The sequence below is a fragment of the Ailuropoda melanoleuca genome, chromosome 4, assembly GCF_002007445.2.
Source record: "Ailuropoda melanoleuca isolate Jingjing chromosome 4, ASM200744v2, whole genome shotgun sequence".
Classification (NCBI taxonomy): Eukaryota; Metazoa; Chordata; class Mammalia; order Carnivora; family Ursidae; genus Ailuropoda; species Ailuropoda melanoleuca.
Window position 1 is genome coordinate 13,726,718 of NC_048221.1, and position 54,842 is coordinate 13,781,559.

General features: G+C 51.5%; 1 protein-coding gene across 1 annotated transcript; it reads left to right on the forward strand.

Moving 5' to 3' along the window:
• Positions 1-17,741: 17,741 nt before the first annotated feature.
• On the forward strand, positions 17,742-53,808 carry UPF1 (UPF1 RNA helicase and ATPase). Its single transcript, XM_034658100.1, is given in 25 exon segments — positions 17,742-17,893; positions 17,895-17,970; positions 32,428-32,570; positions 34,206-34,295; positions 36,584-36,751; positions 37,103-37,283; positions 38,599-38,760; positions 39,415-39,532; positions 39,684-39,782; positions 40,255-40,363; positions 40,530-40,689; positions 40,803-40,921; positions 41,400-41,564; positions 41,666-41,780; positions 42,266-42,409; positions 43,066-43,279; positions 45,678-45,795; positions 46,126-46,282; positions 47,147-47,289; positions 48,464-48,638; positions 49,136-49,217; positions 50,603-50,764; positions 50,897-51,114; positions 51,458-51,580; positions 52,132-53,808. Coding segments are annotated over 24 exon segments (3,390 nt in total). The 3' UTR covers positions 51,578-51,580; positions 52,132-53,808.
• The last annotated feature ends 1,034 nt before the right edge of the window (positions 53,809-54,842 follow it).

A 54,842-nucleotide genomic window follows, 5' to 3' on the forward strand; every position in this document is an offset into this window, starting at 1 on the left:
AATGAGAAAGAAGGATGGAAAAAAAAGGAAAGAAAGAAAGAATGAGAAACAGTTCCCATTCCCATGAGATGGACAAGAATGTACATTTATAGCTTTTGCGCCGGGGCTAGGATTGCCCGATCAGATGCAGATGGCTATTCTGTTTGGGGCTGGGAGGGGGGCAATGAAAAAATTCTGGAACTAGATACCGGTGGTATTTATACAGCATTGTAAATGTACTAAATACCAATGGATGTGTATGCCCAAAAATAGTTAAAATGGCAAACTTTATGTTACGAGTACTTCACTGCAATGAAAAAAGAAACAAAAATATAGGACGCCCAGCTGAATTTGAATTCAGATCAACAATGAATTTTTTTGAGGATAAGTATATCCCAAATGTGTCTGTTGCTCAATAGAACTAATCATTTGGGAAACGCAAACCAAAACCACGGTGAGATATTCCCACATCCCCATCCGGTGGCTGCCATCAAGAGTACCAAAAACAGGGGCGCCTGGGGGGCTCAGTCAGTTAAGTGTCTGCCTTCGGATCGGGTCCTGGGATGGAGCCCTCATTTGGGCTCCCTGCTCAGCAGGGAGTCTGCTTCTCCTTCTCCCTCTGCCCCTCCCCTCCACTTGTGCTCTCTTGCGCTCTCTCTCTCACTCAAATACAATAATAAATAAAAATCATAAAAAGAAAAAAAAGAACACCAAACACAAGTGCTGGCGAGGATGTGGAGAAACTGGACCTGTTGTGCACTGCTGGTGGGACTATGAAATGTACAATCGCTGTGGAAAACAGCATGGCCGTTCCTGAAAAAATTGAAACTAGATTAACTAATCCAGCCATTCCACTTCTGGGGAGACCCCCAAAGGAATTGAAAGCAGGGTCTCAAACCGATGTTTGCACATCCACGTTCACAGCAACATTATTGACAATGGCTCAAAGGCAGAAGCAAGCCAAGTGTCGGTTGACAGAAGAATGGATAGCCAAGACGTAGTGCGTCCCTACGAGGGAATATTATTCAGCCTGAAAAAGGAAGGCAATTCTGACCCAGGCTGTAACAGGGATGAACCCTGAGGACATTACCCTGAGTGAAATAAACTGGTCACAAAAGCACGAATCCTGTGTGATTCCACTTACATGAGGTCACTAGAATAGTTGGAGTTTTGGAGGCAGAAAGAACAGTTGGGTGCCAGGGGCTGAGGGAGGAGGATAGGGAGTTAGTGTTTAGTGGGGTTTTCATTTGGGAAGATGAAAAAGTTCTGGAGATGGAGCGTTGTGACGCTTGCACAGCATTATGAATGTCCTTCAGACGACTGAAATGGGCAGGGGTGCCTGGGTGGCTCAGTTGGTCAAGCGTCTGCCTTCGGCTCAAGTCATGATCCTGGAGTCCTGGGATCGAGTCCCGCCTCGGGCTCCCTGCTCAGCCTCTCCCTCTCCAACCGCCTCTCCCCCGCCTCAGGCTCTCTCTCTCTCATAAATTAAAAAAAAAATCTTAAAAAAAAAAGACTACTGAAAGGCACATTTAAAAATGGTTAAAGTGGCAAACTGTATGTTCGTGTATTTTACCACAATTAAAAAAATTGTAAATGAAATTTGTTGCCACTTCTGTGAAACTCAAATTCATCTGGGTGTGCTTTTTAAAAAACGTTTGTTTTCTGGGTGTGTGTTTGTGTGTTAATAAATCTGGCACCCTGACCCTCAGGGGCGTGTTGACACTCCCGCACGGGTCTGTGGGGGGTTGCCGGGCACACAGGGACAAGCTAGCGGCTGCAGTCCAGCCTCGTGCAGGGGGGCCTGAGGGACAGTGGAGGGGCATCCGTCCCCGTGAGCAGAGCTGTGAGGGAGACCGGGGCCACCCATATTGTGGGGAGGAGAGGTGACCTATGATGAGAGCATGCATGGATTCCTGGGCCGAGGCCACAGGGAGAAGGACAGAGACAAGGAGGTCAAGGGTAGAGGCATCCGTGGGACAGCGGGGCTGGACTCAGCGTGAGGATTTTTGTCTCAGCATCAACGTCCTCCAGAAGGCATCTGCCACGAGGGGCCTTGGAACCACTACACAGACCACATGACTTGGCCAAGTGACGTTGGCTGCCTTGGTCATTTCTCATGCAACAGACTCACGAACAGAGGAGTCATGGGGCCGTAAAAGGACGACACGTAGGCCAGCAGCAGGCACCCCCACTTACAATGATGATCCAGCTACTGCTGCTTCTGGAAGAGTCCTGGAAGAGGACTCCTTCCACCTGGCCTGGACCTTCTCACAGCTCCCACCCCCAAGCCTCACCCCTCCCTCCTTCCTCCCCTCCTTCTTGGAGTGGCACCTGCATGGTCTGATGGCCCCACCAGCCTCTGTCAGACCCCCCAGACTTCTAGCACATCTACTCCCTTCTAGGTGCGCCTGGATGTAAGCTCCTTTCGCAGACATCATCCGTGCTTGGAAAGATGCATGTCTACCTCTCCCATCTTTGTACCCATGGGGGTCCTGAGGGTACACTTCCTCTGTCCCAGCGTGTGCTGTTTTTCCCACTTACAGCGTATTCGGCAAGTAACTCTTTATCTCCCAGCACTGTTTGTCCTCTTTTCATCACGGTGACATTTACATAATATAAAGTTCACCATTTTATTTTATTTTTTAAAAAATATTTTATTTATTTATTTGACAGAGAGAGAGACAGCCAGTGAGAGAGCGAACACAAGCAGGGGGAGTGGGAGAGGAAGAAGCAGGCTCATTGCAGAGGAGCCTGATGTGGGGCTTGATCCCATAACGCTGGGATCACGGCCTGAGCTGAAGGCAGACGCTTAACGACTGTGACACGCAGGCGCCCCAAAGTTCACCATTTTCAAGTGGACGATTCAGTGGCATTTAGTACAATCGCAGTGATGTGCAACCATCCCCTCTCTCTGCTTTCAAATCATTTTTTTTTTTAAAGATTTTATTTATTTATTTGACAGAGATAGACACAGCCAGTGAGAAAGGAAACACAAGCAGGGGGAGTGGGAGAGGAAGAAGCAGGCTCATTGCAGAAGAGCCTGATGTGGGGCTCGATCCCACAACGCCGGGATCACGCCCTGAGCCGAAGGCAGACGCTTAACCGCTGTGCCACCCAGGCGCCCCTCAAATCATTTTTTAAAAGATTTTATTTATGTATTTGACAGACAGAGAGAGACAGCCAGCGAGAGAGGGAACACAAGCAGGGGGAGTGGGAGGAAGAAGCAGGCTCCCAGCGGAGGAGCCTGATGTGGGGCTCGATCCCATAACGCAGGGATCACGCCCTGAGCCGAAGGCAGACGCTTAACAATGGCGCCATCCAGGCGCCCCTCAAATCATTTTTTAAAAGATTTATTTATTTGCTTTAGAGAGAGAGAGAGAGCACACAAGCAGGGGGAGGGGCACAGGGAGAGGGAGAGAGAGAATCTTAAGAGATGCCCATCGAGCCTGGAGCCCAACACAGGGCTCTATCTCATGACCCTGAGATCAGGACCTGAGCCGAAATCTAGAGCTGACCGCTCCACCGACGGAGTCACCCAGCTGCCCCTCAAATAACCTTGATCAGTACCACACAAAGTCCCCAGCCCCATTAGCTGCCACTCCCCCTCCTCCGCCCCCAGGCCCTGGCACCCGCTGTATCTGCGTTCTGTCTCCATGGATTTGCCTGTTCTGGACATTTCAGATACATGGAATCCCACACGATGTGGCCTTTTGTGTCTGGCTTCTTTCACTCCGCACAATGTTTTCGAGGTTCATCCACGATGTGACGTACCAGGGCTCTGTTCTTTTTCATGGCTGAGTAATATTCTGTGTGCGCATGGCCCACACTGTTTATCCGCTCCTCTCTTCTCAGACATTTGGGTTCTTTCTACCTTTTGGTGATGCTGCTGTGATCGTACATGTACAAGAATCTCGTCGAGACCCTATTTTCACTTATTTTGGGTACACATCCAGAAGTGGAGTTTCTGGGTCATAAAATAATTCTATGTTTAACTTTTTGAGGAGCCGCCAAACTTCTTTCCACAGTGGCTGCCCCATTTTACACTCCCGCTGGCAGTGCGCGAGGGTTCCAGCGTCCCCACGTCCTTGACAACACTCGTTATTTTCCATTTTGGACGACGATCATCCCAGTGGCTGTGACGTGGTCCGTTTTCCTCCTGATTCTTTTGTCACCTCCTGACACACTACGCCAGTTACTGCTTCCTGATGACTTTGCTTATCATCCATCCTGCTGCTGGAAGAGGCCAAACAGCTATCTGTGAACGGGGGGCAGTGACACGGGGTCGGGGCCTCTAAGAAGGGGTTAGTTAGTTTCCCACCCCAGCACCTTCAAAAATAGCCACAGCGGAATTCCACCCAAAATATATCCCGGCATGCAGCCTGGTGCGGGAACAGAAGGGGGTCCCCAGGGGCTGCCTTCCTCCTCGGAGCCTTGCCACCCACAATAGAGCCTTGAGTCTCTGTGGGAACCAGAGCTTTGAGGCCAAGCCAAAACCCACCTCTCCAGACACCCCAGAGCATCCCTCAAAAAAGCAACATATGGTCAAATTAGAATCAAGGTGGCCACACACAGTCCCCCCACCCAAGGCCTGCTGTGACCCATCGTCACCTTCAAAGAGGCCGTTCAGAGAGCAGAGAAGGGCTATGAAATATACACACATGCCTATTTTTCTGTTCCCCACCAGCATCGCTGGGGCCTTGGCCACACGGCCATGTTCCACAAAGGGCTCCTTTGAAGCAAGAACGGGGCCGCAGAGGGGTGCCCAGAGAAACCCACAAGAGCCCACTGTTCTGGGGGGAAGAACCTTACATGGGGTCCAGGTTTGCTGGAGCTGGCCTCATCTCAGCAAGGGCAGGAGGAGGGCCACATGTGTGGAAGCCAGGACCCCAACTTCTAAAAGGGCTGGTAGCTGGGCTGGGAAAATCAGCTGAATGATCCTAAAACTCCTTTTTCCAAAGTTGTGGAACTTCCCTGCGGCAGCCACAGCCGCTGCTTACCCTTGAGGGACCTCTCTTGGTACGAGAGAAGAATTCCAGTTTCCTGGACTTGGAGGCTGGCAGGGAACTCGAGGAGGGGCTGGACCAGGATGTGGGGCTGAGCTATGAATTCGGGACTGGCGGGTGGATTTGGGAGTGCAACCTGAGCTGGGTGAAACTCACCAAGTGGGACTGGCCTGGGATTGGCCAAGAACTACCCCAGGCCCCAGCCTGGGGCGATAGAGACACACACGCACACAACTGCGGTGGAAGCCCTGTGGGACTTCGGCATGGTGTGAAATGATTTTTTTTTTTTTTAATTTCAATGATGAATTGTGAAAATGTAGACAAAACAAAGCAGAGCCAAGCATTTGTAAAAAGCTGGCGCTTGATGGCTGCTGGCTGGACTCTGTCCTAAGTTATACACCGTTGGGGTGTTGGGGCCACTAGAATCCCATTTCCTGGGTGAGGCACAGAGAGGCCAAGACGTTTTGAGAGAGGTCACACAGCAAGCCAATGGCGGGGCAAGGATGTGAATCCAGGCCTGCTCTAGTTAACCCAGACTCATCAACAGGCTATCCTCTGTGGCTAAAGTGTACAATTTTTTTAAAAAATTTTATTTATTTATTTGAGATAGAGAGTGAGAGAGTGAGCAGGAGCTGGGGGAGGGGCAGAGGGAGAGGGAGAAGCAGACTTCCCGCTGAACAGGGAGCTGGAATCGGGGCTCGATCCCAGGATCCTGAGATCATGACCCGGGCTGAAGGCAGACGCTTAACCGACTGAGCCACCCAGGCGCCCCTAACGTGTATAATTTGATACATTTGGCATACGTCTACACCTATGAAACTGTCACTAGGATTAGGAGAGTGAACACAGCCATCAGTCCCGAATGTTCCCTCCTGCCCTTTCTCATCCCTCCCTCGCATCTCTCTTGGGGCAACCTCTGATCTGTTTTCTGTCAGTTTATAATACTTTGCACTTTCTTCAATGGCGAATAAATGGAATGTTGCGCCATGTAACCTTCCAGGTCTGGCTTCTTTAACGCAGAGTTAATGCCCTGGAGATCCCGCTTTTTCATCGTTGAGAAGTATTTCATCGCGGCTTCATCCATCACCCCGATGATGGATCTTTGGGTTGTTCCAGTATGGGGTGATTACAGAGAAAGCTGCTGGGAGCCGTCTTGTACCCGCCCCTCTATGGACAGACACCTGCTTTCATTTCTCTCAAGGAAACACCAAGGAGGGGAAAGCTTGGCTCCACGGTGGGTCCACGGTGAACCTGTGCGGAAACTGCCAAGCTGCCTTTCCAAGCGGCTGCGCCATTCTGCATTTCCAGCAGCCTGGACCAGAGTCCCGGTTGCTCCCCATCCCCTCCAGCACTTGCTAGTGTCAGCTTTTTCATGTTAGCACAGGAGTGGGGGATCACGGTTGACACTGTGTTCTGGGTCCTGAGGTTCCGGTGGTTTTATATTCTACTTTTCTGTTTTGTCCAGTTTTTTTTTTCTTTCCCAACGTCAAGAATATGTTACTTTTACAGTCAGGGACCCTCTGTCTCATACACACAAACCTTCCAGGTTTCTCCCAAATAAGAGAAACACACAAACGTTAAATGCTGATTAGACAGTGGCTTAATTTTGCTCGGAAGTTACATTTAAAGGTACAGGGTTTCCTTTTAAGGTGTTGAAAATGTTCTGGATCTAGATAGAGCTGATGGTTGTACAATATCGTGAATGCACTAAATGCCACCGAATTGCCCAACTTTAGAGCGGCGAAAGTGGTACATTTAAAAAATTTTAAAATTCGATTTTATTTTCAATTTTTTAAAAAAGGTGCATCAGAATAACCTGACTACTTCAGTGAGATACCACTTTGCCTCCAGTTGTTTGGGCAAAATGACCAAGGGAGACAATACCCTGCATGTGGGAGTGGGGCTCCCCAGGGAGAATCTCACAGTTGGGGGGACTGTGTTTGCATGTGGAAGCCAGCTGGTTCTTCCTCCTGGAGTGGAATATTCACACGCCCTGCGATTTGCCCAAGAGAAATTGCTGGATGTGCTGAAGGCATCCACACCTGGGCAAACCTGGAATCTAACTCAATGCTGAATGGAGGTCGGAAAGCCAATCAGAAGCGCGCCCTGAGGGACGGGCACCAAAGTGGCCACAGCTCAGACATAGAATCACCACGTGAAAAGGAGTAAGGGCCCCTAAGATCACAGCTAGCACGCTGACTTTTCTAAAGTGATACACAATCCATCTAAAAATGTATATGCACTTTTTTTTTTTTAAAGCAGTCTCCATGCCCAGCATGGACCCCAACGTGGGGCTTGAACTCATGACCCTGAGATCAAGACCTGAGCTAAGATCAAGAGTCAGATTCCTGGGATGCCTGGGTGGCTCAGTGGGTTAAGCGTCTACCTTTGGCTCAGGTCATGATCCTGGGGTCCTGGGATCGAGTCCCACATCAGGCTCCCCGTTCAGCGGGGAGTCTGCTTCTCCCTCTCCCTCTGCCTCTCCCCTGCTTGTGTGCACGCTCTCGCGTGCTCTCTCTCTCTCTCTGACAAATGAAAAAAAAATTTTTTTAAGAGTCAGATGCTTAACTGACTGAGCTACCCAGGTGCCCCTATATACACTTTCAGTAATAAATAGAGGTACAAAAAAAAATAGAGCACAAGGGTTGACCAGAGAATTCGAGGTGAGGGCTACTTGGTGTGGGTCTTCGTTCGCTCGGGCTGCTGAAACACGTCACCACAGGCTGGGTGGCTTGGACCCAGGAATTTATTCTTATATTTCTGGATGCCAGATATTGAAGAACAAGGTGTGAGAGGGACCACGCCCCCAGCAAAGGCTCTCTGTGGGGGGTGGGCACTTACGGCATCTTCCAGCTGTGGGGGCTCCAGGCGGTCTTTGGCTTCTGGCCACATCACCCCAAACTCTGCCTCTGCGTCCACATGGCCTTCTCCCTCTGTGTGTGTCCTCTTCTGTCTCGTATCTGGACACCTGACATCGGGTTCAGGGCCCACCCTTGATCCAGGATGATCTCATCTTGAGGTCCTTCACTTAAGTACATCTGCAAGGACCCTTTTTCCAAATGAGGTCACATCCATAGGTTCTGGGGGTCAGGACTTGGCCCTATCTTTTGGAGGACCACCACTCAACCTAGTATAGGAGGCCAATGTTAATCACTGCTTGTTAGGTTTTTGAAAATGACTAGTAACCAAGTAAACAAAAGTTGTCACAGAAGCTCTAGTGATGAGAATTTGGCCAGACCAAGCATTATTTCCTTTCTTATCCTTTCCATGTGACATCCTAAAAAAGCCCTCAGGGTTAGTGTTAAAATGCAGGTGCCTGGGACACCTGGGTGGCTCAGTTGGTTAAACATCTGCCTTTGGCTCAGGTGATGATCTTGGGGTCCTGGGATCGAGACCTGTATGGGGGAAGCGGGGAGCCTGCTTCTCCCTCTCCCTCTGCCTGCTGCTCCCCCTGCTTGGGCTCTCTTTCTCTCTGTGTCAAATAAATTAATAAAATCTTGAGAAAAAATAAAAAGAGTATCCAGGTGAATCCCACCCTCCTCTCCCCCAGTGTTGGATTCAAAGGTAGTGTGTTTCACTGCTCTGAGCCTCAGTTTCCACTCCTGGAAAATGGGCTGATGCCACCTACTTTCAGAGTTGCTGTGGTGCTGGTTGTCAGGTGATGCTATCCCCTTGTTAGTTTCACGGGAGGCATTTCTCAACCTCAGCACTTTCAACATTTTGTGCCGGATTTCCCAGGGCGGGGAGGGGGGGCGGCGGAGACTGCCGTGTGTGTTGTAGGACTTCTAGCAGCATCCCTGGCCTCTACCCACTAGATGCCAGTATAGAGTTGCCGGATTCAGCAAATACAAACCCAGGATGCCCCAGGGGAAATATGAATTTCAGAGAGACATAAAATAATTTTTTAGCCTGAGTGTATTCCAAATATTTCATGGCGTATATTTACACTAAAAAACATCGACAAGGGTGCCAAGGCAATTCAATGGGGAAAGAACAATCTTTTCGACAAATGGTGCTGGGACATCTGGATGTCTGCATGCAAAAGAATGAAGTATCAGACCCCCACCGTATTCAGGAATAAATCTCTGTGACCTTGGATTGGGCTATAACTGATTAGAATGACACGGAAAGCACAGGCGACAACAGGAAAAACAGATAAGGTGGACTTGATCAAAATCTAAAGCTTTCGACCTGCAAATAATACCACCGGGAAAGTAAAAAAGACAACCCACGGACCGGGAGAAATCATTTGCAAATCATACATCTGACGAGGGACTTGTATCCAGAAGATAGAAAGAGCTCCTACCATGCAATAATAAAAATATGAATAACTTAAAAGGGACAAAGGCCTTAAATAAGCAGTTCTCCTCCAGAAAACAACCTTAAAAAAAAAAAAAGAACAAAATCAGAGGACTCATACTTCCTGATTTTGGAAATCACTCCAAACCACAGTAATCAAGACAGAGTGGTATTAGCATGAGGACAGACAAATATATTCATGCAATGGAATTGGGAATCCAGAAGTAAAGCCTGACGTTCGCCATCAGTTGCTTTTCAAGAAGGGCGCCTAGTCTGTTTGAGCTTCTATAATTCTGTAGATTAGGGGGCTTAAACGACAGACATCCATTCCTCATGGTGCTGGAGGCTGGAAGTCCAAGCTCAAAGTGCCAGCCAATGTGATTCCTGATGAGGACTTTTTGTGGCTTATAGATGGCCACCTTCTTGCTGTGTCCTTGCCTGGCAAGAGGAGGGACGACACTCTCTGGTGTCTCTTTTTGTAAGGGCACGAATCCTGTCATAAGGGCCCCAACCTCACGACCTCATTTACCCTTCAATTCCTCCCAAAGGCCCCACCTCCTAATACCATTGCACTGGGGGTTAAGGGTTCAACCCATTCTGTCAATTATCTTTTTCCTTTCTTTATGGTGTCCTTTGGTACAGAAAAGTTTGCAATTTTCATTAGGTCCAGTTGGTCTAGTTTTTCTTTGGCTGCTGATGCTTTTTCTGTCAATGTCTAAGAAACCTTTGTCTATTCAAGATCACACAGGTTAGCCCCTGTGTTTTCTTCTAAGAGTTTAACAGTTTTAGCTTTTCCATTTAGATCTTGGATCCATTTTGAGTTAATTTTTGTATATGGTGTGAGGAAGGGTTCTGAATTCTCTCTCTCTCTCTCCCTCCCTCTCTCTCTTTTGCCTGTGGATATCCAGTTGTCCCAGCATCATTTGTTGAAAAGAACGTTTTTCCCTATTGCGTGGTGCATGAGTCAAGATTCTCCAGAAAAACAGAACCAACAGAACAGAAAGAGAGAGAGAGGGAAAGTGGGAGAGGGAGGGGGAGTGAGGGAGACGGGGAGGGAGATTGAGAATTTATTTCTGACAGCTGGCTCACATGATTATGGAAGCTTGGCCAATTCAACATCTGTTGGGTAGGCCACCAGGCTAGAGACCCAGGGAGGGTTGCACTTTGAGTCCAAAGGCAGTTTCCTGGCAAAATTCCTTTTTTCTTGAGAAGGCCAGTCTTTTGTCTGTTAAGGTCCTCAACTGATTGGATAAGGCCCACCCATACTCTGGGGAGAAATCAGCTTTACTCAAAGTCTGCTGATTTAACTGTTCATCTCACCTAAAAAGTACCTTCACAGAGACATCTAAAACTATGTCTCACTAAACATCTAGGTACTGTGGCCTAGTGAAGTTGACACCGACAATTATCTGTCATAAGCCCACCTCTTCTTAACTGGGCAGTCATACACATGTCCTTAAATCATACTTAATCTTCAAATAAAGACACTAATAAGGTCATAATTTCACCTAACATGATACAACTCTCCTGAGTACAACCGGAAATGCACTAATCCTTTCTCCAGAAAGAATGCAAAGTCCTTGGGTGATGTTTATTCTTGACCCTGATATCCTATAGGTTAAATACTATGGTGTGAAGCTGACAACACTTAAATCCTATGATATAAAGTCAATGTATCATGTCACCTGAGAGGGGGAGAAAAGAAGAAAGAAAACAAAGATATTTGCTATCTACATTACGCACACATATTCATAATGAAAGAAGGAAGAAATACTTGTGACAATTACAGTCCTCATCTCTGTAACTGGTTATATGGGCATAGCTGGTATTAACTAGCTTCTTCCACCACCCATTCCATATTGCCTTTGCCCTCAGCAAGGACCTGAGTGGTCATGGTTCTTTACTTCGTGGGGTGAGCCAAATCTTCATTCCATTTTTTTTTAAAGATTTTATTTACTTATTTGACAGAGATAGAGACAGCCAGCGAGAGAGGGAACACAAGCAGGGGGAGTGGGAGAGGAAGAAGCAGGCTTCCAGTGGAGGAGCCTGATGTGGGGCTCGATCCCAGAACGCCGGGATCACGCCCTGAGCCGAAGGCAGAAGCTTAAGGACTGAGCCACCCAGGCACCCCCAAATCTTCATTCCTGAAGGGTCTGGGCCATGAGCAGTCCTGGCCGAATTGCGTTGTAATTTTCCATTGACCTTAATGGTAATACTAAGAGCATGGTAATACCAAGAGATAACTTCAGGGATCTCCAACATTCCAGACCAGACATGCTCTTCCTTACCTGCATTGCGGAGTCGCCGGCCAATTCCCCTTGAGGGTCAGGATCAATCACCCCCGCTAACACAGTAACTTCCTTCTTTGCCTATTAATTCCAAGGCATGAGGAATCTGGCGTGGCCAGGTGGTCATCTTAACTTCCAGCTCGATGGGATCATTGTTTCTCCTGGTCTAAGTATTCCTCTCTTCATTTCAAAGAGCCAGGAGAGCGTAAGGTCATAGGGACGAGAAGCAGAAACTTTGCTAGTGGGTCACTAGGAGTAATAGTTCCTGGGTCCTCGATTCCTGGATCCTTGAATCCTGGTTGGGGGCAAAACAGCACCATATACTGGCCGCTGATTCGGAGCACACGTAGCCTCCGGGAGAACCGCGCCCCAGCCCTCCACCTGGGTCTTCCAATGGCTATTCGACTGCTCTACCAATCCAGCTGCTTCAGGGCGGTGGGGAACATGGGAAAAACCGTGAATTCCACACGCGTGTGTCCATTGATGTGCTTTATTTACAGGGAAGCGGGTTCCTTGGTCGGAAGGAACGCTGTGTGGAGCACCGTGATGGCGGATCCTTCCCGTAATGGAACCATCGTAATCACCCTACCACTGGGTGGCTGGCTGATCAGCTCAGGGAATGGGGCCATATGGGGGGCTCAGGTTTGGTCTCTGCTACTGGCAGAGTGGGCATTCAGCCGTGGCCACCCCCAGACTGGCCTTGGTGAGCGGAAGTTCATATCGCTGAGCATGACCTCCATTCCTGCCACATGGCCGCGTGGGTCATGAGCCCACTGGGCAATGGCGGGGGTGGCTGGGGAAAGAGACTGCCTGGAATCCATGGAACAGGTTATCCTATCCGCTTGACTATGAAAATCCTCCCCTGCTGAGGTCACTCTTTGGTAAGCATTCACTCGGGACATAAATATCTTCACACTTCCCCCCATTCCGTGAGGGCTATTCACATACCTCTTTCCCAGATTTCTTTGTCATGAATTTTCCAATCGTCTTCCTTCCAATTCTGTGACCATCCAAACAAACCATCCGCAACAGCCCATAAATCAGTATCAAGTTGCTTGTTTGGCCATTTCTCTTTCCAAGCAAAATGAACAACTAAGTGGATTGCTTGAAGTGTCGCCCACGGGAAGACTTCCCTTCACCGTTGCCCTTTTGGGATATCCCAGAGGGACAGTCGTGTTGCAGCTGTCCCCTTTAAGGGGTGCCTGCATATTGTATAAAGTTCGCTTCCTCTGTGAGCTGATCATAATGACCTTCACATGAGGCCATAGATACAGATAGGCAAACAGTAGGCAGCAGAGCACAGGTGGGGACCATGGACATTCGGGCTTACCTGTGCCTTTGGGATCTGCTTGGGCCAGATCTTGTATATACGCCATGTCCCTTGGATGGTGGAGCGCTGCTGTGCCTATCCACCTTTCGGGTTGATGTGTCAGACCGTATCAAGTTCATGGTGGGTAGCTCAGGTCCCAGGGTAACTTCGTGGCCCGTGGTGAAGTAGTCAATCGTCACTAAGGCCCCGTAGCAGGCGGAGCTGTTTCACAAGAGCAGGGTAGTGACCCGCAGAGGAGGGCAGGGCTTTGCTCCAGAATCCTGAGGGCCTGCGCCATGATTCACTTAGAGCCTCCCCATCAGCCACGGCCACTTTGAGCACCATCGTAACTGCTGGATCTCGTGGCTCAAGTGGCAGAGTCACTCGCAAGGCGGGCTGGGTCTGTTGCAGGGCCTTCTCTCGTCCGGGCCACCGTCCCCACCCCCCTTAAAACTAAGTTTTTTGAGTCACCCAGTAAACAGGCCAGAGAAGCACACCCAAATGAGGACTCCATTGCCTCCAAAATCAAAGAGGCCCATGAGGCATTGTGCTTCCTTTTTGGTCGTGGTAGGGGCCAAATGCAACAACTTACCCTTCACCTTGGCAGGGGTATCTCAACATTTCCCCACATCACTGGATCTCTAGAAATTTCACTGAGACAGAGGGTCAGATTTACTTTCCATCTGCCGATATGTGACTGTCTTGCCAACAAGTCTAGAGGATTTTCTCCTTCCTCGCTAGGCTCAATCAACATAATGCTATCGATGGAATGGCCTCGAGTGGTATCTCGTGGAAGGGAAAGACGATCAAGATTCCTGATACCTAAATTATATCATGAGGCTGGAGAGCGGATATACCCCTGAGACAGGACCGTGAAGGTGTATTGCTGACCTTGCCAGCTGAAAGAAAATTACTTATGGCGGGCCTTAGCGACAGGATGGGAGAAAAAGGCATCTGTCCGCCCAGGAGCTGCACACCAGATAGCAGGGCGTGTGTTCATTTTGCTTTAGCAATGAAACCACATTGGTAGAACAGCTGTAATTGGAGTCCCCACCCAGTTAAGCTTGCAATAATCCACTGTCAGGCTCCGAGCTCCCTCTGTCCTCTGCACAAGCCACACAGAGAGTTGAATGGGAATGTAGGGAGAATTGTAGCACTAATCTCCAGAACCCCAAGAGTATGGCTTCCGTTTACCATTTTCTTAGGTAGACACATTTCCAATGGCTTTCACTTTGCTCTGCCAACCCCCCCCCCCATAATAGCCCTTACTCCACAGGTCAGCGAACTGATACGAAGATTCTGCCAAGTGTATCTATTCCAATTGTGCAATCCAGACTGGGGAAATAACCACAGGATGGTTTGGGGACCCACTGGACCCATATCTCACCTCCAGAAGGCTGTACTCTGATTGGTGGACAACAGTGATGTTTTGGGTCTCCTGGAATTAGTGTCGGTTTAGAGCCAGTGTCCAGTAATCCCTGAGAGGTCTGATTGTTGCCTTTTCCCCAACACACAGTCACCCTGGTAAAGAGCCAGCCATAGGTCCCATGGGGAGGCCCCCCCTTTATTCAAGGGACTTGGGTTGGTGAAGTGGCTCAAGTCTAGAAGCTAATTGAGTGGCTGTAACTCTCAGTTTTTATGATTCAAGTTAGACTTTTGTTCACTTGATCTAGAACTCTTCTGCTTATACAGAACAAATAAGAATTCAGTAAGCTTCCCATCTATTTCACTTCTGGGAGTACCATGATCAACTAGCCCAAACCATAGACTATTCTGTGGGTCAGACTCTTCTGATTGCTCCCTTGACTCTGCTATCTGTTATGGTAACCACACCTATCTTGCCTTTGCTGGTTGAGGGCCAGCACAGGGCCCCTGCCACCCCAGAGTCCAATTACTCTCATTACATTTGGGCTTCCCAGTTCAGTGGCCTTGGTTGCCACTATAAGTTCTGGTCTAGAGAGGTGAGTGATCAGAGAGCTCATCTCAAGGATACTGAGCCCCCCCCTTTGTCCCCACAAATTTACTTCTCACAGTCACAGAGAAAAGCGTGTCCTCTGGACCCTCCGAGGGTGGTCTTAAATGACAATCCACTCTAACATTCCAATCTCTGGTAAGTCTTTGACTTCTTTTTTCTATTGTAAACCATAGTTACTATTATTGTTTCTTTCTCCTTTCAATTTTACCCCATTTTGCCTCATGTATTTTGGGACTTTGCTCTTAGGTGCATATATATTTATAATTATTATATCTTCCTAATAGATTGAAACTTTTATCATTATTTAATGTTCTTTGGCTTGAATAACAAATTTTTTAAAAAGAGTTTTTATTTATTTGACAGAGAGACAGCCAGCGAGAGAGGGAACACAGTAGGGGAGTGGGAGAGGAAGAAGCAGGCTCCCAGCGGAGGAGCCCGATGTGGGACTCAATCCCCGAACGCCAGGGTCACACCCTGAGCCAAAGGCAGACGCTTAAAGACTGCGCTACCCAGGCACCCCCTTGAATAACAATTTTTGTCTTAACGTTTATTTTATCTGATATTAGTATAGCCAATCTAGCTCTCTTTTAGTTGTTGTTTGCATGGACAATCTCTTTCCACCCTCCTACTTTCAACCTATTTGTGTTTTTGAGTCTAAAGTGAGTCTCTTGTAGACAGAATCTAGTTGGATCATTTTTTTAAAAAATATTTTATTTATTAGAGGGAGAGAGAGCATGATTGGGGGGAGGGGCAAAGGGAGAGGGAGAAGCAGGGACCCTGAGATCATGACCCCAGCCAAGGCAGACGCTTAACCAACTGAGCCACCCAGTTACCCCTATTTGGATCATTTTTTTAAATCCATCTGACAATCTCTGCCTTTTAAGTGAAGAATTTAATCCATTTACGTTTAGGTAATTACAGATGACTTATTTCTGCCATGTTGCTATTTGTTTTCTGTATCTTTATGTCTTTTCCTCCCACAATTCCTCCATGACCAACTTTGTGTTGAATGTTTTTAGTGTATCATTCAAAATGTCATTTTGCAAATGTGACTGTATATAGAAAATAAGGAGGAAATCCTTAGAAGTGGAATTGCTAGGTCAAAGGAGGGAAGGAGGAGGCTTTTAAAACTCTGATAGGTGTTACTAGATTGGTTTTATTTTTTTATTTTTATTTTTTTTAAAGATTTTATTTATTTATTCAACAGAGACAGAGACAGCCAGCGAGAGAGGGAACACAAGCAGGGGGAGTGGGAGAGGAAGAAGCAGGCTCACAGCGGAGGAGCCTGATGTGGGGCTCGATCCCATAACGCCGGGATCACGCCCTGAGCCGAAGGCAGACGCTTAACCGCTGTGCCACCCAGGCGCCCCACTAGATTGGTTTTAAATGCTTCTATCAATTCAGTTGAATATTTTCCAAAGAAGGCTTTGTGTTTTATTGAAACCATCCATTGGTTTGTTGGAATTTCCTCTTAAACTGAGTCTTCCTGGGGACCTAATTATTCAATTTCTATATTTCCACATTTTAATGCATGGTAGGAGGCCAGAAAAGATGTAAAGAAAGAAAAAGGAACCTCTTATCATGTGGTGACAGGAATATTGGAAAATGAGGAACCATGAAGGATCAGGAACTTTTAGTGTAGCTGTGCAAACCAGGAGCCCTGTGAACTGACTTCGAGTATTTAGAGGGCCCCAGAATCTTGCGACAAAAAGGGAAGTGGAGGTGGGGAGGTTCTCCGAGTTACTATATAAAAAAGGAAGCTGAGGCTTGGAGTTAAGTTCATAAATCAGTAGCTGAACTTGGACAAACTTTTACTGAGCACTGACTGTGTGGGGGCATTATTCGCCCCTTGGGGGAAGACTGTGTGATGTGAACAAAGCCCTCTGTCCAAGTGGAATTTTCCTTTATAAATACTTAAGGGAGTGAATAGTAGTTCATGTATTCTTCATCCCATTTTTTAAAAATATTACTTTTCTAAGATTCTATTTTTAAGCAATCTCTACACCCAACATGGGACTCCAACTCACAACCAGGAGATTGGAGATTGAATGACAGGCTCCACCCACTGAGCCAGCAGGCGCGCCCCTCTTCATCCCATCTTAATGGATAGTATTTCCCTTTCCCAGGGGAGGAAACTCTAGGCCCAGAGAGGTGAAGTCACTTTTACAAAGTCACACAGCTGGCAAGTGTCTGGGTCTCCAAGTGCTCCCAATCACTTTGCTATATACTGGCTCTGAATAATAAGATTAAAAATTATTATGTAATTATAATTAATGTAATTAACAATTACAATATATCATGTTATTATAGCTAATATAATAATTATATTAATAATTAACATTATTATTATGATTATCGTCCGAAGCAGCAGCAATCACCATTGCCCTGTGCCAGCCTCCGTGCTAAGGACTGTCCCCATTCCTTTATTCAACCAATGAATACTGAGCACCTGTTCTGTGCCAGGCACCCCCATTTTACAGATTGAGAAACTGAGGCCCAAGGAGCTTCTCCCAGAGATGGGGGTACATCGTCCCTGCCAAACCTTTGGTCCGAGACCACCTTTGTAAAGCAATCAGATGGTGCTCAATTAACCCGAGGCACTGTCTCCACCCCTGCGGAAACAACCAACGGGGTCACGCCGCCGGGCTCCACTGAGCAGCGGTTGGGGCGGGACCACGTCCTCGTGCGGCAGCCGCGACGGCGGTTGGAAGCCCCGCCCCGCGCGCTTGCGTGCTGAGTGTTCCGCTGGCCCGCTCTGCCGCGGGCGTCCGGGCGCGGTTGGAGAAGTCCACGAGGAGCGCGCGCGCCTGCGCCGGCGTCGGGCTCGCGCACGCGCACCTGCGCCGGCGTCGGGGCTCGCGCACGNGAGGGCCCTACTCGGCGGCACCATGAGCGTGGAGGCGTACGGGCCCAGTTCTCAGACGCTCACTTTCCTGGACACCGAGGAAGCCGAGCTGCTCGGCGCCGACACACAGGGCTCGGAGTTCGAGTTCACTGACTTCACCCTCCCCAGCCAGACGCAGACGCCCCCGGGTGGCCCCGGGCCCCGGAGGAGGTGGCGCGGGCGGCCCGGTCGGCGCGGGCGCGGGTGCTGCGGCCGGACAGCTGGACGCGCAGGTGAGCGGCACATGGCGGCGCCGGAAGCCCGGGCCGGGCCTCGGCGCCTGGGAACTTGCCCCTGGGTCCTGCACTCTGGCCGGTTCCGGAGTAACCTGTCCCTGGTTCCCCACTCAGGCCCGACCCGGGCTGACCTTCCCCGGGTCCCCCAGTTCCGGCCGGGTCCGAAGTAACCTGCCCCGGTTCTCGGTCTCCAGCCGGGCCCGGGTAGACCTGTTTAGAGTTCGGCTCTGGGTCCGGGTGATTTGCTCATGATCTGTCTCAGGCCTCGTCTTAGGGCACCTGCCCGAAGTCCCTTCCGGGCGTGTCCGAGGTGACCTGCCCTCGGTCCGTCCCTGGCCAGGTCGGGGGTGACCTGTCTCCGAGTTTCCCTCCTGCTGGGTCCGAGCCCTGCTCAAGCCAACTCCGGGGTGGGGGGACGATCTGCCCCGGTCCCCCCTCTGGCCGATCCGTCCTCCCTGCCTCACCCCCACCTGTGGTCCCAGCATCCCCCACCCCTCTAATCATGCCCCCTGAGCAGCGGGTTCAAATTTCTCCGGGCCCAGGGACGCTGGAGAGGGGAGGGTCGAAGCTCCCGGAGCAGAAACGGAATGTTTGCCACCAGTAGAGAACCCCATACTCGGTGGCTGTTAAGATTATTCAAGAGACAGGTTGCGTTTTTTTTTTCCCCCTCCTTGCATTGCCTGTTGCTGAAACCGACCTGTTATGTAACTCCCACAGCCCTGCCTTGGAAAAGTTAGGTTTGAGTTTGTTCCTCCAATGGGGCAGTGATAGTGGGTTTTACATAAATAGTACTGCCACGTTGGAAAATTTTGCTTTCAATGATGTGAATGTTTAGGGAAGGCTACTCAGGTGTTTTAAGTTTGGGTTTGTGTTATGGGAAGTATCACGCTTACACTTCTTGAACCTAGGTCCCTGCCCTGGAGTGTTAGAGGGTTAGGGGTCCCTTGGCATGAGGACCCACTGTCAGGGCTGGGGGAGCCACCCCATCTCAGCCAGAGTGAGCTTAGACTCTGTCCTTGGGGGAGGAGGGCTTGCATTCTCATTGATTGAGTCACTCCCGTGGGTAGACCACCCACTTGGATTTTCTTTTAGCCCCTAATAGAAGCAGAAAACATTTGACTCATTCTAACCCCAGATTCCTTAAAAATAGATGCCTGATGGGCGGAGCATCAGGGAGAACAGGTGTGCAAGTATGTGTGTTTTTTCAGTTTGGTTTACATATGGTGGAGGAAGGTAGAGACGGGAGAGTTTGCCTGGAGAAATGAGTGAGCTGTTGCAGGCTCGTAATACCACCTGTAGTTTCATACTCTGTAGACCTCTCTGTTTCCACAGCTGTAAAAAGGGGGTATAGGAGTTTTATTTTTGTTACTTTTAAGCATACATGAAATCTGGACTCATGTTTAGATGGACCAGATAGCACTGTCTATAACTTGTGTCCAGTGTGTCCAGGAAGCTGAGGAGAAAGGTCTCTCAGTTGGGCAGTGTGCCATGATTCAAGGCAGCTCAGGATTGGGAAAGGTAATTGTTTTATTGCAAATTCTTTTTAAACTGTAACTAATACGATACAGCAGCTTTGACTTCTAGTTTTGTTCTTTGCGTTCTGTTTGCGATTAATTGCAGGGCCTGTCTTTCTCTTTAAGTTGAAATAATCTATTTTTTTGCACCTGGACACTGAGCTGTATAAACTAAGAGCCTTAAGACTCCACTGTAGGTAAATGTTGCTTGCAGTTGAGCTCCCTGGAGTTCTGATGACATTAAAAGGGTTTATCCTTCCTTGCCTTTAGTTAACTCTGATGACCCACTCACCTGTAGCCTAACTTTTATGTTAGGGGGAAATGGGAATAATATCCTTTGTATCACAAGAGAAGGCCCTGAATTTGGGGGCAGGAAAGTCTGAATAGAATTGGAAAGTGGAAAAAAGTTGATTATCTTCTGTGCCAGTTGGTGGCATTGGCTGCCTGCAGCGTTTGGGATTTTCCTTATTTGTCCTCAGGAGTTGGCTGTGTAGCTAACTTTCATAAAGACTCAGAAAACCCATTCTGAATGCCTTTTGATTTTTATCTTACTGGGTGAGTGGCTGTGACTTATCAAATGCTATGCAGCCGCTTCTGTTTCACAGCTTTCTTGAGATAGAATTCATAGACCGTATGGTTTACCCATTTAAGAGTGTACAGTTCATTACCTTTTAGTATATTCACAGGTGTGCAGCCATCTCCTTGACCAACTTATAGACATTTTCATCACCCTAAAAAGAAACCCCACACCTCTTAGCCTGTTGGTCCTGCCTTCTCCAACCCCAGGCAACCACTAATCTTAATGTCTTGGGTTTACCTACTGTGGACATTTGATATAAACGACCGTGTGTGGTCTTCTGTGTCTTGAGTTCTCACCGAGCATGTTTTCAAGGCTTATCCATGTTGTAACACATATCTACTCCCGTTTCTTTCTGTGACTGAATAATATTTCACAGCACAGATAGACCACATTTTGTTTATCCACTTATCTGTTGGTGGACTTTTGGGTTGTTTCCACTTTTAGCTATTATAAATAATGCTGCTGTGAACATTTGTGTGCAAGTTTCTGTGTGGCTGTAGGTGAGATTGCTGGGTTGTGTGGTAGCTCTGTGCGTAACCCTTCCAGGAGCTGCCAGACCGTTTCCCAGTGTGCAGCCACATTTGATACCAGTTTTGCTCGGTTGGTTTTACCTGAAAGTCTGTTTAGAGGCAGAATGTGTGTCCCTGCCAGAGTAGGAGAATGGCGGGCATGGGTGACTCCTGCTGAGCTCTGAGTCAGTTCAAGTAACATTTGTTTTCTTGTTTATGAAATAAAACTGGTATTTCTCAAAGCCCTTGAGATCCTGGGATTAAAAGTGCTGACATAGCCCTGTCAGGTGTCCTTAAGATACAAGGGACCATCTTCTTTTGCTTATCTGAGTCTTTCCTGTGGGCCATCCACCCCCCCCAAAAGGGCAGGGAAAGGTAATTTCAGAAGTGCTGTGTGTCGTAGCTGGTGTTAGAAACCTTCTGGCCTGTCTAGTTGGAATATTTCCTTTTGCTGGTCGCTACTGCCATGTTTTCTTCAAATATGGGAATTATGATAAAAATCTAAGAGTTGGGAACACTACCCAGCTTAACAAAAGGGAATGAACTGTTGATACAATGATGTGGACGCATCTCAGAATAATTACACTGAGTAAAAGAAGCACTCTGACAAAAAAAGAGTATATACTCTGTGATTTTGTTCATATAAAGCTCTAGGAAGTGCTAGCTAACTAATAGTAATAGAAAGCAGATCGGTGGTTGGGGGAGGAAGGAAAAAAAGGAAGGGATTGCAAAGGGCATAAGGAGACTTGGTGATGGATGTATTCATTATCTTGACTGTGGGTGTTTACATACATTGATGTATGTCAATTTATAAAATTGTAAACTTTATTTATTTATTTTTTAAAAAGATTTTATTTATTTATTTGACAGAGAGAGAGACAGCCAGCGAGAGAGGGAACACAAGCAGGGGGAGTGGGAGAGGAAGAAGCAGGCTCCCAGTGGAAGAGCCCGATGTGGGGCTCGATCCCAGAACTCCGGGATCGCGCCCTGAGCCGAAGGCAGACGCTTAACGACTGAGCCACCCAGGCGCCCCTAAAATTGTACACTTTAAACTTGCACTGTTTGTTGTATGTCAGTAATACCCCGGTGAAACTTAAAGACCACACAGAGATACCACTACCCACTCATAAGAGTGGCTCAAAATTTTTTTTTTTTAAAGATTTTTTTGTTTATTTGACAGAGATAGAGACAGCCAGCGAGAGAGGGAACACAAGCAGGGGGAGTGGGAGAGGAAGAAGCAGGCTCACAGCAGAGGAGCCTGATGTGGGGCTCGATCCCACAACGCCGGGATCACGCCCTGAGCCGAAGGCAGACACCCAACCGCTGTGCCACCCAGGCGCCCCTCAAATTTTTTAAAAGGCTGGATGGAAAACCACTTGGAACTTTCATACTTTGCTGGTGGAATGGTTCACACCCACCTCTTTGACCCAGCAGAGAAACAAAGGCAGTTGTCCACACGGTGGGCTGCTCTGAGCATTATATTATGAGAGTCCCAGACTGGCAACAACCCCAGTGGCCATCAACAGATGGACAGAGGCTCCTCATGAGTTGTGTTCTTCTTTAAGTAGGCTCCGTGCCCAGCGTGGGGCTTGAACTCATGACCCTGAGATGAAGAGTTGCTCGCTCTACCAACTGAGCCAGACTGGTGCCCCATTCGTTGTAGTCTTGAGTACATACACTTGGGCTTCTTTTTCCTATTCAAGTAGTAAGATACTTGGCTAAACAGTTGCTACTTAGTCTTCAAAACCATAGTTCTGGCTGCCTTCAGAGTTCATTATGGAAGGCTGTCCTGACATATTCATGATCAGCCCAGTAAACGGATCATCTTCTGCTTACTGGCCTGTAGCTTATGAAGAGGAGGAATGAGTTCGATACAGTCCAGGGGTTCCTGAAAGTGGTGAGTTTAAAATTTGAGTGGGACTTTTTCCATCTGGTTTCATGAACACTCAGTTCAGCTGGGATAATAAGCACACCTTGAGAAAATTGAAGATAAGACGCTGGTAACTTTGCAGGAGCTCTGGCAAATGTTTGTCCGGCACTTTCCCCTTGCTGGATTTCCCGGGTTTGTTTCCAAATGGTTAGGACTCTATGGGCGATTAGGGGAGAGAAAGGGCTTAAGTATGTGTCAGTCACATAAGCAAAATGACTTCTTAACTTTATTTATCCCCATTTTTTTTTTAAGATTTTATTTATTTATTTGACAGAGATAGAGACAGCCAGCGAGAGAGGGAACACAAGCAGGGGGAGTGGGAGAGGAAGAAGCAGGCTCATAGCAGAGGAGCCTGATGTGGGGCTCGATCCCATAACGCCAGGATCACGCCCTGAGCCGAAGGCAGACGCTTAACCGCTGTGCCACCCAGGCGCCCCTATTTATCCCAATTTCTTAACCCAGATTCAGTATGATTGGAGGCAATGTTAACACTAGTTCAATATTAGTATTAACTAAAAAAGTTCCTTCTCCAGCTCCCACGACCAAAAAAAAGGAGACACCTTTCTAATAGCTTTATTGAGGTATGATCACATACCAGAGAGTCTCGTATGTATGTGTGCAGTGCAGTTTAGTGTTTCCTAGTAAATTTGGGGAGTTATTCGATCATCCCACAGTTGTTCATTGTCTTTGATTTTCCTTCACTTCTCTTTTTCTTTCCTTTTCCTTCATTTTTGTTCCTGTTAATCTTTGTAGCGTCTCTTCAACAGCTCTAATGCAGGGAAATGGAGTGTCCCCAGGCTCAGCTACTCCCAGTCACATGTTGGGGAGATTCACCACCCTGTGTGCTGGGCCCTCCACTTGAGTTCAGAGTCAGGAACTGAGGCCTGGCCATGCTGCTTTCAGGGTGAGCCCTCATATATCTGTTCATATTTACTTTTTTTTTTTTTTAAAGATTTTATTTATTTATTTGACAGAGATAGAGACAGCCAGCGAGAGAGGGAACACAAGCAGGGGGGAGTGGGAGAGGAAGAAGCAGGCTCATAGCAGAGGAGCCTGATGTGGGGCTCGATCCTATAACGCCGGGATCACGCCCTGAGCCGAAGGCAGATGCTTAACCGCTGTGCCACCCAGGCGCCCCTACTTTTTTTTTTTTTTAAGATTTTATTTATTTATGTGACAGAGAGACAGCCAGTGAAAGAGGGAACACAGCAGGGGGAGTCGGAGAGGAAGAAGCAGGCTCCCAGCGGAGGAGCCCGATGTGGGACTCGATCCTGGAACGCCGGGATCACGCCCTGAGCCAAAGGCAGACGCTTAACAACTGCGCTACCCAGGCGCCCCTGTTCATATTTACTTTTGTCCCCACTGTACAGACTGTTAGGCCAACCTCTTCGGCCTGGTCCTTTGCTCTTGCCCCTCTCGGCAGTTCCTGCTTCCTTGCCTTGCTGTGTTCTGTGAGGGCTGGGGGTCAAAGTGAATCCTTTGCCATCTGTAGCTGTTGTGTTAGAAATGACAGGTGCTGCCCAGACTGCAGTTGACCTTAGGGATCATGAGGGCCCAGAAGAGGGACTGGTTTGCCCTGCACAGGGAAAACCTTTGTGAGTGAGTAGTGGTCCTTGAGTTGTTCAGGAAGGCATGCCTGGTAGGCAGAGGGGTGGGCATGGGACACTACGCTTGGCTTGGTGTAGAGGGAGAGTGGGTGCAGACACAGGCTGGTATGCCATGCCAAGGGGCTTGCATTGGATCCTGGAGCTGCTGGAGGGTGCCGTAACCTCACTTGAGAGGAAGGGCCCTTAGATAACGGGTAGACCTGGCACAGTGTGGACGAGGCCAGAGGGGAGCTCAGGCAGGGTGCATGGTGCTCGGATATGTGCCGGCACACGTGTGTACCAGTGAGTGTGAGAGCTTCCACGGTACCAGGCAGCCAGAGTGGCCACACTCCTGGGATGTGTTCACTGCTCTGGATACCCTGTTGGCCCTGAGTCCTTAGAAGGAATTAGGGCTAGAGCAGACACGAATTCCTGTCTGTGGTTTTCATCAGGGCCCGTGAGCCCCCAAGGGTGAGGCAGGGCTCCCCTCTGATGGGAGGTATGGGTGGGGGTGGTGCTAATTAGCAGACCCTTTGGAGGCACTGCCCTGAGAGGAAGGGCGAGAGGCCCCACCAGAGCAGCATGCATGGAGGCTGGAGGGGGCAGATTCTGGATAGTGGCTCTCAGCTGAGGGGCAGTTGGGGTTGTCGCCCTGGCAGGGTGGTCTTTCAGGGGTGTGCAGTAGTCCTGACCACAGAGAAGGGTCATGATACCTAGGTCTGCTCAGTGGGACCCAGAACAGAGCGTAGCCTGGAGGGCGCAGAAGGGCAACAAGTCTGGCTGAGTCTTTGGTGTTCCTTGCCAGGTCTCAGGGTCCCACTCTCAGGAGAATTTTGAACTCTTCCTGCCAGAGGAGCTTTCCTTGAGAGCAGAGCCCTGCTTCCTCTGATAAACACCGGGATGCTGGGTCCTGGGATCCAATGGCTGGGAAAGGGTCGTTGTGCTGTTTATACGTGTTGGTCTGGTAGCAGCATGTGAGCTGGACTACCGAGCCAAGCCAGGCTTCTTAGGATCCCTGCAGACTGTTGCCAGGATGGCTTCTAGACAGCGGCTGTTTGCTGAGCTCTGTGGGCAGCCCTTTGTCACAACTGAGGGTGGCACCTTCCTGTCTGCTTAGCTCCTTGCAGAGCTCGGCTGCCAGGGACGACAGTGCATCTGGGGAGGTGGCTCTCCTTATCCTGGATTGGAAGGCGTTTGGTCAGAGCTGTGCTTGTTTTCCGTTACTCTTTTTGAGTTCATGGCTCTACAGAGTTAACCCAGACTCCAGGAGGCCGCCTCGTCCATCTGTATTGTGTAAAAATGTTGATTACGAATTCTCTGTAAGTAAACCCTGACCATCCATCTCCTTAGTTCAGCGGTTGCGAAGATTTTCCTCTCCCCTTTTTCTTCATCGCCGGAGAGTGTTAAAGCAAATCCAACTTGTCATTTCACTCTTCCTTCTGAGGTTGAGCCATATGAGTTAGTGATACCCAATCATTTTGACCTATCATATTTAGTATGCATTTTTAGAAACAAAAGGCATCTTTCTGTCATAGTCAGTACTGCTGTTGTCAGATGAACAGCACCCGACAGTAGTTTTTTGGGGATCATCTAATATGTGGGGATTCCCTTTCTCCACAGTCAGTTTCTTCACTTGTCAGAAAATGTCTTCACTTGGTCTGGTCCCCTGTGAGGTCCAGCATTAATGTAATTGTCTTGTCTCCTGGTCCTTCTCTCCACGGCAGCCCCTCCCTCTTCCTTTTATGCCCCTGAGTTGTGGGGTTCAGTCTGGGTCATTGTCCTATGAGGTATCCTGGTTTTTGGACTGAACCCCCCCATCACACCCTGGCTTCTCCCTGCAGGTGTGGAGTGGGCTCGTTTGAGAGTGGTGATCCCCAGGATTGGGCAGGCAGGGGCAGCCCAGGACGAGCTGGGGATGCCTCAGACACGTCAAGGATACTTTGAGCCTTGAAATGAACTGTAGGGCTGGACTCAGCATGCTGACCAGAAAAAGGGCCCACTGTAAAGGGAGAGGCCAGTGAAGATCTGATCTGATCCTCTCCTTTCCTTTCCTCTTCCCTTCCCTCTTCCTTCCTTTCTTTCATGCATGCATTCATTCATTCATTCATTTTATTTGTCAGAGACTGAGCATAAGTGGGGGAAGCAGCAAAGGGAGAGAGAGAAGCAGGTTCCCCTCTGAGCAGGGAGCCCTATGCAGGGCTTGATCCCACGACCCAGGGATCATGACCTGAGCGGAAGGCAGACGCTTCACCTACTGAGCTACCCAGGCGTCCCTGAAGATCCTTTTCATCCAGAACCTGGGGACCACTCTCTTTTGAGTGGGACCATGTGACATCATCTTTGTAGGTCAGAAGTGGCTGAATCTCAGCTATTACACGTGTTAAAACTAATGAATTAAAGAAGTCTAAAGAGACATCATAAGTAACATGTGTTATCTAGGTCTTGAACGTAAAAAACTATAAAGGACATTCTTAGGATGTTGGAGAATTGTGACTGTGCTTATTAGATAGCAGTATTCGGTCAGTTTCATCAGTATTATTCCTGAGCGGGAGGCTTGTGATTATGTGGAGAAAGTGCTTGTCCTGGGGCCTGTGACTCTGAAATGGATCAGAAAAATAAACGTGTGTGTGCGTGCAGAGGGGGAGAGCAAGCATGACAAAGTGTGAGCGGCTGGTGGATCCAGGTGACAGGTGTGTGAGTTGTTCATCCTCTGTGGTGTTGGAACTTTCTCAAAAGCTGGGAAGAAGCCAGAACTTCTGTTAGCCTTTCCCTGAGGTGAGGCTCAGAGGCTCTGCCACACCCCTCTGCCTCGGGCCACACTGAGGGAAAGGTGATTTCCCACTCTTTTTATTTAAACCTTGAGATAAAAGAATACTTGATGAGTTACTTTACATTCCAGCCTTTATGTTTTTGGATGTGAAGATACAGCCTATACTATGAGGGCCTCCTGGGGTGTGGGCTTATTTCTAGGTGCTGGGGTGATAGGAACCCCTGCTGTGGGGCCCCACAGATAGGGTCAGAGGAGGCCTCCCTGGGAGATCCCCATTTGCAGTGGACCCAAAGGACCAAGAGCCAGCTGTGCAGAAGCCAAGGGACAGTGAGTGCAAAGACCCTGGGGCACTGGCAGCCTCAGGGACTGAGGGACTGTGAAAGGTTCATTTCTTCCTGAGTGATACAGTGCTTATGAGGTTTAGAGTAAAAATCTGTGGTCTAAAAGTTCTTACCAGCACATTTAGGAGTAATTTTTGAATTTACATGCTTTTCCTCTGTGGGTCTGAAGTGACCTCTCTTCCTGCTACTCTGATGTTCACAGTCTGAGTTCTGTAGTCGGTTGTATGAAACTGTCCCTGGGCAGAGAACATCTGCAGGCCTTGATCAGCTCAGCAGCTCATAGATGTACTTCAAATAGTACTTGGATCAGAGATGTGTAGAGGGAATCATTTCCCCAGTGCCTGGGGGTAGGCTCCGAGTTCCTGTGGGTACTGGTGGGGGAGGGGCGGTCCTGCCCTCAGCCTAGTAGGCGCCAGGGGTCCTAGCTGAAAGTGAGAGGTTGATAACCTCAGAGGACCTCAGTCCTGTACTGGCCAAGGTCAAGGACCCTTCAGTGCTCTCGTCACGTCACCTGGCATGGGTTGTGGACCTTCTCTGTGCCAGGCACTCTCTAGTGCTTTAACTAATTTAATTATAGTTTCTAAGGTCAAATGTATTTTTGAAGTTAATGTTTATCTTAAAACTTTCCAGAGAGCAGAGGGAGAAACTAACAGCCCAGCTATAGAAGTCAGTTTATGTTTTGGCCAGACCATAGCTGGGCGGGAGTGGGGCTGAGTGGGAGCTGGGGGCGGGGGGGCGCATGCACATGTTTCCCAACCAGGAGACTGGAGGGCTTCTGGGCCTTGGGAAATCCGGACTCTTCTCTCCAGCCTCCCCAGCTTTAGTGGAGGTGCAGAGAGTCTACCTGACCTCATATCTGTATCATATTGTCTCCCAAGAGTTGTGAGAGCAGACCTAAATTTCCTGTCCCCCCCCCCCTTTTTTTAAGATGATATTTATCTATTTTACAGAGATAGAGACAGCCAGCGAGAGAGGGAACACAAGCAGGGGGAGTGGGAGAGGAAGAAGCAGGCTCATAGCAGAGGAGCCTGATGTGGGGCTCGATCCTATAACGCCGGGATCACGCCCTGAGCCGAAGGCAGACGCTTAACCGCTGTGCCACCCAGGCGCCCCCCCTGCCCCTTCTTAACCTGAAGGGGTAAGTGTGGTGCAGGGAGGGTCCCCACATGGCCGGTCAGGGTGTGTCCTCTGCTGGTTCAAGCCTCCCCCTGGTGACGGGAGGTGAACTGTGGGATCTGAGGTCCAGATGAGGCAGGAGTGGGTTGAAAGAGGGCACCCGGCTGGTGTGCATGTTTCTATATTACTCTGTGTACTAATTTTGATATTTCAGGAACATAAAGATTCAGGTATCACCAAGGACATTCACATGTAAAAGCTTATGTAATCTGATAAAAAGTTATATGAGTTGTTCTAGACAAGGAATCTGTAAACATTTTCTTAAAGGACTAAAAAGTAAGTATTCTAGACTTTGTGGGACAGAAAGCAAAATTGAGGATATTATTAGGTATTTAATCCAGCCATTTAAAAGTGTAAGTACCGTTCTGAGCTTGAGAGGGGGGCTCACATGCTGATTCCTTATTGGACTACCTTCTTAGCCCTCTGAGTTTTAAGGTGTTTTTCCGCTGAGATTAGATTGGAAAAGTAGCACATTTCTCTCTGGAAAGATGAAAGCTGATCAAAGTTAAGTCATGAAAGGTGTCAATACCCATTTATCTAAGCTCAGGTTACCAGATCTATGGAAAGAATAGTTTCAGATCAAGTAAAAAGTAGTTTGAATTTCATAATATTACTAAAAACTTTGTTACGTCACATACTTGAGAAACCAGTTTATTGAGTTTAAGGGGTCACAGATGTCGATTTCTAATTGCTGCCTTCCGTACTGTGATACGCATACTTCCTTCACTTGCCATAAGGTGAAATCCGGGTGCCCAAACTTGGCTACACACTTTCAGAAAACCAACACGTGTGTGCCTAGGCACTGTCACACCAGGAGTGGCCCCTGCGGGTAGCCTCGCACTAGCATCGCCAATGCATGTGTCAGGAGAAGCACTGTGAACCAGAGAGGCGACTCTTTGAAGTGATAGCCAACTATTTGAATTTCAGAGCACAGCTCAGAAATCTAACAGTCAATTAAAAATGGGCAAAGGACTTCAATAGACATTTTTCCAAAGAAAAGATTTATAAGTGGGCAACAAACACATGAAGAGATGCTCAGTTTCATTAGCTATCAAAGAAATGCAGATCAAAACCACAATATCACCTCACATTCGTTAGGATGGCTATTTAAAAACAAAAAACGGGTGCCCAGGTGGCTCAGTCGTTAAGCATCTGCCTTCCTGAAGCATCTGCCTTGATCCCGGGGTTCTGGGATTGAGCGTAGCTCCCTGCTCAGCAGAGAGCCTGCTTCTCCCTCTCCCACTCCCCCTGCTTGTGTTCTCTCTCTCGCTGTCTCTCTCTGTCAAATAAATAAATAAAATCTTTAAAAGCTAACAAAAATGATAATGAGTATCGATGAGGCTGTGGAGAAGTTGGAATCCTTGTGCACTGTGGGTGGGAATGGAGAATGGTAGCCTCTGTGGAAAATACTATGGCAGTTTCTTAAAAAAGTTACACATAGAAGGGCGCCTGGGTGGCTCAGTCGTTAAGCGTCTGCCTTCGGCCCAGGGCGTGATCCGAGGGTCCTGGGATCGTGCCCCGCCTCAAACTCCCTGCTCTGCTGGGATGCTTCTTCCTCTCCCACTCCCCCTGCTTGTGTTCCTGCTCTCACTGGCTGTGTGTCTCTCTCTGTCAAATAAATAAATAAAATCCTTAAAAAAAAAAAAAAGTTACACATAGAATTACCATAAGATATAGCAAGCCCATTTCTGGGCATATCCCCAAAAGAATTCAAAGTGGGGACTTGATATTTGTATGCCATGTTCAGAGCAGCCAAAAGGTGAAAGAAACCCAAGGGGCCACTGAAAAATAAATGGATACACAAAACGTGTATCTATACAGTGAAATGTTATTCAGCCTTAAAAAAGGAAATTGCTTTTTTTTTTTTTTTTTAAGAAAGAAAACGTGTAAGTGTGGCAAGGGGGGAACAGATGGAAAGGGGGAGAGAGAGAATCTCAAGAAGGTTGTACACCCAGCTCGGAGCCCAGTGTGGGGCTTGATCTCACAACCCTGAGATCATGACCTGAGCTGAAATCAAGAGTTGGATGCTTAACCGACAGAGCCACCCAGGTGCCCCAGCCTTAAAAAAGGAAATTCTGACACCTGCTATAACATGGATGAACCTCGAGGACATTATGCTATGTGAACAAGCCAGTCACAAAAAGACAAATGCTATGAGGCTGTTTATTTATATGGTGTCTCTAGGGTAGTCAGGTTCAAAGAAACAGAAAGTGGAACGGTGGGCTCCAGGGGCTAGGGGATGGGAACGAGGAACTGGTGTTTAATGGGGACAGAGTTTCAGTTTGGGAAGATGAAGAAGTGCCGGAGATGGATGGTGGTGATGGCTGCAGAATAATACAAATGCACTGAATGCCACTGAGCTGTACACTTAAAAATGGTTACAGTGCACTTTATGTTGTGTGTATTTTACCATAGTTTTAAAAAGAGATCAGGGATTCACAGAGAAGTGCTTGTAATTATGGTATAGCACCATCTTTGCATTAAAATCCAAAAGTTGACTTTGATTTTTCTTTGGAAAAAAAATTTTTTTTTCCCTCAGGCAAATCATAGTTTTCTTGCATTTAACTTGGTTGTTGCCTACATGAAAAAAGTACGTTAAAGTAGTGGCAGAAACTGAAATGGGGCTCTGGTCTGGGCCGAGACCATTATAGGCACAAGTGTTCACCCCCTACTTACAACCCAAATTCACCACTGCAATTTCTGAAATGCCCCCTAGGGGGCAATGCACACACACCCCCCAGTTCCCGCCTCGGCCCCCATCCCCAGGTGAACTGTCTTTATTTTTTTAAGATTTTATCATTTATTAGAGACAGCACAAGTTCATCAGCAGGGGAGGGGCAGAGGGGGAGGGAGAGAAAGAGGGAAAGACTCCCAAGCAGACTCAGCAGCACAGAGCCTGACTCGGGGCTCAATCCCCCCACCTTGAGATCGTGACCTGAGCTGATACCAAGAATCCGATGCTCAACCGACTGAGCCACCCAGGCGTCCCTGAACTGCTGTCTTTAGAATCTTACAGGTGACTTGGCTGGAGCAGTGGACAAGGAAAGGCCCTGTGGGCGCTGCTGGCTCGAGCTGCACTGGCCTGAACTGACTCCACATGGCATGGCTCTATGTGGCAAGGGCTCTTTGAAGGAGAGGGTCAGTGTCTGATCCTCTCTAATGGTTCAGAGAAACGTGGCGCCTGTCCTGAAGGTCCTGTCATTCCTCCCTGTCCTTATCAGCATTCCACGCCCCTGCTGCCTGACCCAGCCTCATGTGGAAGATGTGTCATCTCACGGGAGGGGGGGTGAGATGACAAGGACTGTTGACTGCCACCCGAGGTTCCTGGGGATGGCTTTAGGAATGCCTGTTACTCTCTGGTGAGCTGAATCCGTGTGCCTCTGAATGGACATGTGATGTCAGCAGAAGTGCCTGTGAAATTCATGGCTTATTGTTAATGTTGCCTGTTTGTGTATTTTTGCTGTTGTGACATATAAAAGGTAATACATGTAGTAAGGTTACAGCCTGAGTTTAGAAGGTTAACCTAAACATTGAACTTCTAATGAAGAGGGGCTGCCCTCTGGAGAGGGAAACTGGCAGTGGAGGAAGTATGTTGACTAACAGGAGAACTACTCTCTCACATCTCCAGTGGACACAACCTTTACTTCTGGTGGGATTCCAGGCCTCTGGCCTGACATTGTGCAACTGTCCCTAGAGGGGATTGCAACTGCTTTGTTAAAAGTCATCTTGCTCCTTGTGGCCCCCTGTCTTGGGAACAAAGCGTCTTCTTCAGCATCCTGCTTTGGTCATGGCTCTGTGAGCAGGTGGGGTTGGACCTGGATATGCAGGAGGCAGGGTGGGTGACGTGGGCCACCAGCACCCGGTTTTTGGCCAGGAGGTGGAGAGTGTGAAAAGTCCAATCAGAAGAAGCTGAACTCTCTCAAAGTGGAGAGCAGGCCAGTGCTTCATGGGAAGGTTGCCATGGCTGCTTGTTTGGGGAGAAGCCATGTGCCTGGTCTAAGGCCGGAGAGCTGCAGCCTTGCGTGGTGATGCTGCTCTTCTGCTCTAGGTCGGTGGACCAGAGGGCATTCTGCAGAATGGGGCCGTGGATGACAGCGTGGCCAAGACCAGCCAGTTGTTGGCTGAGTTGAACTTTGAAGAGGATGAAGAAGATACCTATTACACGAAGGATCTCCCTGTACATGCCTGCAGGTAAGTGCCGAGGGCAGAGGCGCAGACTCATTCCCGGAGCTCTTGCATTCTGAGTGGGTTTGCTGGCTTGAGAATCCCATCTGAGGTGGTGGACTGTGACATTTGGTATTACAAAATAAGAAGGTTCTTCAGGCCAGTGTATACATAGTCCTTGTTACGGGGCAGGAGGATAGGACCAGCCCCCTCTGATACCGTTGATTCACCCAGAGGGTAGGGGAGATGCTCCCCTTCTCTGCCTCCTGTCAGGTCCTGGTGGTTCCCGCTACCTGTCCCACTCACTCATTCAAAACGAACTCACATTTGGTGAGCACTTGGGTTTAAGAGGGTAAACAGCAGCTAAGATTTCTTTTACAAAGAGATAATTGTAGGATACTTTTAAATATCTGCTTCTCTGATGTGTTCAAAATTCCCAAAAAATTGGAATTGAATAGTCAGTGGATAGAACTGCTTATTGACCAAATTTGGAATTCTCATCCAAAGCAGGACCTGTCCCTTGTATTTGGACCCTTAAGATTGGACTTCTTAATTTTTTGTTACATGTACACAAGAAAATTGAAACCAGAAGAGATGAATTGATCTTGTTCAGGGCACCTGGCCAGTCAGGGCCAGTTTGGGCCTGGGCCATGACACTGTCTTGCCAGCCTCCTGGGCATGCTGCCCCTCCGAAGTCTGTGCCCACCACAGGACAGAATGCTGCTGCTTTCCTTGCTCTGTGGGGGAGACCTTTTTTTGTTTTGTTTTGTTTAACTTTATTTTGGCTTTTTGTTTTTAAGTTTATTTTGGCTCTTTTCTCGTTTACAACTGTTTTTGCGTATGTGTTAGTGTTCTGTTATCTGCAAATTTGCCGGTGAAGTGGTTCTGGTAAAGCTGCAGGTGCTTAAAGTTTACACACCCCCTCACCTGCCCAGCTGTCTCCGTGGTGGGGGGTGGGGGGGGTGTTGGGGGGGGAAGGTTCTTGGCTGGAGCACGTACTAGTTTGAGACCGAGGCTTGGCTTCATACACATACAGAACTCTGTGGCGAGTTGGTTTTTGGTTTTGATGTGTCGATTTTCAGAAGAAAGAGGCTGGGGGCTCTCTTGAGGTGCTCCTTGCAAGCTTGAGCTCAGGCTGCAGCCCGCACCTGGAGACCCTCTGCTGCTGGGGCTGAGCTGAGCGTTCCCGGGAGCATGGCGCCCTCTGCCGGAGAGTGGAGCGCCTGTGAACGCAGCGTGGTCACAGCTTAATTTTGTGTGCCGGGAGCCAGGAATGCTGATTTCCCTGCTTATAAGTCACAGTTCCTGAAACTTAAGGCCAAAGTGGGGTGGCTAGGGGTTGCTTTGGAGTGTCAGACCTCTGTTGTTGGGTTCCCCTGGCACCTTCCACAGCTCTCATCCCCCACATGGCAGGGGCTTTGCTGTTGCCTAGGGCCTCTCTTGGGAGCCCCCTCCAGCACCCTGTACCCCTTCCCTGCATTTGCAGGGTCAGGAAGCCTCTGGAGTTAACTGATTGGATTTCGCTAGTGGGATCATTGGGTTTGAGTATGTGTTTAATGAAAAATTTAAAAATGTTGTAAGAGGAAAGAATTTTACATCCTGCCAAATTAAAACCAGAGAGAGACCTTCCAGCTTTAACTGTTGATGTTTTGACTTTTTTAGTTACTGCGGAATACACGATCCTGCTTGCGTGGTTTACTGTAACACCAGCAAGAAGTGGTTCTGTAACGGGCGTGGAAATACTTCTGGCAGGTAGATAATCAGACCTCACATGTGTCTTTAATCAGTGCTGTGCTCAGATTTGTGTGTAAATTATGGAAATGTTGAAGCAAAAGCACAATATAAAATCACGCTAACAAACCTGGTTTTTTCCCTCCTCTGTGACTGGTTTAACTTGAAACAGATGGTGGTGTGTGAATGCCTTAATGTATTTACCCTTGGTTTATTCTCTGTGGTTCTTTTTATTATGCAAGTAGGGTTGGCTTAATTCTCGTTCCCAGTTTTTATTTATATTTTTCTGCAAGATGAGCTCCTGGCATGCCCGTTCATCTTCATTACTGGGTGCCTGGGGAGGATGTCCCCAAGACAGTAATGGGCATCCATGGGAGCCGCTTCCTGAGAAGGCTCCCTCTGGCCTTAGCTCATTGAAGCAGTCCTGAGGCTAATACGGGCCAGATCCTGAATCATCGGATTAAATTAAGTTCACTTGACCGTCGTCTCTGGGCTTCCCTTCCTGCTGTTGATCAGCAGCAGCTGTGACTGGGTCTCTTGTTTTGTGTTTGGGGTGAGACCAGTTTTGTGCTCGTGTTTGGATTCCAGGGGAGGATCCAGTTCTGGTGGCTCCTCCAGAGCTGCGGTGGTATGTGACAGCTCACACCACTGTCATAGGGAAGCAGAGCAGAGTCTTGTGGGACAGGGCTCCAGGCCACCAGCAAGAAAGCAGCATCTTCTGGGGTTCGTGTTTTGGAGACATACAGTGACAAAACCCCATAGGCAGGTTTATTTGCACAGAGCCCCCACCCTTCCTGTGTCTTCCACAGCTGCAGGTCAGGCCTCACCATCTCGTGCTGCCGAGGACACAGTGGTCAGAGCTCGTGTTATCTTAGAGTTAGCAGTGTGAACTGTGGGATTCTGGGTGAGGCAAGAAAGTAGGCTGGTGTCTAAAGATTTGAAAGGAAAAGCATCTTTAGGGTAACCAGATACATGTCCCATTTTCAGAATGTTCTGGGTAAGTTCAACATTACTATGTTTGCATTAGTTCCTCTCCTGCAGGAAAAGCAATTAAATAAAACTTCTTAGCTGGCAACTCCAGCTTCCGGTCAGCAGAGCCAACATCAGGGAAGTGAGTGAAAGGCCTCTAAGAGAAAACAGACTCCATCAGCCAGCAAAGTGTTTGCATGAGGCCAGATGGTAAAAATGGTCGGGCAGCCACTTGCCTTCAGGGAGCTTCCAGTAGAGTGGGGTGAGGTGGGTGTAGAAAAGACAAGAGGAAGTCAGAGTCTGGTCAAATGCCCAGTTGTGACAGCTTCAGAAGAGTGGGCGCTTTCTGGGTGCAGAGAGTGGTGACAGCTGGTTAGATAACCTGACTGGCTTCGTGGGTTAGAATGGGCCAGAGAGGGTTAGAATGTGGTGTCAGAGCTGAAGCTCGCAACAGAAGGGGTTTCCCTGAGGGGAGGGCGGGCGGCAGCCAGGCAGGCTGGAAGCCCGGCAGGCACAGGCGTGCTCGGTGTCTGACAAACCGGCAGGGCGTCTGACAAACCGGCAGCACGGCTGCAGGTAGCTGGGAGAGCCTAAGGCAGAGCCATGCACCACCCGTGGAGCCCACACAAGGCTGGCTTCTCCTGAGGCGGAGTTCGCCAGCCCTGTGTGTAGGTGAGCTATGTCCCGGAAATGGGAGGGATAGCAGAATCCTGGCCGTGGGGCAGCAAGGAAAGAGCCGAGACAGAGGGGTTTCAGACAGTTCAGAGCCGGCCCTCCGCTTCCTGAGAGTAGCCCTGAGCCCCACTGCCTAATATTTTTTACTGTCCTCAGGTTTCTAATACGTTTGGTTATCAAGTTTCCTGGCCTGCAGCAAATTAGGAGGGGTTGTTGCTCCTGGAAGCAGGCACAGGGGCCCGGAGAAGCAACTTCGAAAGCAGCAGCAGCCGCGGAGAAGCCTCAGCAAGCGGAGAGGAGCGGTGGAAGGGGCAGGCCTCTTGCCTCTCCGGCACAGCAGCCTTGGCCCCAGCGATAGGTTCATTCAGGTCCCTTACGTAGGATTTAAAAAAGCAGGAACTAAAAAAAAGAAAAGACGCAGGAACTATGTGAAACGTGTTAGGAAAGTTTTCCTTAAAGACTGTTCAAGTCGGATTGATTTTTGCGCTCAGTGGGGAGCCAGTTCAGGGGCGGGCTGGTCCCCTGGGACGCCAGATGGATGAGGTGTGACCGCCCCTGCTAATGGACTGTGAACGGTACCGGAACTTTTAACGGGGGGCTTGAAAATTGGAAGTGGTGAAAAGCCAAACTTTGGGTGTTAACTATTTATCATTTCCTGGTTTCAGCCACATTGTAAATCACCTCGTGAGGGCAAAATGCAAAGAGGTGACTCTGCACAAGGATGGGCCCCTGGGGGAGACAGTTCTGGAGTGTTACAACTGTGGCTGCCGCAATGTCTTCCTCCTCGGCTTCATCCCTGCCAAGGCCGACTCTGTAGTGGTGCTGCTGTGCAGGTGAGGGCGGGGCCCCCATTCAGAGGGGGCGGGGGCATTCAGCCCCAGCGGGCCTCCTTCTAGAGAGGTGTGAGGATACTTGGGGGCTGGGGCTAGTTAGAGAACTGGGAATGCTGAGTAACTCTTTTGGGGTGTGTTCTGGTTAAATCGTAAAAAGAATTCTGTAAAAACAGTGTTAGGAGTTTTAAGAGTTCAGAGCCCAAGTGCATGGGGAGAGGCAATGTATTGCTAACAATTTAAAGGTAATATCACATAGTAAAATGTAGGGAATGTCACTTTGAGATGAAAGGTGAGCCTTGTGGGTGGAGGTCATCCTCACCTGGGCTCTCCCTGCCCTTGGTGTTTCTGTAGGCAGCCCTGTGCCAGTCAGAGCAGCCTCAAGGACATCAACTGGGACAGCTCCCAGTGGCAGCCCCTGATCCAGGACCGCTGCTTCCTCTCTTGGCTGGTCAAGATCCCTTCTGAGCAGGAGCAGCTGCGGGCCCGGCAGATCACAGCCCAGCAGATCAACAAGCTGGAGGAGCTCTGGAAGGTGAGGGCCTGCTGAGAGTACAAATCTGCCCCAGCACGGTTCTTGTCCAGGGAGAGCTGCTGGGAGTGTCTTCAGAACAGGAGATTCTGGAAGGAATTTGAGGGACAGACTGCAGTCTCTACCAGGAATGGCCCTTTTGGTGGAATCCCACAGGCACCTCCTGCCAGGCCTCTGGGAAAGCACAGCTCCAGTTGTTGGAATTTTTTCTCTTGTTGCAGAGGGAGAGGGAGGGGGTGAGGGTAAGTGGTGGGAAGGAGGGAGACCACAACTGGCCATGGACAGCTGTGGGTGCACATGGCAGGAGGAGCCGGGCCTGGGGAGACAGGACTGTGAGGGTGCTGGAAGACCTCGTTGGGCCTGTGACGTGTCAGAGCCAAGGTGATACCAGGCCAGGGGTGAATGTTCAGGGGAAAAGCGGTCTTGGTCACAAAGGTCAAGAGAGGCAGGGCCCACGGCAGCTGGATGAGTGAAGGGGAGGGGTTTCCAGGTTGAGTGGTGGGGTGCCTGCCCTGCCCGACAGACCCCAGTTCTCCAGGGAAGCCCTTCTCTGGTTCTGGTAATTCAGCTTTTATGATAAAGTTTTAGTAATTGGGCTATAAATTTTAATTAGGTGCCCATATAATCCAAAATCTTTAATGTGAATGTATTTTCACTTTGAATGCAAGTCACAATATTTCTCAAGTGTCAAGTAGAAGGGTACCTTTGTGCTTCAATTTTCAGACGGCCAGAACTCTTTCACACTTCCTGTTCATAGCCGCACAGCCCAGATACCGCTGTGTCCCTGAGGGGATGAGTCTGTCGCCCCTATAGGTGCAGCACAGAGTCAGGAGGAAACTGGGAGGCTGGTAGGGGAAAGAAGGGCCTCCCCTTCTGTTTACACCACCAGAGAACTAGTGGTCTTTCTGGCAGCCCGAAAGAGGTACTCTGCCTCCCAGTTCCGGGGCTAGGCGTTTTTTGGGGAATGGAGCCCTTTGATGGTATAGGCGTGTCTGGCTGTGTACCTGGGGTGTCATCGCCAGTACCCACCCTCTTGGTGTAGCCCTGGGCAGGGGAGGGTTGGGGCAACAGCTGAAGGGTAAGCAAGGACCCAGGCCGGTGTCCACCTCCATGTGCCACGTACACTTGCCCATTTGAGGACTCCCCTCGTGGGGTGGACACCGCCGACCACCGGTGCCCTCGGTGTGACAGGCCGACATCGCCTCGTTCTGAGGGGTGGTGGATAGGCCTTGTTCTTCTAGTGACTAGTGAGCCCGCGTGTAGTTCTTCCGTATGTAGGTGAAAATGGGGAAGAACAGGCGCGGTGCTTGTCTTCTAGGAAAATCCTTCTGCCACCTTGGAGGACCTGGAGAAGCCGGGTGTGGACGAGGAGCCGCAGCACGTCCTCCTGCGGTACGAGGACGCCTACCAGTACCAGAACATATTCGGCCCTCTGGTCAAGCTGGAGGCCGACTACGATAAGAAACTGAAAGAGTCCCAGGTGATGTGTGTGCAGGAGGGTGTCGGTCGTGTTAACACAGCGTCTCTCCTAAGGTCTGGGGAGGGCGGTTTCCTCTGCAAACTGCGGACGCTGACGTGGGCCAAGGCGCAGGGCCCGGAGAGATGGAACGGTGGATTGAGGGCAGGCAAGGGAGTGACCCTTGGGCAGATGCCTGGTGGCTCAGAGCTAAACACCGGCCTGAGTGTTTTCTGATTTAAAATCCAACACAAATCCCTCACAGTCGGGGTCGCGGCCTTTGCCCCACGGCTACAAGAGTCAGAGCCGAGGAGCCTGTGGCACGCCGAGGGCACTCCTTGTACTGGTCTGGCGAAGAACACAGAGAGGAAGCGGGAGCTCTGAGGATCGGCCGCCAGCTTCCTTCTCCCTCCGCGGTTCGCAGAGAAGCCGCCTCCGAGAGCAGACGTCGTGTGGGGGTCTCCTGGTCATCTTGAGCGGGTTCTGGGGTCCTAATGACTTCTCTCCCGGATGTGCCCTTGTTGGTGTTGCAGGCTGTTGGGTGCTGCGCACGGCACCCTGATGTCATGGCTCGTTAAGGTCGCCGTAGGGCACACAGCTGTGGAAACCCAGACACGAGGAGTCCAGGCCCGTGTCTGTGTCTCAGGCTAACAGGGCTCTTATTTTTCATGTGCTCAGACTCAAGATAACATCACGGTCAGGTGGGACCTGGGCCTTAACAAGAAGAGAATCGCCTACTTCACTTTGCCCAAGACTGACTCTGGTAATGAGGATTTAGTCATAATTTGGTTAAGAGGTGATTTTAAGTTTTAAAATATTTGTGACCATAAGTAGCATAAAATTCCTAGTTTCACCCTTGTAAAGTGTCCCTTAATTTGAACTCTTCATGGTGGCAGCCTCGGCACATGTTGAAAACGCTAACTTTCTTGCTGTCTTTTCTCTGTAAGACATGCGACTCATGCAGGGGGATGAGATATGCCTGAGGTACAAAGGGGATCTGGCACCCCTGTGGAAAGGGATCGGCCACGTCATCAAGGTCCCTGATAGTATCCTTTGTGTGAAGACGGGTGAACTCGTTCTGAGCACAGGCGCTGTGTGGGGATCGCCGCAGGTGGAGGAAAGGGCGGCGTGGCTGGCCACGCTGGGGGTGGCCTCTGAGTGGTGCGTGCCACTGAGCCCTTTCCTCAGTTGTACTCTGAGGGTACGCCATGTGTATCAGACGGATCAAAGAGCTGCCCAGCCGAGGCTGGGGTGCTCCCAGCTCTGCGCCCCGTGGCTCCGGAGGCTCGGTCAGAACCCCCGCCGGACCACGGCCCCCCATGCTGGGCACTGGCCCAGCGCTCCCAGGGAGGGTGCAGGAACTGGCGGCGTCGGCGTCTGTCCTGAGCGCGGGCCGGGCGGGCGGAGTTTTCTGTGTTTGGCGCAGAGGAGGGCCTTTTTCCTCAGTAACCAAATGAAGGCTCCTCAGAAAGGTAAACCCGGCTTTTGACAGCGATGACACTTAACTCGGCGGCACAGATTATGGCGATGAGATCGCCATTGAGCTTCGGAGCAGTGTGGGTGCGCCCGTGGAGGTGACTCATAACTTCCAGGTGGATTTCGTGTGGAAGTCAACCTCATTTGATAGGTACGTCCACCTCGCCCCCGCGGGCGCCACCGTGTCTGCCTCGCGGGGCCTCGCTGGGGGCGCAGCTGCCGCCTCCGGCGTCTGGACGATGGAGCCCACCTGCGAGGGCCGGGCTGCGCAGCGCTCTGTGGTCGCACGTGCCGCTGACCCCGAGCTTTCCTTCCAGGATGCAGAGTGCGCTGAAGACGTTTGCCGTGGATGAGACCTCCGTCTCGGGCTACATCTACCACAAGCTGCTCGGGCACGAGGTGGAGGATGTGATCATCAAGTGCCAGCTGCCGAAACGCTTCACGGCACAGGGGCTCCCCGACCTCAACCATTCTCAGGTTCTCACCCGCTCTGGGGGCTGGAACGGGCCTGGCCAGCGGAGCCTGCTTGGATGGGTGGCCCCCCACCCCCCAGGGCTGGCTGCAGCCTAACGACTGCCCGTTCTCCGAAGGTGTACGCCGTCAAGACTGTGCTGCAGAGACCGCTGAGTCTCATCCAGGGACCACCAGGCACGGGGAAGACGGTGACCTCTGCCACCATCGTCTACCACCTTGCTCGGCAGGGCAATGGGTAGGGCTCGGCACGGCCTGGGGTGGGAAGGGAGAGACCTGTCTGCCAGGATGCCTGGGGGCCCCTGTTACCTGGCACGCTGTTTCGTATGTTGTTTGTATGAGATCTGGTCTCTGGTCGCTTTTAACAAGCGAGCCTACGGCTCTGGTAGAGGCCGCGGTGGGGCAGCGCGGCCTGGCTGTCGGGCCTGTGCGCAGCCCGGAGCTTTGACGGTCTCCACGGTGCAGACAGCAGGGCGAGGATGCGGGATTCCGTTAGTAGCGTTGCCGCACGTGAGAGTTGTGAAAACCAGCTGGGAACAGGAGGCTCCAGACCAGTTGGATTTTAGCTCCTTCAGCATTGTTCACTCCTGGCTTTAGTCTTAGTTCACGACTGGGGAGCTCCACTGCCTAGGATTCAGAACAGCAGTCCTGGCAGTTAGCATTTCCTGAATTTCCTCCAGCTGAGCTCTGAGACGTTTGTTCACCTTGTATTGAAGGCCTGTGCTCGTCTGTGCTCCGAGTAACATAGCCGTGGATCAGCTGACTGAGAAGATCCACCAGACTGGGCTAAAAGTTGTGCGGCTCTGCGCCAAGAGCCGCGAGGCCATTGACTCCCCAGTGTCCTTCCTGGCCCTGCACAACCAGATCAGGAACATGGACAGGTGGGTGTTGGGTAGCCTGCCTCGAGCGCGGCACGTCTCCCGTGTATGGTCCCTGGCGACAGCTGGCTCCCGTCCCTGCTGACATGTCGCCGTGCTTCCAGCATGCCGGAGCTGCAGAAGCTGCAGCAGCTGAAGGACGAGACGGGGGAGCTGTCCTCTGCTGATGAGAAGCGGTACCGGGCCCTGAAGCGCACCGCCGAGAGGGAGCTGCTCATGGTGAGCTCTTAACCTCTGGGCCCTTTTGTTCCGTTTGGCTGTGGGGCCTGTTTCAGTGTGCCGAGTGTACGACGGTGCCTTTACATCCATTTATTTTGCTTTTGAGAAAGAACTTCGATACCTCCCACATTCGCCTTCTCAGTGGTTGCACGCCTTGGCCTGGAGGTGGGTCTGGGAGACTCTCCTGCTCTTTTATAACCAACCAACCAACCAGCGTCCCCAGCTCAGCACTGCCTCTTGGAGGCTGTCTTGAGGCACAGAACCACATCCGTGCTGAGAGGTTTTTGTGACAAAACACGATCACTTAGGATTTCAAAAGATAGTGCCGCTACAGCCTGGACGTAGATACTGTCCAGGTGGGACAGCGGCTTATTTCCGTAGGTGTCGGGGAGGGTGCGAACCTGTGTCCTGTCCCGGCTGCCCTTTGGGGCCTGGTAGCATGTATCATGCAGGTTCCCTGATGCCTTGCCTGCTCTTGTCTCCAGAACGCAGATGTCATCTGCTGCACGTGTGTGGGTGCAGGGGACCCAAGGCTCGCCAAGATGCAGTTCCGGTCCATTTTAATTGATGAGAGCACCCAGGCCACTGAACCAGAGTGCATGGTCCCTGTGGTCCTTGGCGCCAAGCAGGTGGGCCATTCGCTGTCATCCGGTTTGAAAACCAGTGTGTATTCTCTGCATCCAGTTCCGTGTCCTTCTCAGAGCTGGTGGCTTGTTTCTGATAGTGTTCTGTAATGCCCTGTGATGGCCCGGCAGCGTGGAGGGATGCCCAGCGGGCTCATCGAGGGGTTCTCGGAAGGATGGGTGCCCCACAGAGCACCGCTTGTGGGTTCTGAGTGCAAGTCTGTGTGTTTATATATAGGTTTCCCCCGCTATCCAAAAGTCAAACACTGCTTTGAAACCTCTTATAAGCCAAAATGGGATAAAGCGAACAATATCCCTACTTTCTGAAAGTTCATATTACACCACTTTGCTTTTACAAAAGGTTGACGTTAGTGCCTGTTTTTGACAACCAAAAGAAATCTGAAGAGGATTTTTGCTTTTATGACAAAAGCCATTACCATACTAATGTAGGTCTTTTGTAAGAGAAGTGGCAGGACGTGAACTTGTTCAGGAGAGCTGGACACCTGTACGTGGTGGGCGGCTTCCTGCGCTGGTCAGCTCTCACTGCCGGAGTTCGCAGGGCTGGGTGGTTGCATGGCACCGGGGCCCCTTCGTGCCCCGCGAGCGGATGTCTGTGCTGTTTCATACTTGAGCTCCTCACCTGTGTGCGCCTCTCGCCACAGCTCATCCTCGTGGGTGACCACTGCCAGCTGGGCCCCGTGGTGATGTGCAAGAAAGCAGCCAAAGCTGGACTCTCTCAGTCGCTCTTCGAGCGCCTGGTGGTGCTGGGCATCCGTCCCATCCGCCTGCAGGTCCAGTATCGGATGCACCCTGCGCTCAGCGCCTTCCCGTCCAACATCTTCTACGAGGGCTCTCTCCAGAATGGCGTTACTGCAGGTAGTGCTCGGCCCAGTGTGGGGGGCCTGGAGGGAACGGCCTGGGGTGTTGAGACCTGTTGTCACGGCCTAAGCGGCCTTATGTGGTGATCACTTTTGCGTAGGGGGCACCTCAGAGAGGTACAGTGGTCTGTGGGATGGAGCGTCCGCTCTGGAGTGTGGGACATCTTGGCGTGTGGGCACGGGGGAGCTTGTGCTTGTCAAATGCAGAGTCACTACATGAGAATTCACACCGGGGGCGTATCACACAGCAGACGGAACAGGAGGTGGCAGAGCTGACTGTTCCTCCCACTCCTTACTCCTGTTCTTCTCTAAACGCGGGCCCTGGGGCTTCACAGGACCGAGGTCAGAACTATTCTCCTAGTAACACTGAGACATCGTGTGGCACCACATGGACGCTCTTGCTGAGGGTGCAGAAGCAACCCTGGAGGGCTGGCTGCTGCTTCAGCCTGAGTGGGGACAGTGCTGCCAGACTGCCACGTGTCGTCATTGTCACATGCTTGCCGCAGGCAAGACCCTGAATGTGGCAGTGAAGAGCACTCACTTTACTGACCCCTTGGTGCACATCTGTATGGCCCTGTGCGTGACGAGATAGGGCGTTCTCCTAAGACGCTTGGCAGGCGTGGTAGGTGCTTTCAGAAGGACTCAGGGACACAGCGTGGTCGGTCATTCAGACTGGGGTGTTCAGCAGGTGCTTTCCCAGAAGTGCTCAGAGTGAGTCAGGCTGCGGCTTCAGGGAGACAGCTGACAGTAGTTGTCTCCAGTGGTAAAACCTGAGGATTCAAAATGAAAATCAGAATTTGGAGCCTCATGTCCCTGATCTGGGCTGACTGCGTCTTTCCAATAGCGAGTGGCTTTTCTGATGAGAACTGTGGTGGTGACAAATGTCTGTGAAGCGCGTGAGTCTTGGGGAGCTCTGCTTGACTTGGTGAGCCAGTACTTCCCATTCTGACGGCCAGCAAGGGTGTTACAAAATCAGAGGCCATCCCGGGCAGGGTAGAGGAGAAAAGCCATCGTCACCAACCTGCAGGGTGACCTCCTGTCCAGCTTCGGTCTGGAACCAGGCAGAATCCCACGGTTGTAGGGAAAGTTAGAAAACACTTTTCCCTTTTCCAACTACATGCATCTGTGAGGCCCGCTTGTCGTACTGCAAGGGCTGATGGGAGACTGAGCACAGAAGCGGAGTCAGCCACATCACGAACTGAGTTGCAGAAACTCAAGAGATACGTATTTTAGTGCAAAATACTATTTTTCATTTAAAAAAAATGTTTTTGCTGATATGTTTATTTTGAAAGGAATTCATGAATACTTTGTTTCTAGGTTTTAAAATACAGTAAATGTCAGTAGATAGAAACTACAGAAATGGTAGCTGCTTGGATTCCTCAACTTTTTAGGGTATATAAGGAGTCTTGAGACTGGTCTTTCTCTCTGTCAAATAAATAAATAAAATCTTTAAGAAAAAAAAAAAAGCATTTGCACTACAGAACTTGGTGGGTGTTACAGACTAGCCCTGCCCCCACCACCCCCAGTGGTCAAACGTTAGCAGCCCCTGGGCTAATGTGCCACTGAGCTAACCAGTTGGCTAGTGTCCTTGCTAGAAGGATGGAGATGGATGTGGTCTCTTTCTCAGCTTGACATAAAGTGGGTCATTGATGTTAAGCTGTTTTGATGCAAAAATGCCGTTTTTCTCCTGCTGGTCTGTTGATTCGATGCAGCTCCAAAATTCCCAAAGGGGTTAGTGGGGCGTGTGAATGGATGAGCTAATTTTTTAAATTATAAGGAAATGCACAGGGCCCAGAAGAGCCAAGGTGAACATGAGGAGCCCAGTGGAGGGGGTGGCTCACACGACCAGATGTCCCAAGGTACTGTAGACCTGCAGTTGCCAGGACAGTGTGGGCACGGTGCCCAAGGTAGGATCAGAGGCAGACCCACCATCCGTAGGCTTTGGTTTGTGACAGGATGAGATTGACTCAATAGCGTCATCCACAAAAGCCAGTTGGAGAGACTTATGGGTCCTTTAAGGCACTGCAGTAAAGCTTCTAGAAGAAAACAGAATATCTTTGTGATCCTGGGGTAGGCAGAGATTTCTTAAACAGGCCACAGAAAGTGCCATCCGGTGAGAGAATGTTCGGTGAGCGAGCCAGCCTTGTGCACACGCAGCGGGGTGTTGGTACGCACAGCTTCACTTCATCCGGGGCATTTGGGGCCGTGGACCCGCTTGGGTGGCCTCGGCCTCGTTGACGAGGGTCTCTTGGCCAAAGCCCGCTGCTAACTGCTCTAGCACGGGCCTCTGCCTGTGACTGCATGGTCTCTGCATTGCTCCATCTGCACTCAGTCAAGATGGGCTGTGGCTTTTTCTCTAATGGGAAGTCTTGCCTCTTTTCCCTCCCCGGTGACAGCGGACCGAGTGAAGAAGGGATTTGACTTCCAGTGGCCCCAACCTGATAAGCCGATGTTCTTCTACGTGACCCAGGGCCAAGAGGAGATCGCCAGCTCAGGCACCTCCTACCTGAACAGGTAAGCAGAGACTTGCCCTTGGCGTCTGAGGCTTTTCCTCGCCCTCCTCGTCCCCATTCTCTGTGCACCTGGGAACCAACAGCGTATGTCCACCTTGCGTCTTCAGTGTGTGTGCTTGTGCCGAGCAGATACTGCTAAGCCCACGTGGGAGCTTCTCCCATCCCCCGTGACTCCCTCGGTAAACGACGGGGAGCCCAGCTGTGGGCGCGGCAGGCAAGGCCGTCTCAGGGCTGCCCTGGAGGGGGAGCCGGCCCTGCGCCTCCCACAGCCTCCAGCCTCGGTCTCGGGCCGGCGGGGGCAGCCCAGGAACTGAAAGGCGGGTTTTCTTAGGACGGAGGCTGCCAACGTGGAGAAGATCACCACGAAGTTGCTGAAGGCGGGTGCCAAGCCTGACCAGATTGGCATCATCACCCCGTACGAGGGCCAGCGCTCCTACCTGGTGCAGTACATGCAGTTCAGCGGCTCCCTGCACACCAAGCTCTACCAGGTGCGCGGCCCGCTGGGGCCCGCCGGGACCCCCACCTTGACCTGACCACCTGGCCAGTGTCCTGTGACCCGGCACCGTTCTGGGAGGGCACGTGTTCCTTCAGGTTCTTCTCAGGATAGTTTTCAGAGCAAAACTGAAAATAATTCCAAGTTGAACCGTACGGTGTGAGTACGTGCCAGCCTTACAGCGGATGTTACGTAGTCATGAAAATGCCGTTCACATCTGTATCGTGGCCTGGATGACATGTCCAGGCTGTGTGTGCTGCAAGGGTGCAGGACAATGTAACACTCTCTCTCCACGGAAATGAACCAAAATGCAAAGTAGCAACTGAGCGATAGCGACAGGTGGTCTCTTATTTTGTTAACTTGGGTACAGTCTGAGGTCTTCTGTGGCAAGCACGTGTGCTTTTATTATTGAGAAACAGATTGCCACGGTTAAAAAGACAACGGAAGGGACGCCTGGGTGGCACAGCGGTTGAGCGTCTGCCTTTGGCTCAGGGCGTGATCCCGGCCTTATGGGATCGAGCCCCACATCAGTCTCCTCCGCTGTGAGCCTGCTTCTTCCTCTCCCACTCCCCCTGCTTGTGTTCCCTCTCTCGTTGGCTGTCTCTATCTCTGTCGAATAAATAAATAAAATCTTTAAAAAAAAAAAAAAAACAACGGAAGCACAGGAAGGCCAGTAGAGTGGGGCTGGGGACTGTGAAGGCCCAGTGAGAGCAGGCCCAGCCAGAGGGGCAGCGAGCAGGTGGCTGGCGCCGGGGGCTCTGCAGGCTTCAGGTCCCAGGCTTCTTGGTGGGATTGGACAGTGCATCTCAACACCGTTCCCGCAGCCAGCTGGCTGACTGTAACCCTGTGTCCCTTGTAGGAGGTGGAGATCGCCAGCGTAGACGCGTTCCAGGGGCGAGAGAAGGACTTCATCATCCTTTCCTGTGTGCGAGCCAATGAGCACCAAGGCATCGGATTTTTAAATGACCCCAGACGGCTTAATGTGGCCCTGACCAGAGCGAGGTACGGAGGACTGCGTCCCGTTGTGCCTTGCTGGTAGCAGGTGCCTCCCCTCCTGCCATGGTAGTTCTTCAGAGGGACTTTTCCCTTAGAGTCTGGAGCTGGGAGGGTCAGCCCGAGAGCTGCTCCCTGCCTGGTTCGCCTCTCCGTCCGGTTCTTCTCCTGGCACCGCAGCTGAACCTTGGGCTGTACACAGGGCAGGCCTGGGCTTCGCCAGCACCAGGGGTCAGAGCACTCCCAGGCAGCAGTTTAGAAAGAATGCCTCCCCATGAGACGCCTTTGTTTCATGTCCTGGTGGGTTTCTGTGGCCTCAGTTTTGTGGGAAGGGTCATCTAGGCCCTTTTGACCTGAGATCAAAACCCACTAGTGCCGATTGTGTCCCTGCTGAGATATTTAATCCCGAAACTTATCTTTTGGTCTTGTTTACCTTTTTGGCTCTAGGATGTATTGTTTTTTGAAATAACGATGATAGCAGAGGGGACCCAGAGAATAAGGTGGCCCTTTGTCACCCTTGAGTAAAACCAGACCGCAGCTGCTCCCATACCAGCTGGAAGTCAGGCTTGCTTCACACGTTGGTTCCTTCCCCTGTCAGGACATGTTGGTGGTTATCTGTTACCCTCCCCTGCCCAGGGTGCTGTCTTGTTTGGTGGCCAAAAGTGGGGCAAGGGGGTCCTGAGACAGCTGGGTGGGGTGAGCGTCCACCAGAGAAGCCAGTTCCCGGCTTGGTTGTTGAGGTCTGTGCCCTGGCCTGTCGGGGTTCCTGAGGCCACGGAGCCTGCTGGGACTGCGGCTGACCTCTCAGGAGGCCTACCCATGGCCGCGAACAAGGAGACTCATCTGAGCTCCTCTGCTCATGGAGGAGTTTTGATGTCTGGGCTCCTCGGAAATTGTCTGCAGATACTCCCAGTGCACTGTGGGCAGCTTGTGTGGTGGGCTCCAGTGTCAGGTCACGGTGACCAGTGGTGTGTCTGTCTGTCCCCAGTGCTCGTGGTGGGCGCTGTCATAGGTGGGCCAGGCATCTGGGCGGGGAGGTAGATGGGGTGCCAGGAGAGCAGCCTGTCCCCTTGGATATGGATTTTGAGTTTTTGTCCAGTCTTGCTTCGTTGCGTTACGTGGTGGTCCGCTCACCACGCAGAACCCCACCCAAACACTGTGGTTTTGTGCCCACACCTTGCAGGTATGGGGTCATTATTGTGGGCAACCCAAAGGCCCTGTCCAAGCAGCCGCTCTGGAACCATCTGCTGAACTACTACAAGGAGCAGAAGGTGCTGGTGGAGGGGCCCCTGAACAACCTGCGGGAGAGCCTCATGCAGTTCAGCAAGCCCAGGAAGCTGGTCAACACCATCAACCCGGTGAGCAGCGGCGGCCAGGGAGGCGTGGAGGAGCACAGGGCCAGACTCGCGTTCCCGGCACGTGGCAGTGGGCGACGGCAGACGGGAGCGGAGGGCAGGCACGTGTGTCCGTGTGTACAGGAGTGATCGCGCTGGCCTGTGGTCACAGAGCTCCCCCGTCCCACGTCTCCAAGCTTTTCGACTTGGCCTTTTGGGATGTGAAGTCATGGGTGGCCCTGGGAGTTTGACACAGGCAGTCAGGAAACCCTGTGAGCCCAGGGTGCTCTGGGGGACCTAGGAGCTGTGGTGCTGCGTGAGGTGAAGCCCGAAGACCAGAACCGTTCGTTCAGCACCAAAGGCCAGGTCCGTGGAGGAGGGGCGGGCGAGATCCAGAGCCCACCAGTCAGCAAGCCTCAGGGTCGGCCTAGGCGTGGCCTTGAAGGTGGCCAGGCCCTCAGATCTTGAGAGCATTCTTGTGTCGAGGTGATAAATTCCTCACCTATCTGAACCCTTTGCAGGGAGCCCGCTTCATGACAACAGCCATGTATGATGCTCGGGAGGCCATTATCCCAGGATCAGTCTATGATCGGAGCAGCCAGGGTGAGTCTGCTCTGTGGGGGACCACACCGGCCCTGTGGGTGTTGGTCATTCCCACGCCTGTAGCTTTCAGCCCTGTCACTCCTGGGGTGACCTCCCAAGCCTCTGTCCACAGAAAGCTGCCTGACAGAGTTCCTTCTCACCTTCCCTCATCTAAAATCAAAGAATTGGTCTTTGTCAGCGTCTAAATACAAATTTTTTTTAAATATCACAGCTGTGCTTGTGGAGGTTTGCACGCAAATCCTGTAGCTCTGCCTGTTTGCTCCTGGGCCCCAGGCCTTGGTGCTCCCTGCCCACCCTGCCCTTCGCTCGCCCACTCAGTGGGAAGGGCACCCCTGCAGCTCCTCCAGGCCGCCCACAGTCTCGGTTCCGGTTTCACCGGCTGCCCATTTTCACTTGCTCTCTCAGACCGCTGTTCTGTGTGGGGTCTCTGTCCCGAGGCTGAGCCTTCCCCCTGCGGTGTGCAACACTTGCTCTTGCCTGAGCCAGTGTCCAGATGGTTCCCATTCATCCCCTAGGTCCCTGCCTCCTGGGTCCGTGCCCCGCACCAGCCTCTACAGAGGGTGACTGGCTCACCCAGGTGCTTGGTGCCACACGCCCACATTTTACACTGAGCTTCGTCCCCTTGTGGGCTCACCGGCCATCCTGGGGCCAGGTGCCCCCCAGCAGTTCCGCTCACGTGTGAAGCGGGCAGGCCCCCTTTCCTTGCTTGCTCAGTATTCTCCAGGTGTTTGGGCTCACGTGACACATCTCGTTGCCACACCCAGTGAGTTGCCGTGTAGGGTGCTCTGGGCCCTTCTTTCAGCCTTGAGCTCACCATGGGCTAAGCGAAGGCGCTCGGCCCTTGGGGGCAGACCAGAAGGCTGTGCTGTTGTGCCTTGGCCCCTCTGACTTCCCAGCCCCTGGGGCAGCTCTGTGCGGATTGGGATATGCATAGCCCGGGGGGGTGCCTGGGGGCCTTCATTTCCAGTGGGATCCCTTGGTCTGTCCACTCAGGTGTTTTCTTGCTTTTGGTGGTAATGGTGGCAGGGGGGTGTGGGTAATGTGAGTATAAAATTTTTCCTACGAAGAACTTTTTTTTTTTTTCAGTTGGAAATGCAACGTAGCTTCAATCTTTTGGATGCTTGTAGGCCAGGGATTCTCCAGATCCCCTGGGAGAAAAGCCTTGTTCCCAGAAGCCAGCCCCAGGGAGGCTGTCACGAGTGGGGGTCGAGTTGTGAGATTCTGTATCATTCGGGTGGCTTCGCTGTTGGGCTGCACCGAGAAACGCTGTGACAGAGCAGCGGCAGGACGAGAGTGACGTTCCAGCCATTCCAGCTGCCGTTCGTGGGGCCGGCAGGCTCAGCGGATGTGGCGGTGACGCCTGCCGTCCACTTTGTGTCTTGCAGGCCGGCCCTCGAACATGTACTTCCAGACCCATGACCAGATCGGCATGATCAGTGCAGGCCCCAGCCACGTGGCTGCCATGAACATTCCCATCCCCTTCAACCTGGTCATGCCCCCCATGCCACCACCAGGGTATTTTGGACAAGCAAACGGGCCAGCCGCAGGTGAGCGCGGGCGGCAGCACGTCAGAAAAAGCACACTGGTGTTGGAGATTGTTCACATCTGGGCTTCGAGCAGTTGGGCTTGTCGGTTGGGTGCAGATCTCCTTCAAGGAACCCTGGACTGCTGTCTTTCAGGCCGGGGTACGCCAAAAGGCAAGACTGGTCGTGGGGGGCGCCAGAAGAACCGCTTTGGGCTCCCTGGACCCAGCCAGACGAATCTCCCCAACAGCCAGGCCAGCCAGGACGTGGCGTCGCAGCCGTTCTCCCAGGGCGCCCTGACCCAGGGCTACATCTCTATGAGCCAGCCCTCCCAGATGAGCCAGCCTGGCCTCTCCCAGCCCGAGCTGTCCCAGGTGAGCGGCAGCAGGGAGGGCAGGACGGCTGGGGGCGCCCTCCACACGTGCTGACCCCACACACTCAGCCCTGAAGACCTGAGCGTGGCTCCGCATGGCCTCCTACGTAGGTCCCCCCTCAGCAGGGAGACGGGGAGTCTAAAGCCGTACATTCCCCATGCGCTCTTAGGCAGCTGGCCTGGGTGACCTGTGTCCGATGGTGAGGTGACCAGTGTGGGTCTCCTGCCACTTTAGGCTTCAGAACTGGGTTTTCCAGAGCCTTCTCTGGGGCAGGTTCTCGAGGCTGGAAAGATGTGAGCACATCCTCCAAGTGGCTGCTTATCTCCCTGACTTTGTTTTTCAGGACAGTTACCTTGGCGATGAGTTTAAGTCACAGATTGATGTGGCGCTGTCGCAAGACTCCACGTACCAAGGGGAGCGGGCATACCAGCACGGCGGAGTGACAGGGCTGTCCCAGTACTAGAAGGCAAGCCGACCCCTGCAGGAGGTCTTTATCGGGATCTGGACCTGATGGGAAATCAGGGAAATATGTGGTAGGGGTCTCAAGTCCCCAAGAGGCCAGCTTGTCCTCTGGCCTGTCACTGTGGCCCCCTGTGCATCTGCTCGCGGTGGCAGGGGGTAGGAGCGTCACGTACACCTCCCTGCACGGTGGGTCTTTCCTGAGAGAGTCCTAGGACTTCGTGAGGAAGGGGTGGATGTGGGAGTCCTGGCCCCAGCTACATGGGGCACCTCTGCACGGGGGGTTTTGGGGTGCCGTTTCCCCTGAATGTGGCATGACCAGAGCTGGGTGGGCCGGGCCCAGGTCCCCTACCTGTGTGTTTGCTGGGTGAGTGGGGTGCTAGTGCCTCTGGCAGAAGGGCCCTCCTCCTCTTTGGGTGGGGAGTCACTAGTCTGGGCACCGGACCTCTAGCCTCCAAGATCCCATTTCACAGGCACACAGTCGGTGGGGGGAGGAGCCCTGCACCTTCGGGTGGCCGAGCTGCTCTGATGGCCCCTTGCCCTCCTCCCTCCCTGCAGGTGGCAGCGGAAGAGCTAAGCTATGTGGCTTAGTCCATCAGCATCTTATTCTGGGTAATAAAAAATAAAAATAAATGGATACCTGTTTTCCACTGCTAAAACTGAAGCACCACTGTGAGCAACAGGAGAGGGAGAGGAGCACCCGAGGGAGAGAGGAGCCCGAGACAGAGCGAGCGCCCACTGCTGGCCCGCGGCGGCGAGGAGAAGGAGAAGGGAGAGCGGGAGGCGGGCGGCCTCGGAGGACCGCCCGCCAGCGAGCCCTGCCAGCCCCGCTCGCCAAGGAGGCCCAGCGCTCGCCGCGTCCACACCTGGGTCTGCGACCAGGGCGGAGGGAGGAAGACCCTCGTCTCAGAGTAGCCCTTTCCTCTGTTCTTTTCTTTCTGTTTCTCTTTTATTGAAAGGGGACTACGTTTTAGCAGGAAAAACTTCGCATTTCTGTGCCGAGCAGGCTCCTTGCTGGGGCAGCCGTGCCGGGAGAGCCCCAAGGAGGTGTGGGTTCTGTCCCCGCCAGCTCTGAAACTGCCCTGGGCACGCTGCCTGTGTTCTAAGAGGGTTTCATTTAAAGAAAACACGGTTTGGGGTTTTTCTGTTTGTTTTTTAAAGATTCTTTCAAAGGACTACTGAAAAATATACTTTCCTGAGTTTGTCTCTCAAATCTTAGTGGTGGACCTGGGAGATGGCGAGAAGCTTCCAGAAACGAAGTTTAAACAAGCCAACACATCTCAAGATTAGGATCAACACCTGTGACGGGATCGAGAGGAGGATTTTTGTTTTCAGTTTTAGCTTCCAGCGGCTTCTCCCTGCACGTCAGGGCGGTGAGAGAGCACGGTCTCGTCCCGGGCCAGGCAGCCCCACGGTCTCCGCTGGACTCTGAGAAGCGAAGCGCTTCCCACACGAGGCGGACTCGTGCCCCACCCACCCCGGGATGGGCCTTGGGCAGGACTGGCTGTGAGGCCAGAGGGTGGGCAGGTGGCTGGCTGTTCCCCGGCCAGAGGCTTCTTCCCCAGGGTCCTTCCTGAGGATTTGGTGGAAGACAGCAGCCAAGAGGACCCATCCCCAGGGAGGCACCCACAGTCCCTGTGGCTCGTTGGACACGCCGAGTGCCCCACCTACGTTGTTCTTGACCCCACCCCCTAAGTTGGGAGACCTACCTGTGGGTACAGCTGTGATGCGGTGGGGTGATTTCTGCTTTTTTTTTGGGAAAAAGAGTAAGTTTCAGAAATAAGTTGGTTCTACACCAAAGGGGCTTGGAGCAGCTTGTCACGTCAGCTGGTCGAGGGGGTTTCTGTCTGGTGGGGTCTGGGCCACGACTTAGAGGTTATTGTAGCTGGGAGAGCCACCCCCAGCTCCTTGCACATCACGGTGGGGTAGTAGTCTCCCTGACAACCGCCTATTTGGGGACCATCCCCTGCCTACCCAGGCCCTGGTGACCCTGACCCCCCCCCCCCCAGCTTCCCCGTCCCTGTGAGGCTGACACTGGTCCTTATCAAAGCCTCCAGATTCCAGCTCGTACTTGGGAGACGGGGACACGCAGGGACACACAGGCCACCTTCCTTCTGGCAAGGCCTCTTATTTATTACCATTGCTGTAGGGCTTTCGGTTTCCCCCTTCTTTTGATAGGCCACGTAGAGGCATAGAGTTTGGATAGGTTTCCGCTGACCCCTTGTGTGACACACCCAGCGGGCAGCACCTGTGCCCACCCCACCCCCCCCCCCCCGCCNCGAGCTGTTTGCTTTGTTCCCCGCTTCACAGCAGCAGTTACTGTTTTCCAGATCGAGCATCTGTACCGAGGCAATGTAACTTTTGATTTTTGGTCGATTTGTTTTCAGCTCTGTTGTCACCAATAAAATCTTAATAAACAGCTCTTGTGTTCCCACCGGGGCAGGTGAACTGCAGGGAGGTGGCAGAGCACTGGTCTGGGGCCTGGCTGGTTGGGAGCCTTGGGGTCACCCGACGGAAAAGCGGAGAATGGCCAGATCCGCACGGCCTGGACTGGGGGCGGGGGTGACCTCGGCCCCTACAGCCGGTGGTACCCCGGCCTGCTGTGGATGGCTAGCTCCCAGGCCCTTGGGGCAACTCAGCTGTTGGGCTCCCTGGAGATAGGGATCTCCAGGACCTCAGCCCTGGGAGAGCTGGGCAGGTGGCGTCCCTGAGGGTCACTGTCTCACCACCCTGGCCGTGGGTGCTGATGGAGGGGGCTGCTACCTCTCCCGCCCCCAGGCGACCAGACTGGAGACAGGGGAGCGGACCACGCAGTGTTTATTGTTTGGGCCCCCGTCTGGCTCCGTCAGCGGCAGCCACACTCGTCCACCACCATGTCCTCGTAATGCCGCAGTACCACGTTGTCGCTGTTGTCGAAGAAGAGCACGGAGATGGGCGACAAGCGCGCGGGCACGCAGCAGGGCAGGCCGCCAGCGCCGGGGGCGGCCGCGTGCATGAGTGCGCGCAGCACGGCATGGTTGAGCGGGGGCGTCCCGCTGGGGCCCGACAGCGTGGCGGGCAGCGCGCACTGGCCCTGGCAGTAGTTGGCCAAGAAGCCGCGTGGCGCGATGACCCAGCCAGTGCCTTTTTTTTTTTTTTTTTTTTTTTTGGGGCACGTCCCCTCGGGGCTGCCGCCCACGGCGGGCTCAGCTTCGCGCCGCGGCCGGGCCAGTGGGTGGCACAGGCGCGGGTCGAGGGTCACCAGCAGCAGCGAGGTCTCGGCCAGGTGC